General features: G+C 44.1%; 2 protein-coding genes across 2 annotated transcripts; both read right to left on the reverse strand.

Moving 5' to 3' along the window:
• Positions 1-23260: 23260 nt before the first annotated feature.
• On the reverse strand, positions 23261-57097 carry LOC308260234 (uncharacterized protein; the record flags this gene model as incomplete). The annotated part of the gene is given in 10 exon segments (XM_080691544.1): positions 23261-23998; positions 24001-24208; positions 27004-27251; positions 28514-28860; positions 28944-28995; positions 31944-31995; positions 36900-36995; positions 50170-50286; positions 50445-50592; positions 56176-57097. Coding segments are annotated over 10 exon segments (2928 nt in total).
• On the reverse strand, positions 32614-33549 carry LOC308260747 (olfactory receptor 10J4-like; the record flags this gene model as incomplete). The annotated part of the gene is made up of 1 exon (XM_080692244.1): positions 32614-33549. The coding sequence occupies one exon, from the start codon at positions 33547-33549 to the stop codon at positions 32614-32616; it is 936 nt and encodes a 311-aa protein (XP_080548370.1).
• Positions 57098-71249: the final 14152 nt, after the last annotated feature.

Genomic DNA, 71249 nt, shown 5'->3' on the forward strand with positions numbered 1-71249 from the left:
ATGCAAAGCCAACCCATTTCCAAACCAAGCTTGGGCATTTTTCTTCCTTTTTACCAGTTGCCATAGAATCTCTGGAGGGAACAGAGGGAGAAGCATGCAGACACAAACCACAGAAGGCAGCGCTTTACGACTTTGAGGGCCACGCAGGATCTGATTGATGAAGACACTCTCAAGATGGATGGCCGCTTGGCTTCCATTTTATTTTATCTGACCTAAAACCGGGAAGCATACCAGGAGATAACTTTCTAAAAATGTGTGATTTCCTGCTGTCCTTGGCACGACCTTGCTCAGGAAGCCCAGAGGCCGGTGTTGTGATTCATCCTCTGGAATTTGCATTAAAAATCTACATTGCAACTTTTTCTACCATTGTCACCTCTAATAAAATAAGATCTGCTAAATACCAAGCTCAAGGGACAGGGCTGACTGCCCTGCATCTGCATCTGCTGCAGAGCTCTCTTTATTCCAGACCTACTCAGAGCTGGGAGGCCTTAAGGTACTATACAGGCCAGAGAATTACACACAGATGTGGACAACATCGTGACCAGAACTTAAGAGACTTGTGAGGTGTTATGATGCCAGACACAGCAATTTGTGTTCACATTGGAGAGGATGTCATGACATACCTCTGACCACTTGACCTCTAGTATTGAAAAGACAAACTTCTGAGTTCTTTCTCTGATCTATAGCACATTTTTCTTTTGCCAAGCTCTCTAAAAGGCTGGTCACCTTCTACTCACCCTGCCCGGGCACCATCGGTATGATTGGCGAGATGGATCACCATGAGATTCTGTAGGGTGGCTTGTATGGACGATTTGAGAGAAAGGAACATGGTACACACCGGCCTGGAGAAACAAGTTCATCATTTGTACCGCAGGACTAAATTGGTAGAGAAATTCTCATCTTTTTAATATTCGTAATGCAGATTGCTCCATAGTAACGCACAACATTGCAACCACCACCAAGGACCCACACAATTCACGAGTCCACACGTTACCAGGATTACCCTTGCCTCTGGAGTCAAATGCATTGATTCTGCTCTGCCCCAGAAGAATAGATGCCCGTGGCCCTGTTTCTCATGTGCAGAAGAAGAGATCAGATGATAGCACCTCTGTTGAACACCACTGCTGCTGCTGGAAAATCTGTCTCTGTGCTTGTCAAATACTAAAGGCAAAACATACACAGCCTCTGCGTTCTCCCTTCTAGCCTCAAAACTTTACCTGTGTGCATCTGATCGCCTGAACGTCAATCCCTTCAAGAACTCTACTGTTACGGGAGTCTAGCGTATAGGTTGAGCTGTCCATTCTCTGCCCTCCAAAAGGCAAACTAGAGAAGAGAAAGGGGAAGTTGATGTTGGGCTCAAGTCCACCATTTCCATCTCAATATTGATCCTTCAACAGACCTGTTTTTTTCCCCCCAGTACTGGGGATTGAACCCTGTGGGACTCTACAACTGAGCTGCCTCCCCAAACCTTTTTATTTTTTTAAATCTCGGATTGGGCCTCACAAAGTTGCTGAAACTAGCCTCGAACTTGCAATTCTCTGGCTACGGCCTCCAAAATAGATGTTTTTTTTTTTTAAGGATTAAATATTGTGATAATATAGGAACGGCTATTTCTGTGGCTACATGTGGTAATACCCAGTAATTATTAGGTTCTTTTCCTTAAACTCTTTATTCATACATCAAGAATGTTAACTTTTTTCCAAGTTCAAACACCATGCAGTTAATGTTACACACATGGATTTGTTATCAATTTGTCCCTGGATCCAGCTGGAAATTTCCTCTACATGTCTGTGATACAACTGCGTACAGGATTGACATTTTAAATCAGTGCTGAAGAGTACGGCAGTATTGAGACCTTAAGATGTGGTTAGTCTGAATCGAGCTGTGCTGTATGTAGAAAATACACACTGAATTTTAAAAACTTGGTATGAAAAAAGGCAAAATATCTTATTATCAATAATATATTGATTACATACTGAAACGATCATGTTTTAAAAATATTGCGTTAAGTCCAACATATTATTAAAATTCATTTCACTTCTTTCTTTGCACATCCTTAAAATTCGTCTGCTATGAAAAATTAAAATGTCATCTGTGATTTTCATTATATTTCTTTTGAATAGCACTACCTTCGAGAGAGAAGGCAGCAAATTCTCCAAGGAATGAGTTGAAGAGACTTGTGGAAGGGAGTGGTCTGCTGGGAAGGCTGAGTAACTATTCTCTGAACGCACTTGCTGTATTCCTGTCTCCCCGCAGTGAGCCTTTGTAGCACACTGAGTTCTCTCTCTCTCTCTCTCTCTCTCTCTCTCTCTCTCTCTCTCTCTCTCTCTCTCTCTCTCGTCTTAATTTTCTAAACTGCAGTATAGGTAAGGCTTTTAAAAAGACTTTTAAAAGCTTCATTAGAGACATGGTGAGACACCATGAAGATATATTTGACTGTCTGACTCAGATCTGGGCTCCCTCATCCTGTCCTCTAGGCTACGAATCTCTGGTATAATCATTGGAATATTATAAGAATAATTATAATTATATTAATCTTATAAATTTAATACCTTGTAATCCCGGGTTATCTTCTTCCTGCACGTTAGAACTTGAACACAAAGCCCAGCCCCTCTCGGGTCTGCCGAACTGTCCATGAGAGCAGGACCTCTTCGGGAAAGCAGAGGGGAGGGCTTCTGTTGTACCTGCCAAGCAAACACCCTAAGCGCCCTCCGTTTGGCGTCTCGTCTTCTCCTCAGCCACCGTCAGCAGGGCTTCTCCGTGCCTCCCAGCTCTTCCTTTCTCTCTCCATTACCTTCCTGCCTCCCTGGCCCTTTCTCCCTCACCAGGATTCCTTCTTGTTAAGACTCCTCATCCCTTCATTAGGTGGAACAATTTAATTGCTGTATTGTGTTACTTGAGCGTTTCCTGAGGTCTCGTTCTCCAAAGAAAGTAATTTCTTTTGAATAAATATGTCTCCCTAAGAGAAATTTGGGGCAATATGATTTTCCTCATTTCATTACACAGAATAAATTGGATACGTTGGAAAGGAAAGGATTTCAATGCTGAGAAATTCGGTAAATATAATGAAGAGCATCCCCAGGTCCCAAGTCTCCTTGAGCATGAGATCGCCTCTCTCTGACTGTGCTTCGGCCAGGGCAGCCTTCCTGAAGTTTCCACCTTCCTGTCTAAGTCCCAATTTTCATAAGGCAGCCCCATCTTGTTTGACATGACTAAGAGAAGCTTATCAGCTCCAAGGCTAGAAGGGCTCCCAAGTTCCTCCTCATCTCTCCCCACCCTTCGGGGATCCTTAAGGATAGACGTCCGTCCACAGAGGCATGGGCTCTGAAACCGTGGTATAGACACAGCCATAAAGAAGAGCCAAATTATGTCATTTTCAGGGAACTGGATGGGACTAGAGAATATTAAGCTGAGATTAGCCAGTCTCAGAAAATCAAGGGTCATATGCTCTCTGTCATGTGCGGAAGCAAGAAACAGAGAAACAAGAGAGACTTCAGGCAAATGAGCCAAGAGACCAGTGGAATAATGGAAGGAAATGTGGGGAGGGGGCTGGGGAAGGGAAAGAGGAGGCTTGAGAGAGGAAGAATCCAGATAGTCCTGATACTAATTTCTGTATCACGAACGGGGAGGAGGAGGGAGTGGGAGAGGCCCCCAAGGGAAGCACACCGAGTGCTTTGTGCATGTATGTTTCTATCACGCTAAACCTAAATATGCTGTGTGGTTACAATGCACCAATAAAAGCATATTAAAAACCCCAAATAGAGAAAAAAAAATTAGAAATGTTCCCCAAACCACATCACACAATATGACTTCGATGTTGATACTCCATACTGCAACTTAAGTCTCTCAAATTCGGTGTACAGCACAGATTTTTGGAATTGAAGGTATTAATTGAAGAGATTAATCTCTGGTTTTTTATAGGGTTATCAATTGACTGCAGCTGTCTCAACTAGCTAGCGCCAGTCTGACCCAAGCAAGAACCGCTTGACAATACATTACAGATGCAGGCACACCCAGGAGTAATGTTAGTGAGTTGGCTTAACCAGAGTTTAAGGCACCTTATTCGTCAATGACCACCAGAATGAAGGCAATGGCTCTCTGGGATGCGTTCACTCAGGGAGGAACAGAGGTGAACTGACTTACTATACCAGTACTTTATATACAACGGTAAATGCTGGCAAGGATGTGGGGAAATTGGATTGCAAATTAGCACAGCCACTATGGAAATCAACGTGGAGATTCCTCAGAAAGCTGGGGATGGATCCACCATATGATCCAGGGAGATCACTCCTGGGGATCTTTCCAAAGAGACTGAAGTCAGAATATTCTAGCGACACATGCGTATCCGTGTTCATAGCAGTACAATTCACAACAGCCAGATTATGGAACCAACGTAGGTGTCCATCAGCAGATGAATGAATCACAAAATTATGGGATATACACACAATGGAATTCTATTCAGCAATAGAGAACAAAATTATTTCGTTTGCAGAAAAAAATGGGTGGATCTGGAGAACAATATGTTAAGTGAGATCAGCCAGTCACAGAAAGTGAAAGGTCCTGTATTTTCTCTCAGATGCAGAAGCCAGGGAGTAATTGGGATATAAGAGGGAATTTTGATAATTGAGGGAGGGGAAACCCCAGTGGAGTGATGGAGGTGGTCTTGGGATGGGAGTAAGGAGAGAATCAATGAAGGAAAATCTTTCACCGACATTATGTCCATATGTGAGAATGGCAATGCCAATCTCAGTATCTTGGGTGGGGAGGGGGAGGGGGAGGCAGTCGGGGAAAGCCCGCCAAGCACTGTGCGCATGGACATCAACATCAATATGTGAGGCTATGCCGGGCGTGGTGGCGCACGCTTGTAATCCCCGCGCTTGGGAGGCAGAGACAGGAGGATCGCGCAGGTTCGAAGCCAGCCGCGCGCGCTGGCTTAGGAGACCCTGTTTCCAAATAAAAATGTAAAAATAGGTCTGGGAGTGTAGCCCGGAGGTAGAAGGGCTTCCAGGAACCCCAGTACCACAAAAAAAAAAATATGTGAGGCTATAATGCACCAATAAAAGTATAAAAGTGTTTCAACATAAAAAATACACAATCAAGCTAGGCGTGGTGGCGCACGCTTGTAATCTCAGTACTTGGGAGGCCGAGACAGGAGGATCGTGGTTCATGGACAGCCTCAGCTACTTAGTGGGGCTCCCTGCAACTTAGTAAGACCCTGTTTCAAATTAAAGAATAAAATACAGAGTTGGGGGTGTAGCTCAGAGGGAGAATGCCCCTTGGGTTCCAACCCCAGTACCCCCCAAAAAAATCATGATTAGGATGTTGGCGTAGACTTTCAGTAACAGATTAAGGCATTTCAGGGACGAGTCTCAAGAGCAGCAGACTTTGAAAGGCAAGGGCTATGGGGAGCACGGAGAGCTGTTTTGCTTATGGGCTTTGGTCCATTCACGCTGCTACACAAAAGGCCTTACACTGGGTAATTTACGAGCCACAGACATGCATGGCTTACACTTCAGGAGGGTGAAAAATCCAAGACCAAGGCTCCATGCCAGAATGGGAGGAGGAAATTTGTAGTCCAAGGGACACAGAAACACGGCACCCCTCAAAGGCTGTAAATGCAAGAAAAATGAGTTGGTAGAGGGTAGGGTATTTCGTGTGTGTTGTTAAAGTGAAAACCACCACTCTGGATTTAGCCTAGAATAACTGAGTGATTTTGCACATTCATCATTAAATATTAATTTTAGGCTTTGGAGAACATCTCCAGGATATTTGGTGATGGTGACTAGTACTTAGGTGAAAAAGAATAAACCCTGGATTATAAACGTAGTGGGCTCCATGTTTTGAGAATTGAGGAGAATACCAACAAATAAAATAAAAGTTTAAATTCACACTTAAAGCCAGGCGTGGTGGTGCATGATTGTAATCCCAGCATTTGGGAGGCTGAGCAGGAGCCTCCTCCATCTATAAGAGGCCATGGTTTCCCGAGGGTGGGTGATGCTTGTCTCTGCTGAATAGATCTGCTATTCTGCGTGATTCTGCGCCACCATGCCTGCATGATTCGCAGACAGCCTCAGGTACTTAGTGAGGTCCTCTGCAACTCAGTGAGACCCTGTTTCCAAATATAGAATAAGAAATAGAGCTGGGGCTGTCGCTCAGAGGTAGAATGCACCTGGGTTCCATCCCCAGTACCGTAAAAATAAAAACAAACAAATAAATTCATACTTTAAAAATAAATGCATTACTTAGAGTTCTGGAGGATGAGGAATCCAAGACCTAGGCTCCAGCAGATTAGGATCCACTAGGGCTTCCTCCTCATCCGTGACGTGGTCAAACGGCACAAGGCAAGAGACCTCACTGCAGACTCTTCATAAGGGCATGGATCCTATCTATTCATGGGGGTGGAGTTTCCAGTATGTAAGGGCGCACCTCTCACTATTAAATTGAGTATTGGGTTCCACGCTATGAATGTTGGGGGAGGCTACTCTTGAGACCACAGCTGCTTTATATGAAGTGTCTTGGGTATACCAAGATTAGGTCACAGAGGACCCTGATTCATCGGTGGAAAGAGGGAGATACCATACAGGAAACGGCAAAGTTGCTCAGCTCTGAAGAAAAACTGCATTCTGTGAAGTGTTTTCTAGGAAGAACCAGAACAAACTTTTGTCCCCATGGGCATATTCCGGACCCTTTTACCAGGTTCCTGTAGATGGATCTGTGACGTGGTACCTACCAGTGACATTGGAATCCAGCTATAAGAGGTCATGGTTTCCCGAGGGTGGGTGATCCTTGTCTCTGCTGAATAGATCTGCTATTCTGCGAAAGAGATCTGCTAACTATGAAAGCTCTATAGCTTTGTTATGAAACTGTGCTATACTCAGATTGTATTTTATTATTATTATTTTTTGGTGGTACTGGGAATAGAACCAAGGTGCCTTCTACCTCCGGGCTACACTCCCAGACCTATTTTATATTTTATTTGGAAACAGGGTCTCTTAAGTAGCTGAGGCTGGCTTCAAACCTGCACGATCCTCCTATCTCATCTTCCCAAGTGCAGGGATTACAAGCGTGCGCCACCACACCCAGCTAGATAGTATTTTTAAATATTGCCTCTGTTGAGGATGAGAATTGGTATGGAGGTTCCTCAAAAGTCTAGGAATGGAAACACCATATGACCCAGCCATACCACTCCCTGGCACCCTTCCAAAAGGATTGAAGTCTGAATAATATAGCGATACATGCATACCCATGTTTTTAGCTTCACAATTCACGATAGCCAAGTGATGGAACCAAACTAGGTGTCCATCGATGGATGAATGGAAATTGAAAACATAGTATATACACACAGTGGAATTTTTCTCAGCCGTCAAGAAGAACAAAATTTGCAAAAAAAAAAAAAATGATGGAACTAGAGAATGTTCTGGGCTGAGATCAGCCAGTTTCAGAAAGGCCAGGGCCAAATGTTTTCTCTCTGGTATGTGGAAGCCAGAGAGAAAACAGGAAAGAAAAGAGAACTTGAGATAGCTGAGGAGATGGACCAGTGGAATAGTGGAAGAGGATTGGGAGAGGGAGGTGAGGAATCAAAAGAGGAAGAATTGATGGGAGAAAAAGTCCACACTTGTCATCCCAGCATTCGGGAGACGGAGACAGGAGGATCACGGTTCATGGACAGCCTCAGCTACTTAGCGAGGCCCTCCGCAACTCAGTGAGACCCTGTTTAAAAAATAAAAATGACTAAAAAATAGGGCTGGGGGTGTAGCTCGGAGGTAGAATGCCCCTGGGTTCCATCCCCAGTACTGAAAAAAAAAAAAAGTTCAAATTCTGCTGTGCCCAAGTATGAAGATATCTCTACCAACCTCACTCTAATGTACTGAGAGGTGAGCCTTCAAGAGAATGACAAGACGTATGTGCCTGTTTGCATGACTTTAAGCCTCACTATGATGCATAATTGCAATAGACCAATAAAAGTATTAAGAGTTGCCTTGGTTGAAAAAAATTTTATACTGTTGTTTGACAAATTTTTAACCCATAATTATAATAGCTGTCTGCCTTGGGATCTATTACCCCAGTCCACTGTGAACATCTTGTTAGCAGTAAGTCCTAAGAGAAAATAACAGAATATATATAGTGGTAGACTCGGGGATCTGAATACTTGGACATAATAAAGACGCATTCTTCTCTATGTATGGGGTACCTAGCTGCAAATAAAATCTTGTAATAAACTCCGTGGCAGGAAATGATTGGACATGATTTGGATGATAGTTTTAAGGAAGAGAGAATAGAGCTATTGGAAGAGAGGTTTGGGTTAATACACTGAAGGAGGAAGATTAGCTTTTCTGCATTACCTAGAAAACAGCCTTTGGACTGTGTGTGTGTGTGTGTGTGTGTGTGTGTGTGTGTGTGTGCGTGCATGTGCACGTGTGTGTACTATGGGAACTTCACATCAGAGAGGAGTTGAGCATATTACACTTTTAGTAAAATATCGCCGTTTTGCGTTTACTGAAATCGATGTTCACATTAAATCTGTTTCACATGAGCACAAATAAAAATGGGTTATTTTAAAATTAGAAGCTACCATTTTCTACAAATATTTTTGTACTGAAGAAAAATTAGATGGTAATCTAAGTACCAAACACTTACGGATGACTAAATATTGGACATGCAGATGAAGGAATATTTTGCGTGGTCTAAATATGAAATATGCTTATGAAAAGTCTGTAATAGTATGGACAAAAATTCTCCGACTATACAAAATGAGAAAGTCAGAATTTAACGGTGTGAGATGGACCCACGAGTTCTTGTTCTTAGCTATTTTTAGAAAAAAAAAATAGCCAGGATTATTTGCTGTAAGCTTAAGCAATTATTGTTATTATAAAGTCAGAAGGAAGGGACAGAAATTATAAAGTACCACATCAGAGTGACAGAGTGAAGTGATTTGAAAATAAGACACTAAAGTTTTGGGATATAGAACAGTTTTTATAAAGTTATTATCTCTCATCTTTGCTTAACCAATAGTCTTCCTCTCCCAACGTAGATGTCAATCAGTCCATTCGGGGCAAGCCTTTTGATGTGATTATGAGGATTCACTACACTATCTTACATCCTGCTTAACCAAAAGCTTTCTTCCTGGCCTTCCCTGGTCTCAGATCAAAATGCGTTACTTGATTAACATTCAGGGGTCACATGGTTTCTGTCCCCTTTGACAGAGACCCATCCAGTTCTCCCACATCCTTGGGGAATTTTAGCCTGTAAAGTTATTTATTAGGTAAAACTTGTCTTTAAAATATGAAGGTCCTGGGCTACAACTCTTGTGTTCTTGCTAATAACTTTTTTTTTTTTTTGGTGGTACTGGGGTTCCTGGAAGCCCTTCTACCTCTGGGCTACACTCCCAAACACCTATTTTTTATATTTTTATTTGGAAACAGGGTCTCTTAAGCCAGCGAGGCTGGCTTCCAACCTGCGCGATCCTCCTGTCTCCGCCTCCCAAGCGTGGGGATCACAAGCATGTGCCACCATGCCCAGTGTTGCTAATCACTTTTGGTGAGGGAACTCTGCATTATAACAAGCGGCCTGAATGCCTGGCTGCAACCAGGCCCTGACTACTGACTACTTTTTTACATTTTGGGATTAGAATTAGTAACAGAGCAATTTTCCAATGTATTTTTAAATTAGTACCAAAGTCATTTCCCAATACCAGCACACGAAACATGGCTTTCTGCATGAAATAGTATCTAAGTAATGTTTAGAAAAAAGTATAAGAAATGTACTTACTTGATTAACATTCAGTAGTCACATGGTTTCTGTCCCCTTTGACAGAAACCCATCCAGTCTCTGTCAAAATTCCTTGGGGAATTTTAGCCTGTAAAGTTATTTATTAGGTAAAACTTGTCTTTAAAATATGAATAACTTGTCTTTAAAACTTGTCTTTAAATATGAAAACTTGTCTTTAAAACTTGTCTTTAAAATATATGTGGTTAGTTGGAGTTTGAATCCCTCTATAATGTATCTTTTTATACTATTCTATGTTTTATAGTAAAATTCCAGTCCTCTGGCTTCTCCACACCTCTAAGAGCAGAAATTCTTTTCTTTCTTTTTGATGAAGCTGAAGCTTTGCAAGGCTGAAAAGTAATGTTACTCCAGTTACAGCAGAGTGAATACACAGAAGAGAAAACAATAGCAAACACAACAAGTATCTCAAAGCTCTTTACGTTGAAACAAAGATTCATTTACTGGAGTGAAGGAGGTCGGCCTGCAGTCTCCAGCAGCCTCTTGGGTTCACATTCTCGTCCTTTTCTGGGCTCTGGTGAACCAAGGGAGTACACCTCCCCCATTTGTTTTGGTTCTAGCTTTATTTAGAACTTCCACTTAAAGTCTTTTTTTTTTTTTTTAAATCTTAAACTCAACACCTTTACAACTGAAGTACCCATATTCCGCGTCTAAATGAACTGCCTCGTGGAACCACAGTGTGGTCTTATATTTCATCTTCTTTTTCGGGCTCCATTTTGACTCTGAGACAGACTTCTGATATGTATTCTGTAATATCATTCACAGTAGTTCCTTCTTATCCACAGGAGTGTGTGTGTGTGTGTGTGTGTGTGTGTGTGTGTGTGTGTGTGGGTGTGTGTGTTACCAGGGATGGAACCCAGGGCAATTCTTCTACCTCTGAGATTAACCCCCAGCCCTAATTTTTACTCTTTATTTTGAAACAGGGTCTCACTGAGTTGCAAAGGGCCTCACTAAGTAGCCGAGGCTGGCCACGAACTGCGATCCTTTTGTTTCAGCCTCCCAGATGCTGGGATGACAAGCGTGCGCCACCACGCCCGGCTATGTGTGTGATATTCTTGAGAAGACAAAACTATATTAATGAAGCACAGCCCTGTGGCTACAGATTATGGGCAAAAGGGGCTGTGACTATAAAGAGAAAGAATGAAAGATTTTCCGGGTGTTGAAATGGTTATATAAACTCATTGTGGTACCAATGACTGAAGTCTATATATGTACATTTATGGGACTATACATAAAAGAGTTAATTTTTCTGTGCAACAATTTAAAAAAATAATTAAAGGCCTTACAATTGTAATCTATGATTTCAGCAGCTTATAGTCTCTCATAGTAAAGCTACGCATCTGGTTTTGTTATTAATACTGACCACATAGAATTACTGACTGAAACATTGAAAATAGAATTAGGGAGTTTGAGAAGGGGGCAAGCACCAACCAGGTTATTAACAACCAGGTTATTCCCATGGGGGAAGGGACCTACAAGCCATGCATTCGGAGAGTTGCCAGTAGTCCCGATGGCTGGCTGAGTCACGTGGCGGGGCAGAAGTACCAATGTTTTATAGGCATGCCGATTCTCTCGCGACATCTGTAGTCTCGCGACCTCTGGAGTATGTCTCGCGATGTTTAGAGTCTTAAGGCACCTGGATTCTTGCGTATCTCTGCTTCTGGCTTCTGGGGTTCCGCCTCCTGTCCCCGCTGCAGGGAAGGGAGGGACCCGACCTATCACTGACCACATAGAATTATTTAGAAAAGCCAGGTATGGTGGCGCAAGCTTGTAATCCCCGTGCTTGGGAGGCAGAGACAGGAGGATCGTGCAGGTTTGAAGCCAGCTGTGCTGGTTTAAGAGACCCTGTTTCCAAAAATTAAAAAAAAGTATAAAGTAAGCCAGGCATGGTGGCGCACACTCCGTGCTTGGGAGGTGGAGACAGGAGGATAGCGCAGGTTCGAAGCCAGCTACGCTGGCTTAAGAGAGCCTGTTTCCAAATAAAAATATAAAATGGGACTGGGAGTGTAGCCTGGAGGTAGAAGGGCTTCCAGGAACCCCAGTACCACCAAAAAAAAAATTACTTAGAAAACATTCTTTTTGCTTCCACTATCTAAAAAGTGTGGAGAACTGCTATTTTTCTTCTTTAATGATAGTAGAATTTATCAGTGGAAACATCTAGGCCTGGCACTTAATTTATTGAAGATTAATTGTTATTAATTCATACACACATTCATATCTATTTCTCCTTGGCCCTTTGTAGCTTTCACGAAACTGACCCATTTTATCTATGTTACCAAATTTCTAGGCTTGGACTTTTTTTTGTCATAATCTTTCCAGAATCATGAGGATAGTCATGACCCCTCTTTCTTTCATTTTTGGCATTTTTAATTCGTGCTTTGTCTCCCTTTACTTGATTATCCTGTGTAATATTATTGATCTTTTCAAAGAATCAGCTTTTGACTTGTTGATTCTATTGTTTTTATACTTTTGATTTTATTGATTTCTTTGTAATTATTTATTTTCATCTGCTTGATTTAGGTTTAATTTGCTCTATTTATCTTATTTCCTGATAAGAGGATTAGGTTATTGATGCTGGATGTTTCTTCCTTCTTAATTATGTATTTAAGATGCTAAGTTTATTTATTTATTTTTGTTGCTAAGGGTTAAACCTAGGGGCATTCTACCTCCGACCAACACCCCTAACACTATTTAATTTTTTTATTTGGAGACAGGGCCTTACTAAATTGCTGAAGCTGGCTTCGAACCTGCCACCTTCCTTTCTCAGCCTCTCAAGTACTGGGATTACTGATTTTTTCCCCTGTATCCTCAACAATTTGATGTTGTATTTCCAATTTTATTTAGTTCAAAATAAGTTTAAGGAAATTTGGGCCAGGAGTGGTGGCGCACACTTATAATTCCAGCATTCAGGAGGCAGAGACTGGAGGATTGTGGTTTCCGGACAGCCTCAGCCACTTAGTGAAGCCATTTGCAACTCAGTGAGACGCTGTTTCAAAATAAAGAATAAAAAGTAGGGGTGAGGGTGTAGCTCGGATGTAGAATACCCCTGGGTTCCATCCTCAGTACCGCAAAAATAATAAAAAAAAATTTTGTACATCTTCTTTGACTCATGAATTATTTAGGAATTTGGAAATATTTGGTGATTTTCTAGCCAGCCTCCTGTCATGTATTTCCGAATTAATTCCATTATGGTTGGAGAACACACAATGTGTAACTTCCACTCTCTTAAATTTGTTAGTGTGTGGTTTGGGTGGGGCCCCGAATGTTTATCTTGGTGACTGTGTCTCTTGAACTTGAAAGGAATGTTTATTCTACTGTTGTTGGTTGGATTAATGCACAAATGTCAATTAGATAAAGTGATTGATCGTTCCGTTCACTTTCTCTGCATCCTTACTGACATCCTGCCTATTTAATTTATCAATTACTGACAGAAAGGCATTGAAGTGTTCAGCTTCAATAGATTTGTCTCTTTACCCTTTCAATTCCAAACATTTTTGCCATCATATATTTTGACTACTTTTTGTTAGGTACGTGCACATTTATGATTTTTGTCTTCTTACAGAACCGGGACCTTTGCCGTTACATAATACCCTTCTAGGTGCTTTATAATCTTCCCGGCTCTGAATTCTACTTTGGCTGAAATTTACATGATTTCTACAACTTCTGGGGGGGACTACTGATAGCAGAGTATGTCTTCTTCCATCTTTTCACATTTAAATTGTCTGAATGGGCTTCTGTTCAGATAGAACCTGTCAGCAGCCTATGGGCGAGTCCTGGTTTGGACACTGTCTGTCAATCTGTCTTCTAATGGGTGTATTTAGACCAGTCTCATTTACACTGAATTGATTGATTTGGGTTAGTGTCTCTAACTCCTTTGAATAAGGCAAGAAGACTAAAGACCTAGAAACACAAAAGTGGAAAATATTGACTTTCAAGTCCCCAAAGGTATAAGATGAAAAGATTTGCTTGGATGCTTAGAGAGCCTGTTTTCTAGTCCCCAGAACTAGATAAATCCCATTGCCCTGGTCAAGGTCAAAGGGAAGAACCTTGCAGAGTTAAATTAGGAATGAAACACTGCCTAGTCTTGCCTAAGTAGTGCAAGGAGTCTCCTGAGAGTCTGGAGGCAAGATGATAGATTTTCTTCTCATTTGTCCATAGCTGGGTCTACTGACAGCAGTCAGCTCGGAGCTGGTTGGTCATTCAGGAATTTTCCCATCCCAAATGCCTTCAGTTCCTTACAAAAGCTCAAAGACAATAGTTCAATAACACTCAGCAAATATACGAAGGTATTCCTAGTCACTAACATGTACATGGAGAAGGGTGGGCTGCAACAATTATGCTAAGAGCTTTGTGCATGAACCTTCGTATCACACTGAATCTCACTATCGTGTATAATTGCAATGGATCGATAAAAGTATTATAAAAGATGTCAAAGGCAACCACATGTCCTCTAAAATAGTAGAAAGGGCTGTAGAAGAAGAAAAACTCTAGGGGCAAGAGAGAAGGGGATGAAAAGCTGACCTTTATATTAACCACAAGTCCTCTAAAATAGTAGAAAGGGCTGTAGAAGAAGAAACACTCTAGGGGCAAGAGAGAAGGGGATGAAAAAGGTAACCTTTTTATTATAGTAGGTAAGATGGGATGATGTAGAGCCAGCTAGTAATTCCCCTGCCACTGAGCCACAGCATGAGAACAACACAGCCTGGCTCTGAACAGGCCCCACTGTCACGCGTAAGGAAAACAAAAACTAAATATGGAAGGGTTGGCTTCTCAGGATGGAGGTATGCTGGAGGTAAAACTCGGTTTCTACAGAATATATGAACGCTATAAAGAACCATGCTAAAAAGAACCATGCACAAGGGCAGGCTAGGGGCAGAAGTAACTGGGTTTAAGGAGTAATTCAGACCACCACCGGCTCTCTGAGCCTCAGTGTCTTACCAGGTAAGTGCAGAGAGTGCTGTCTCTGTCTATGTGTCTCGGGCTGCAGGAAGGCTGCACTATTCGGATGCTACTAACAAGTCTCTGTACGGAGGCTGTCAACAGGCAGACAGGGGAAGGCTCGGCCTCTGGTGACAGACAGGTCATACTAGAGTGATCTTGAGGATTCCTTCCTTCCATCTTTGGAAATAAATTTCATTTCATCACCAAGGAAAAAATTAGGATTCTTTCTCTATTTTCTGAACCCGACTTACTAAGCAGATCTGCCACAGTGACTTTCTCTTAAGGAGATCCTTGGTTTTGCAATTACTGGGACCCCTGGTAGACTTTGGCTGGGATCCATGAGCAAGAAGAAGGAGTGACTCAGTAGGTCCGACTCAAGACCTGTTTCTCTTCCTTAGTATTCTGGATATATATGTATATAATTGGTGCATTATAGTCATATATCTTAATGGAGTACAAGATGGTGGAGGCGTACATGCACATACCACTCATGTAGCCCTTTCCCAATCCCCCACCCCCCATTCCCTCCTTCCTCTTTCTGGGGGTGTAGCTAGGAGATAGAATGCTCCTGGGTTCAATCCCCAATACCAAACACACACACACATACACACGCACGCACACACATTCATTGGGATTACATCTTTCTTCTATGATCCTGTTTCCTTCCTTCCTTCCTTCCTTCCTTCCTTCCTTCCTTCCTTCCTTCCTTCCTTCCTTCCTTCCTTTCTTTCTTTCTTTCTTTCTTTCTTTCTTTCTTTCTTTCTTTCTTTCTTTCTTTCTCTCTCTCTTTCACAGGTCTGGGGATGGAACCCAGGGCATTTGACCTCCGAGCTATACCCTGTGCCCTGTTTTTATTCTTTATTTTGAAACAGGGTCTCAGTAAGTTGCGGAGGGCCTCACTAAGTAGCTGATGCTGCCTGCAAACCACAATCCTCCGGTTTCAGCCTCCCGAATGCTGGGATTACAAGCATGCACTACCACGCCCGGCTATCTATGCTCCTGTTTCTTGTTCAAAGTTCTAGTTTATCTTTTATCAGTCTTCCCAAATTAGCATAATTGGCACATACATATCCCTCTCTCTTCGTTCAGAGGTCAATAAGCTGGGCTCAGCACCAGATGCTTAACTCCTAGCACTGGATCCAACACAACTCAGAGCATAGGTGTTGATTTGTTTTATACTAGGGATTGAACCCAGGGACATTCTACCTCTGAGCATTCTTTTTTTTTTTTTTTGAAAAGGGCCTTGCTAAGTTGCCGAGGCTGGCCACAACCCTGTGGTCCTCCTACCTTAGCCTCCCAAGTACTGGGATTACAGGCCTGTGCCACCAGGCCCAGCTCTACAGAATCCTTGAGTCCAGTCTAATAAGGGCCACGTTTGCTCGGGGAACTCTAAGTGCTTTTCTATGATTTATTTCAAGATTGGAGAAGGTGGACACCCACACTCCTAAGATTTTAGCTGGTTCTACATGAATGAGACTAGCTAAAGAGGGTTGAAGATGTCCTTACTCCTGGTTCTCTGTGGGCTAGAGTGGAGATCCCAGTGGTCCTCTCCTGCAGGACCTAGATTCTTCTCCCTTGGAAAAGGTTCAAGTTGAAATTGATTTGGTTTTACCTGAGAAGTTTGAGAACCCGAAGAAGCAGAATTTTTCTTAGTTTGATTTTCTAGTGCAACATAATCCGCACTATGGGTCACCCTTGGGTGCTGATATACGCTTGGATGAACGGAAAGTGCCCACTGACCACTGCCAGTTCGCGTTCTGCCTGCACTCTTCTCTGTCTTATTATCTGTATCAAGGAGAACCTCATCCCGGCCCCCCTCAGAATGGTTCTGAGTAACTAGTAAGATCACATTTGGGCAATTGTTTTGCACAAGGGGCCATGATATGGAAAAGTGTTTACATCCATAAAGTGAAACTTTATGGGCATAAGTACAAACCAAAATTGTCCCAAGGAAGAAGAATGCCTCCTTTCTGGTCCTTTATTTATTTATTTATTTATTTATTTATTTATTTATTTATTTTTATTTTTTTTATTTTTGCGGTACTGGGGGTGGAACTCAGGGGCATTGTACCTCTGAGCTACCCCCCTATCCCTATTTTTTATTCGTTATTTTTTTAAATTTATTTTTATTGGTGCATTGTAATCATATATCACATTGGAATACAAGACTTGAGAGGATATACAAGGGCACATCATCTAATTAGCCCTCATCCAGCCCCCATCCCATTCCCTCCCCCTCCCTCGATCCCATGCTTCTTTGGTGATTAATTTGATACATATGTTTATGCACCTTCTGCTTTTTAAAGAGGCTCAATCCTCCCCTATTCCATACCCTCTGATTGGTCACCTTAATTGCTTCACTATAGGGCCCTTTCTATAGCTCGACCACTTCCTGTTGCCCCTTTCCTCCTAGTTATTGCTGATTAGAGGAAGCATCTGGTTTTAATTTTCTGTGATATTTCTCTGTGCATGCCGCGTTGCAAATACTGATCCCACTCTTGACGGCCCCAGTTGTGTGTGGCCTGGTTACCCGGTGGACTGATCCAGACCTCACTGGCTCAAGTAGCGGCCTTGCCTCATGGGAGGCCCCGATTCTTGCCTCGCTGGCCCCGACACTGGCCTAACCCCTCATCTGGCTCTGATCCCGGCCTCGGAGGCCCCAGCACTGGCCTTGTCTCACGACAGGCTCTGATGCCGGCCTCGCTAGCTCCAGCACCGGCCTAACCCCTTGGCAGGCTCCGATCCCAGCCTCGGAGGCCTCAATAGTGGCCTTGCCTCACAGAAGGCTCTGATGCTGGCCGCTGGCCCCGGCACTGGCCTAACCCCTCAGCAGGCTCTGATCCCAGCCTTGGAGGCCCCACACCGGCCTTGTCTCACGGCAGGCTCCGATCCCGGCCACGCTGGCCCTGGCACCAGCCTGACCCCTCAGCAGGCTCCAATCCTGGCCTTGGAGGCCTCAATAGCGGCCTTGCCTCACGGAAGGCTCCGATGCTGGCCGCTGGCCCCAGCACTGGCCTAACCCCTCAGCAGGCTCTGATCCCGGCCTCAGAAGCCCCAGCACCGGCCTTTCCTCACGGCAGGCTCTGATCCTGGCCACGCTGGCCCTGGCACCGGCCTGACCCCTCGGCAGGCTCCGATCCCGGCCTTGGAGGCTCCATCACCAGCCTTGCCTCACGGCAGGCTCCAATCCTGGCCTCGCTGGCCCTAGCACCGGCCTAATCCCTCGGCAAGCTCTGATCCTGGCCTCGGAGGCCCAAGTAGCGGCCTTGCCTCACAGCTGGCTCCAATGCCGGCCATTGGCCCCGTCACTGGCCTAACCCCTTGGCAGGCTTCGATCCCGGCCTTGAAGGCTCCAGCACCGGCCTTGCCTCATGACAGGCTCCAATCCCAGCTTTGCTGTGTCCATCGCCGGCCTCACCCCTCGGCAGGCTCTAATCCGTGCACCCTCTTTGCCCAACCATTTGTCCCATGTTCTCGAGGGTGCGTGGTGGTAGCATTCTACCTCTGGGGTCATTACTTCAAAGGTTCTAGGTGTAATGCATCAGATCTCTGCCTCCCCTGAGTACTGGTCACTTGCCATTGCCACTGCCTCCACCATTTCAAATCTTTCCCAAGCTCTTTTTCCACTCTGAATGTTGTCCAGTGTTCCTAAGCATGCACGACGGTAGCATTCGACCTTTGGTGTAATTTCTCAAAAAAAAAAAAAAAATAAGGTTGGTAGGCTCCGATTTCTGCTTCTCCCAAATACAAGTCTCTACTGCCAACGCGGAGACCACTTTCAACACCGCCTTTCTCCTTGGTTTCTGCTAAAGTCTCTCTCCTTACAGGTGATGTCCAAGATTCTTAACAATGTAGAGAAGAAGCAGTCCTCCTTAGCGGGGAATTTTTCCAATAATTCCAGTTCATTTGGATAAGTTTTGTCTGCATCTCCAGTATCCTGGCATCCACCACAGCCTCTTTGACCCCTCTCCGATATTTTCCTTCTTTCTTTTTCTTTTCCGTTTTTACAGGGTCCTTCCAGGTGGAAAGGGGGTCGCCTAGGGGTGCCCCACTAGTGCCTGCCCACCGGCCCAGGGTTGGGGCCAGAGGCCCGGACCACAGGGTCCTTCCGGGTGGGGAGGGGGTCGACTAGGGGTGCCCCACCAGCGCCTGCCCACCCGCCCAGGGTCGGGGCCAGAGGCCAGGACCACAGGGTCCTTCCGGGTGAAGAGGGGGTTGCCGAAGGGTGCCCCGCCAGCGCCTGCCCACCCGCCCAGGGTCGGGGCCAGAGGCCTGGACCACAGGGTCTTTCCGTTTGGAAAGGGGGTCGCCTAGGGGTGCCCCGCCAGTGCCTGCCCACCCGCCCAGGGTCGGGGCCAGAGGCCTTATTCGTTATTTTGAAACAGAGTCTCAGGGAGCTGCAAAGGGCCTCACTAAATACCTAAGGCTGTCTGCGAACCAAGGTCTTCCCGACTCCGCCTCCTGAATGCTGGGATTAAGAGCATGCGCCACCACGCCCGGCTCTTTCAGGTCTTTTTAGCCAGCCAAACATTCTGGGCATGAAAGCCTGGAACTTTCCAGCAGATGAGGAAAGCATTCATGGCCAGCTCCATGATGGGGTGAGAGAGGGTGTTGAAAACATTTGATTCTACGTTGTCTGACTGTTTCATTATTCTGACCAAACACAATTTCTACAAAACAAACAAACAAACAAAAAACCCAGGTGATAAATGTTCTAGAAGGCTCTGGTGATAAAATGTTCTGAGCGATGCTGTCAGGAACCACATAGCGCTGGGCCCCAGAGACACCCTCACACAAAGAGTGAGACCGCAGTGTTGTCCAGGTGAGAGGCATTTTTATTACTGAATTCTATATTATTGAATTCCAGAATGCAAGGTCCATGTTCGGCTTGCTGAGATTTGGATTTATATAGATCAGAAAAAAATATCCCAAGGCTTCCATCCTTGTTATTAAATATGAAACATGTTTTGTCGATTTCTCTGCCAGGTTGCATTGCGGTGAGTTCTGCATAAACCCATCTCCCCTACAAATCTGGGACCCCTTTATTCAGAGTTGATTTCAACATTTTCTGTGTCCAGCACGGTGTGTAGCCTCTGGCAGAAGATCCCATGAATGCTTATTGAAATACTGTCAGAATCCTTGCCTGACATGCTTTGCTTTTAATTATCCATGCTTCTTGTTTCTTTTTCTTTACAAGTTAGCAGCTTTTTTCTTTGTTATGTTTAAGCCACCTTATCCTGCCCTTGGAGAACATTAGTTCTGGCTTGATTTTGGCATTGCCTCTGTTCTGGGTCTCTCTCTCTCTCTCTCTCTCTCTCTCTCTCTCTCTCTCTCTCTCTCTCTCTCTCTTTCTTCCTGATATTAGGCATAGGATCCAGGGGCATTCTACTTCAGAGCTACACTCCCAGCCCTTTTTATTTTCCAAATAGGCCCTCGCTAGGTTTCTGTGAGTCTCGCTAAGTGGCAGAGGCTGGCTTCTTACCTCCCAAATTCTGGGATTACAGCGATTTTCTGATTAACAGGCACAGCTGTTTGTCCCAAGGTGCGTCCTGGTGCATCGCGGGTCTGAGGTCCAGCCTGGCCGGAGAGCCCGTCCTTTTTACTGAGTGCTCATCTGCATCTTGACCTCAAACCCACAGGGTGCTCCTTGGCCAACCTCTGTCTTATGCGCTGAGTTTGTCCTATTCGGCTTTTGTGTAAGTACATAATTACTTCTGTGTGTTCCTTCCAAATGCCTTCGTCCCATTCCATTTTCCCCCATGATTGTCTTGGCTTGTAGTCCTCAGCTCACCACATGATGCAGCTGCTTCAGCATCTCGGTGGAGTAAGACGGGATAATAAGGATGCCAAGAATCCAGTTCACATGGTGCCGCGTTCATGTATGAAGCTATCAGTGTCAGCCTCAACAATATGTGCGGGGCAGGGCAGGCAGCGGGGCGGGACCAGGGGAAACACCGAGTGCTGTGTGCGTGTGTCTCTGACACTCTGCACCTCACTATGATGTATAATTACAGTGCGCCCGTAAAAGGAGGTATAGAAAAAAAGGAATCTAAGCAGTGCCTTGCAATATGAGGACTAGTCTTCCTGAGTCCTGGGCCACTCTAAGAGCTAAAAGTCTTGAGTTTGGCATACTCCGCCTTCTCAGTCTGACCCCCACCTCCATTCCTGGTCATTTTTCTTACAATTTTCTCCCCATCCCCCAGAGTCAACACACGGAGCCCTTGCCCACTCCCTGAACAGTGCTCTGACTTTCATACCTGTAGCTAAATGGCTTCTTCTCTTTGGAATTCATCCCCTGTGTACCAGGCAATCTCTTTTCATTTTTTTCTACTGGGGATTGAACATAGGGGTGTTCTGCCTTCAAGCTACACCTTCAGCCCCTATTTATTCTGAATCGGGGTCTTACTATAAGTTGCTGAGACTGGCCTTGAACCTGTGATCCTCCTATCCCAGCCTCCCAACTTTTGGGATTACAGGCATGTGCCTCTTATTAATTTTTTTTTTTTTGGTGGTGGTACTACGGTTTCTGGAAACCCTTCTACCTCTGTGCTACACTCCCAGACACCTATTTTTTATACTTTTATATGGAAACAGGGTCTCTTAAGCCAGCGAGGCCGGCTTCGAACCTGCGCAATCCTCCTGTCTCCGCCTCCCAAGCGCGGGGATTACAAGCGTGCGCCACCACGCCCGGCCTTATTAATGTTTTAAAACCAGTCCAGATCACAAATAATCCCTCTCTGGGAAGACCTTCTTGGTATCCCCAATATCTAATCCTCTCTTCTCCCATACGGTGTCTCTCTGAACTCTCCTCTAGCCCTCTGTATATACATCTATAATAAAGTATTAAAGCCATACTTTTCAAGGATGTTTTTTGCCATTAGATCTTTAGCTTCCTGGAGTCAGGTAACAGAACCTTTCATCTTTATTTCCTCCAAACAACATACAGCCTCTTTCATCACCCATATCTCTCTCTGTGTGTGTGTGTGTGTGTGTGTGTACTGCGGGTGGAACCCAGGGCATTCTACCTCTGAGCTCCACCCCCAGGCCTATTTTTTATTCTTTATTTGGAAACAGGGTCTCACTGAGTTGCAGAGGGCCTCGCTAAGTAGCTGATTCTGGCCACGAACCGCGATCCTCCTGTCTCAGCCTCCCAAATGCTGGGATTACGAGCGTGCGCCACCACACCGGGTCACCCTTACCTATTATTATACACTTTCTAAATGAACGGCAGCTGAAAGGACCTGGGAAGATCTTGGAAGGAGCAGTCAGCAGGCTGCCATTGCATCTGAAGAGGTGTGGATGGCCTCGCGTGTCTACTTAACTTGCCCACAGTCTTTAATAAGCTTTCCTAGAATGGGGTGAATTAAAGGAGCTAAGAAAGGAAATCTGTCTCCTCTCTGTTATCCCAGCTGGAGGCCACCACCTCTGATATCATGTACAAATAGATTCCAACAGGAGAAGCTCTGAAGATACTACCAAGGAAGGAAGGGAGTATTAGGGAAAAAATCAAATGTGCCTGAATTCTCTATGGTTGCCTTCATTGGGTGAAGTTTCACATGGAAGCCTAAATGTCAAATTAAAAAAAAATACCTTGGCTTCCCTCTTGATGAACACTTAGGTTGGTTCCAAATATTGGCTATTGTGGATAAAAAAAAAAATGTTGTGTATACACACAGCGGAATTTTACTCAGCCATAAAGAACAAAATTGTGTTATTTGCAGGAAAAATGGGTGGAACTGGAGAACATCATGCTAAGTGATTTCAGCCTGACTCAGGAAATCACCACATGTATTTTCTTTTTTCTTTTCTTTCTTTTCTTTTTTGCGGAACTGGGGATGCAACCCAGAGGCATTGTACCTCCGAGCTACACCCCCAGCTCTATTTTTTAGTCTTTTTTATTTCTGAAACAGGGTCTCACAGAGTTGCAAAGGGCCTTGCCAAGTAGCTGAGGCTGCCCACGAACTGCGATCCTCTGGTCTCCGCCTCCCGAATGCTGGGATTACAAGCGTGCGCCACCACGCCCGGCAGCACATGTATTTACTATCATCGGTGGAAGTTAGAGAGGTAAAAGAAAAGAAAAAAGACTTCATGAAAATTATGAGGGAGACCAGGAGAGTGGAAGGGAGTCAGGGGAAGGAAGAGGGAGAGAAGAGGAGGAGTGGGGAGGAAGCAGACCATAGGATGTTATGTACATACGTAAATGTATCACTGCGACCTAGCATACGGAATTACAAGGCACCAATAAAAATTATATTAAAAACCATGGATCCACAGTCCTTCCTGACCTTTGGTGTCAGGTAAATCTTATCTTTCTTTATGTATTTTTTCACACACTGGTATCTGTGCTACATTCAGGGACTTTTAGTAAAGCTTTCAAATGTCCACTTGCAAGATACCACACTTCTTTTTGGCTGCTGCTTGGGAGGCAGTTGTCAAGGGGCCAAGCATGGCTGACTCTTATTCTTCTGTTCTCACCTACAGTGGATATTCAGAGCATCCTTCCCCCCGAAAAAAAAAAAAAATCTTTCCTAAACTGTCAGGAGCATTTTCGGCTGATAGCCCTGCACAGAGCATCCTCGACCTCCTTGTTCCTCAGGGTGTAGACCACCGGGTTCAGGAGGGGGGTGATGACAGTGTAGGTCACTGAGATCAGCTGGTCCTCGTCCCTGGTGTTCTCCGACTTGGGCTTAAAGTAGGCGATGGAGGCGCAGCCGTAGTGGACGATGACCACGGTGAGGTGGGAGGCACAGGTGGCGAAGGCCTTCCTCCTGCCCTTAGCAGAGGCGATCCTGAGGATGGCGGAGATGATGAGGACGTAGGACATGAAGACCAAGACCATGGGGATCAGGATCACCAGCACACTGATGATCAAAGTCAGGATCTTGTTGACAGTGGTGTCGATGCAGGAGAGCTTCATCACGGGCCGGATGTCACAGAAGAAGTGTGCCACCAGGGTGGCACAGAAGGGTAGCCTGAACACAGCTGACACATGTGCAATGGCGACCGCCAGGCCGATGCTAAAGGCGCCACACACCAACTGCACGCACACCCTCTTGTTCATAATAATTGAGTACCTCAGGGGGTTGCAGATGGCCACGTAGCAGTCATAACCCATGGCCGTGAGCAGGAAGCAGTTGGTGATTCCAAAGGTTACAAAGAAGAACGTCTGCGTGGCACAGCCGGCCAATGATATGGACCTGCTCGTGCCTATGAGACTCAAGAGCATCCGGGGGAGAATGAGCAGGGTATATACAGTCTCCGCCGTGGATAGCAAATACTCAGGAAGAAGTACGTGGGGGTGTGCAGGTGGCGGCCAGCTCGGATGATGGTCACGGTAATGACGTTGCCTGCCAGTATTAAGAGGTAGAGTGTCAGGAACACGGCAAAGAGTGTCAGCTGGTGCTCACGGAAGCTGGAGAAGTCTTGGAAAAGAAACTCGGTGGCCAGAGTGTAGTTCTCACTCCTCATTGAGTGACCATCCAGCCTGAAAGGTCCAAGGGTAGAAGTCACTTAAGTCCAGGCAAGCGGTTGAGGGCCGTTCCGGAAACTGACTGAATCTGGTTCTCAGAGCTCAATCTGGGGACAAATTGTGTAGTGGATTCTAGCTCATTCCTGGGTTTACTTAAATATAAGTAATATATGCCTGGCTTGGTGGTGCATGCTTGTAATCCCCACACTTGGGAGGCGGAGACAGGAGGATAGTGCAGGTTTGAAGCCAGCCTCTCTGGCTTAAGAGACACTTTTTCCAAATAAAAATATAAAATGGGTCTGGGAGTGTAGCCTGTAGATAGAAGGTTTTCCAGGAACCCCAGTACCACCAAAAAAAAAAAAAAAAAAAAAAAATATATATATATATATATATATATATATATATATACCACCAATATATATAGCACCACCAAAAAAAAATATATATATATATACACACACAATGTATATTTATAAATATAAATATATATAAATATAATTATATATAATGAGATTAAATAAATATATTTATAATATATATTTTTATGGCCATCAATTGCAATTTCCTATCCATCTTCAAAACAAACTCTCTCTTTTCTCCTTGTATAAGTTCCTCCATCTAGCTCTCCTCCTTCACACATGGAAAGCTTTCTCCCTTTTCTCCTGTTATGTAATTCTTATTCTCCATCGATCAGTACAAGTCGGCAGCCCTCAACAGAATCCTGTCATTCTCCGACGCTCTCGAGTTTATCTGGATTGCTCTGTGCCCCACATTCCCACCTCTCCTCACAGACACTCTACAGCCCTCTTAACGTCTTCTCACTTCTCACGAGCTCGGGATGTTGGATGGATTAGATGCTGGGAGGCAGTTGCCTAGGGGTGGGCTGGAGCTCTCTCCTCTCAAAACTACAAATCACTCCCCTTGCCCATCCTTTAGGAAGTCGAGGCAAAGAAAATGCAGAAAGCTTCATCTTGTTTTCAGAAAAGGAGAAGGCGCATCTGAACACCGCCAGCCTCTCCCCCTCCGCTGTCTGGATGATGGAAGTCTCCTGACAGCTCACGGCACAGATCCACAGATGTTATAAACGAGGCCGCATCTCTAACTTCTTCAACTCGCGGGCAAATTTACAGCCAATGTGACTTTGAGAATAGGCTCACGCCTACTTGGCAGAGGTAAACAATTGTATCAGGAAAGGTGCTGCAAATTCAAGCGTCTCTCATCCAAAGTCAAAGCACTCTGAGTGTGTGTGTCTGTGCACGCGCGTGTGTGCGTGTGTACACACAGAGAGAGATAGAGATAGATAGAGAGTTACAATAAGGCTATATAATTGCGTTGGAGGATGGAGATCATTCCAGTTTATGTGATATTTTACATTTTTGTGTCTTTACACAGTAAGCTCTTGGAGGGTGTTTAAATTATATTCTGATTTGCTTATGCATATTCAGAGAGTGAATTTTTACATAAAGTAAATCACATCAGTGACTAAGGTTAGAAGGCACGCCTTGGCTTTCCTCGAGTTTATAAAAATCTATTTAACGGGAGTTGATGGCCAGCTGTTAATCATTTGCACTAGGAATGCTGAAAGAGAGTAAAGCTGCGGTAGAAAATATCTCCCAACAGAGAAAATCATTTGGCATTAAAATGTGTGGGCTAAAGGCATATGTCTTCTGTGAGACCTCCGAGCTAAGCCCAGGCAGCAGCCCAGCGCTGGGTGGCGTCGCTACATGAAATCCCAGATGCTTGACAGAGCTGTGGACTCCTAAAATGATGGGCATGGGTGCTGCTGGCGCTCCATGTTGCTAAATACCCCACAGGAAACGTGATGGTCCCTTCCAAGGGAGAATCATCCTATCCCAAATTCCAGTAGGGCTCCACTGACAGACCCTTGGGTTGGAACATCATCTGATAGGGCCACAGTCTGTGTATCTGGAGGATGTAGGAGAATGGGTACCATCACGTGGCTAGCATCCTCCCAGAAGTTAAGGGCAGGGACACGTCCTTACAAAGCCCCCTCCCCCAGCTGCGTAAGAGCTGCTTTGTGACAAGTTAAAGTTGCCTTGTGGGTAACAGGCCCTCTTCCCCATTTCTTTTACTGGTGCATATAATTATAAATCATAGTGAAGCTCGGAGAATAGAAATATACATGCACACTTCTGGATCCTCCGGGTCCTTTCCTGCTCCCCCCTCCCCATAGATGACAGTAGCACTGATAATTTAATCTATGAACATGGGATTATTGGAGCGGTTTCCTTCAAGTCCTTCCCCTCTCCGTCTCCCTCTCCAGGCCCCTTCCACTGTCCTACCAGTGCCTCCTTCATTTATCTGAGGTTCTCTTTGCTTTTCAATTCTCTCTTGCTTCCTCATATGAGTGTAAACATAGGTCCTTTCACTTTCTGGGACTGGATAATCATGCTTAACACAATATCCTCCAGTCCTATCCATTTTCCTGAAACTGACGTGATTTTGTCCTTTATGGTGAAGTAAAATTCTGTTGTTTGTATTTCCCATAACTTGGTCATCTGTTCATCTGTTGCTGGACACCTAGGCTGGCTCCGTGATTTGGCTTTTGTGAATGACGCTGCTATAAACATGGATATGCGTGGACCACTCTATTATTCTTCAATTTTGTTTTTTGGGGGAAGATCCCCAAGAGTGGTCTATCTGGCCGTATGGCGGTTCCCTTCCCAGTCTTTTGTAGAACCTCCACGCTGTTCTCCAGAGTGGCTGTACTAATTTGCGATCCCACCAACAGTGTAGAAGGGCTCCTTTTCCGCATGTCCACGACCTTCCCTTTTCTAAATACGACTCACCTGAGTCCTGAGACACAGAAAGAAGACAAGAAGGAAAGAGTGGAACGTCCCTTAATCACGGCGTTCGGGCAAGATGGTGCTGGACTTTGATGGTGCGGAGGCTGAGCAGGCTCCAGGGAGATGCTCTCACTGGAATTGCTGGGGCGGAGGACTCGGGCAGTCTTGAAAACCCTCTGTGTGCCAAAGTCTTTGATGCCAGGGAAGATGCCCTCCAAGGACCAGCCACTTGGGCTCCTGGGTGTTGCTTCCTGAAGACACCACAAGAGCCATCCCGGAGCGGGGAGGATGGAGATAGCAGGTCCCCGGGGCCTTGTTATGTGTGGGATTCGTTCATTCACCCCCCAAATTAGCCCTCTGGGAGCCTGGAAGTTTGTGCTCTGAGAGAAATTGGAGCTCCAAGTAAGGAAATACTTATTTATTCGGCTGGTTTTTACTTGTTTCAATGAATGATTGTGTGCCCTTTGTTTTTGTTTTTCTCTTCAAATGTACCTTGGAAATCTATAGTGCCAAATCTCTGCAACTCAGGTCTACAGCTAGCCCGTGTTGGGCCTCGGGAAGCTTAGGCCCTTCTGCCTACAAGCAGCAACTTTGCCATCTTAAGAATGGTTGGGAGCTGGGCATGATAGTGCACGCTTGTAATCCCAGTACCTGGGAGGCTGAGGCAGGAGGATCGCAGGTTTGAGGCCAGCCTCAGCTACTTGAGGTCTTTGCAACTTACAGAGACTCTGTTTTCAAATAAAGAATAAAAAATAAGGCTGGGGATGTAGCTCAGAGGTAGAATGCCCCTGGTTCCATCCCCAGTACTGAAGAAGAAAAAAAAAAAAAAAAAGAATGGTTGGATTAAAGTAGTCAGATCCACCAAGGTCTTATAAAGGGCCATTCCTATTTTCCTTGTGACAACCGGGATTGAAACTGTGCGGTCTTAAGACCCATCAGTTTTCTTCTTGGGGCTAGAAAACTGAAATGAGCCTTGAACATTGTTCTTTTACCCAGAATTTTCTTCCTTTCTCCACGTGACAAACTTCTACCAGTCTGTTTATACCCGGCTCCAAATTTACTTTGCGCAGAAGACTTCCCTTGAGGTAGCTGTCTGCTTCCTTCACAGTTTCTTAGTCTCAGGCAAGGTGCTTATCTGTGCCCAACAATTAGCATGCGCCAGACCCCACTGAGCATGAAGAAATGAGCAAGAATCTGTGGCCTCTCCTTTAAGGAGCTCAAGGTTTCGTTGAGAAATTCCATAGACAATCGCGATGAACGGACATCACGGTGGATGAACGCCACGCATAGGTGAGACATGACGAGGCCGCTCCTGGTCAACTCGGGTCGATGAAACCAGGAGGAGACGCTTGCTGGGGCAAGTGAGAGCGGGCGCAAAACCTTCTAGAGTATTTGGGGGTCCTCTCCAGTGAGCCCCGCTTGTCCCTTCCAGTCACCGTCTTCAAAGCTCTTCGGCAGTCAGCCTCTTCAGGGAAAACGACCTTCTTTCGCACCGTGCCCTCTTCCTTCCTACCTGCTGATTTTCCTTCCTTGCCGGAAAAAGACATCCCCAGCGCTGAGATTTGGTAGATTGATCTGGCGGCGGTGTGAAAATGGACTCGAGATTGGTGATAATAGGCAGGGAGACCGGCCTGGCTGCTGATGGAACAGGATAATTGGGATCGATCCAGAAGGGTGGCAATAGCCCCAGAGCAGGAGCAGATGAGAGAGACATCTGAGGCGAATCGATAGGGCTTGTGCCTGAATCAATGCGTGTAGTGATGGAGAGGAGAGAATCAATCATTTCACAAACTCCTCGTTTCATAAACTCGCCCTTAAAATCACGTACGTCAACTCCCTGACTATTTGCAAAATAGCCGCCTATTGTAACAGATGAATCAAACGAAATTATTTCTATATTACTGGCCCATCAGTAGATGTGATTGATGGCTATGGGCGCTCACCAGGGAAGGCGCCGAGTTGGGCAAAACGGATCCATCCTTTATGATGTTGTTGCTTTGGGACAATCAGAAAAAAAAAAAGATTTTGGGAAAGGGGTAACTGGGTTGATGGTATAAAATGAGATACCTGGTGGAAAGGAGAGGTTATCTAGCTTTAGCAGAGGATGAAATCTACTGGATATTTTCATAGGTTTCTGTCTCACTTAATCCTCCCAATGCCCCTATGAAGTTGGAGGTGTTATTGTAAATTATACATGAGAGATGGATGAGAAGCCCGCTCTGCTATCAGCGGTGAGTATATTGGGATTTAGTGGTGGAACTCAATAAACTATATAGAAAGATGGTGGCAAAACAGCCCCGGAGATCCTGCAGGGGATGCAGGAGTTATGTTCCGGGTGGTTCTTAGAGCTAATTCATGGTTTTTAGTTAAGGATCTCAGGGCTAGACCACCCCATGATGCTTTGCGATCACCAGTGGGTGGCTTTCTGGGCCTTGAATAAGGCCTATGTCGGATTTAACGGAGGCTCCTGAAGTGACATTTATCCCTGTAGTGTCTTCTACCTTCTTCCTTTTAAGTAGGTATGGAAAGTCCAACCTTTCTGGGCATAAAATATTCTTTTTTAATTTCAAAATATTTCGTGGATCTCTGACTTAAAACCAGTTGGGACGCAACACCAAGTGCGTGTATGTCTGGATCACTTTGTCTCTGGCTATAACGCATAATTATAAGGCATCAATAGGAGCAAAAGATAATTGTACCATCTTGACCTATTGATAGGGAAAGGTGAATTCTGAAAAAATAGGATGGTAAATGCGGTCATCATTGCTTTCACTGGAATTCAAGTCACCTCAGGAACCGTGGCACATGGTTTTTTAAAGAACTTATTTATTGTTTATTTATGAAGATTGCTATATACAGCGATCCTGGGACTCCTTGCAGTGATTCTGTGGAAACCAGTAGAGAGAGGGGATGGGGCTGAGAGAAATATTTGGCAAGCTGGCGGTGAGGGGAACACAGAAACGGAATCAGGAGGAGAAATGCAGGTGGGTGGCTGATGGTTTATTAACACCCGGCAGGTATATCCTGGACGTGATTCTTGGAAGATCCCCTGAGAGAATCAATTCCCCTTTAAAGAAACATGGGTTAGAGGCCACAGGACAAGCCCATTTGTACAATCCTGAGAAAAGACACCTTTACCCCTTCGATCTACCTTGTTTTTAAAAAGAGGGCTCTTCCATTAAGACTGGGCCAAGGGTAACTTAATGTTGACCTCAGAGTGACCTAGAGTAGTGTATACGTGCGTGCGTGCGTGTGTGTGTGTGTGTTTAGTAGTAGTATTGGTAGTAGTAGTAGCAGTAGTAACTAATACCTATCACTGTTTCCCATGAACCAGACGCTTTTATTTCAGAGCATGAAATAAAAGTAACCTCACAGTAACCCTGAGAGTTTGGTATCATCAGTTGACTGTGCAGACAGGAGACAAAAGCCTTTTCCGAGGACAGACATGTATAATGGTGCACCTACGGTTGGGGCGCACGTCCCTCTGGGTCCCAAGCCCTCGTGTGTGCAATATCACACCACTTTAGTATTTCCTACTCTGTTTATTGGAGGAAATTAAGATGAACAACAACCCTGGAAAAGAGGGTAAATACATAAGTGAGGAATTTGATAGATTCCCGAATCTGACAGATCCTGAATCTGATAGATTCCCAAATCTGGTAGATCCCAAATCTGATGGATCCTGAGCCCTATCATTACCCAGTGGCCTGCTTTGGAATCCCTTTTTTTCTTTTTTCTGTTATTTGCCATAGGGGAGAAAGGATGGACCCAAATATTTAAGTAATAAAAGCATCCTACAATACAAAATTTCTGAATGTCCAGAATGATTTCCAATATCCATGAACATCCCTGATAAGATTTGAGAGATATATAAATCCCAGTTTGGGCAAAGTTCTTCTCCCAGTTGTAGAGTTTAGTTGTTGTGAAGGAGAGAACTTGTTAAAATGATCACTGTGCACTGACTCTGGGCTGAATTGGTTGTGTTTAAGTCCAGATTCTGTCGCTTACAAACTATGTGGCCTCGAGGAATTTATTTAATCTGTTCAGGTCTCAGTGTTCTTGCCTGTAAAATGAGAAAATACACTCCCTCTCAGATTTGTGGTGGGGATTATAAAAATAAAGTACTTAAAATGATGCCTGCTGCCTCGGATGCTGTGTGCCAACGCCAGACCTATGAAAGGGGAACAAGTAGCCTGAGAGTTTTAAAATAGCAAAAGCAGTCAGGCGTGGTGGCGCACGCTTGTCATCCCAGCATTCGGGAGGCTGAGACCTGAGGATCGCAGTTCACGGACAGCCTCAGCTACTTAGTGAGGCCCTCTGCAACTCAGTGAGACCCTTTTTCAAAATAAAGAATAAAAAAATAGAGCTGGGGGTGTAGCTCGGAGGTAGAATGCCCCTGGGTTCCATCCCCTGTACCGCAAAAAAAAAAAAAAAAAAAAAAAAAAAAAGATGGGGTATGTAGCACTTCATATCCTTTTTAACCAACAATCCTTCAGAGAAGAGGGAAGCTATGAGCAGTTAGCATCTCTACATTCTTGCCAGCTGAGAGAGAACAGGGTCCCAGTCCAGCAGAGGGGACTTGGCAAGATGTCAGGCCAGTTCACTGTACCACCCAGAGTGTCTGGGCAACAGGGATTGGGCGGGTATTAAAAAAAAAAAAAAACGGGGGCTCTTCCTTTGCAATCCTCAAGTAGGAAGGAGGATATTTTTATGTGTCTTTTTCCTCAAGCTCTTAAAACTCAGACCTGTTAGCTAGCTTGTAAAGTGGCTGTCAGAGCTTGGGCATGACAGCTGTGTAGTGTTCACACACATGGTGATGGGTTTTTTGGTAACTGTGGTGTAGTTCGGCTGGGAAGTGCCATTCACAAACCATGGAGAACCTGTCATTTTATGAATCCATGAATCAGTGCCCTGATTTCATGCTGAGGACAAATGCCACTTACATTAGTTCCTGGAATATTACGTGACATGTCCTCACCACCTTTCCTGCCAGACCTTCGTCAAGAAAAACAGAAATGATGTTTCACCTTGGCGTTCGCTGCCCAGATGTGCTTTATCCTAGTCCACGATGCTCAAGCTTGGACAGCCCGTCTGTCCAGCTTGGCAAGTCTAACCAGCTCTTCGTTCATTAGTAGTTTTCCTTCTGAGCTGGGCCTGGTGGCGCACGCTTGTAATCCCAGCATTCGGGAGGCTGAGACAGGAGGATCAGGGTTTGTAAACAGCCTCAACTCCTTACTGAGACCCTTTGCAACTCAGTGAGACCCTGTTTCAAAATAAAGAATAAAAACTAGGGTTGGGGGTGTAGCTCAAAGGTAGAATGCCCCTGGGTCCCATCCCCAGTACTGCAAAAAAAATAATAAAAAAATTTGTTTCCTGCCAGGCGTGGTGGGGCACGCTTGTAATCCCCGCGCTTGGGAGGCGGAGACAGGAGGATCACGCATGTTCGAAGCCAGCCGCGCTGGCTTAAGAGACCCTGTTTCCAAATAAAAATATAAAAAATAGGTCTGGGAATGTAGCCCAGAGGTAGACGGGTTTCCAGGAACCCCAGTACCACCACCAAAAAATAAAATAAAATTGTTTCCCTTCTTTTTTTCATCTAAGGCCAACCAGCACCTAAGAAAGGGGCTTTCTGCCCAAAGCCCCGAGCAAGGCATCTTTAACGTCTTTATTCCTCAGAGTGTAGACCACAGGGTTCAGCAGCGGCGTGATGACGGTGTAAGTCACCGAGATGAGCCTGTCCTGCAGGGAGTTCTGAGACTTTGGCTTCAGGTAGATGAAGGCAGTGCAGCCGTAGTGGACGATGACCACGGTGAGGTGGGAGGCGCAGGTGGCGAAGGCTTTCTTCCGGCCCTCGGCGGATGCCATCTTAAGGATGGTGGTAACAATCAAGATGTAGGAGAAGAAGATCAGGAGCATGGGCAGGACCAGGACGCAGAGACTGATGAGCAGGGTGACGAGCTCTTTGATGGTGGTATCGGCACAGGCCAGCTTCATCAGGGGCCGGATGTCACAGAAGAAGTGGGAGACGACGCTGGCGTCACAGAAAGGCAGGCTGAAGATGGAAGAGACCTGAATGATCGCCGTGCTCAGGCCGATGGCCCAGCACCCGCCGGCCAATTGCACACACGCCCTTCTGCCCATGATGACCGTGTACCTCAGGGGCTTGCAGATGGCCACGTAGCGGTCGTACCCCATGGCCGTGAGCAGGAAGCAGTTGTTGATGCCAAAGGTGAGATAGAAGAAGAGCTGGGTGGCGCAGCCAGAAATGGAGATGGCTTGCTTGGGGACAAGGAGACCGGACAGCATGCGGGGGATGATGACCACCGTGTAACAGGTCTCCGAAACAGACAGAACACTGAGGAAGAAGTACATGGGGGTGTGGAGCTGGCGGCCAAGGTAGATGACAGTCAGGATGACAGCGTTGCTGGCCAATGTCAGCGCGTACAGCGCCAGAAAGGTCACAAAGAGGGCGAGTCTGTGACGCCACTCAAAACTCGAGAAGCCTTCCAAGGTGAACTCTGTCACGGCGGTGAGGTTGGGCCTGGGCATTGAGGAGAGTCTGGGGCTGAAAAGGAGAGAGGAATTAGGGAGGTTGAGAGTCCAGGTTGGAAGCAGTGGGCTGGAGCTGGGTAATCAGTCACGGGCAGTAAGAGGTGGCTCCTTGCGGGCCGCAGAGGAATATAGGAAGCTGAATCAGGAGGGGCACAAGTTCAAGGCCACCCCAGGCAACTTAGTGAAGCCCTGTCTCAAAAGGAAAAACTAAATAAAAAGAGCTGGGGATGTAGTCAGTGATAGAGTGACCCTGGGATCCATTCCCTGTATCAGGAAAAGTAAATAAGTAAATAAATAAAAACAAAAAGGGTGTAGCTCTAAGCCAGGCATGGTGGCACAGGCTTGGAATCCCAGCTTGGGAGCTGAGGCAATCTCAGCTGAGACAGGAGGATCGCGTAGGTTTGAAGCCAGCCTCAGCTACTTAATTGGACTCTCAGCAACTTAGTGAGACCCTATTTCCAAATTAAATATAAAACAGGTCTGGGAGTGTCACCTGATGGCAGAAGGCCCCTGGATTTTATACTGTCCAAGAGCTCTCAAAGAGCCCTCAAGTCAAGGTCCTCAGGGCCTTGGGATGGGGATGGGGTGGGAGCAGGAGGGAAGGTGGCACACAGCCCTGGTTCTCTAGGAAACTCATTTGGAGAGGGAGGAGGGGGTGGGACCCACATGAAATCACTCCAAGAGGTGTACACAAGTGTTACTATCAGGGTAAATCCCAACATGATGTATAATGACAAACCCTCCTTGGGGGACAAGACCAGCTTCAGCTCTGGCCCAAGGGGCTTCCTTTTGGACAGCCATGACACAAAGCACTGTCTTCTCTCAGCGTTAAATGCAAATGTCTTATTATCTGCAATAGGCGGTGAGAGGAGACACGGCTTTGTTGTTGTTGTTGGTGGTGGTGGTGATGGTGGTTTCTTTGTTTTTTTTCCTTGAGAAAAGTCCAGTGTGTGGGCCCAGAACTCTCTGGGGTCCAGAGGCAGTTCCCTTTCCAGACTCAGCTCCCCGACATCCCTGGTTTTCAAAACTTCCTCTCCCTCCCCGGTGGAGGCAGTTTCTGTTCCTGCTTTCTAATTTCTAATTAAGCACGATAGAAAGCTCTGAATCTTTGAAACTCTAACTGTAAGACAGCAACGATCAACAACAGCCACCACCACAAAATATTTAAGCGTTTAGAAACCTCCGGCTTTAACCCCGGTGTAAACAGAAAGCCGTTTGCGGTTCTCTTCCCTTGTCTCCATCCTCTCACCTATAGAAGAGGGAATAGCTGCGCAGTGTTTCCATGGGGACCATGTGCTGCCTGGTATGTTCTCCATATGGGAAAACAGTTCACCAGCTTCTGCTCTGTCCCGTCTTATCATCACATGCTGGGATCTTCTGGTAAGAGCTCAGACAGACAGACAGACAGACAGACAGACAGACAGACAGACAGACAGTCAGAAAGACAGACAGACAGACACACACACACACACACACACACACAAAATCTCTTTTTCATGTTTATTAATAATTATGATTAATTTCTCCAAATTCTGTCCACTGGACAGTCTACTTCTTTCGTTTTCTTTTTTCTTTTTTTTTCAGTACTTGGGATGGAACCCAGGGGCATTCTACCTCTGAGTTACACCCCCGGTCTTATTTTTTAGTCTTTTTCTTTTTTCTTTTTTCCTTTTTGTGGTACTGAGGGTGGGACCCAGGGGTTTTTCTACCTCTGGGATATACTCCCAGACCTATTTTATATTTTATTTGGAAACAGGGTCTCACTAAGTTGCTGAGAGCCTCACTGAGTAGCTGAAGCTGGCTTTGAACCTGTGAGATACTCCTGTCTCATCCTCCCAAGATCTGGAATTACAAGCGTGCGCCACCATGCCCAGCTAGTCTTTTTGTTTTTTGAAACAGGGTCTCACTGAGCTGCAGATTTCTACATCCATCACTCATCAACTCTAGATTCTGATATGCAATATGCATAGGGATGGGGTGTGGTGGGGTCTGGAATCCAGTCTCTCCCACCTCCAATGACTTAACCCATAGCCCTGGCGCTTTTCCTCTCTCTTCTGGGCCTCAGGATTTTCTTACCTGTAAGAAGAAGGCTGCAGGGGGGAGGGGGTGGCGTGGTGGGCACGCTTGTAATCCCAGTACTTGGGAGGCTGAGACAGGAGGATCGCAGGTTCGCGGCCAGCCTCAACTACTTAGTGAGGCCCTTTGCAATTTAGTGAGGCCCTGTTTCAAAATAAAGAATAAAAAAAATCGGGCAGGGTAGAATGCCCCTGGATTCCATCCCCAACACCACAAAAACAAAAAGAAAAAAGAAAAAAGGCTGAGCCCATACCTATCGGAGTCCGATATGAGTGAGGTGAGCACATTTCTTAAAAAAAAAGATGATCTTCATCCAGCGAGTACGGAGGTGGCAGCTTGCAGTTAGAGGGAGTATTTCCACCCTCTGGAGACCAGGAGGAAAGACAATGTTCACGGAGGGAATCCCAAGGATTGGGAAGGGCCTGGTGTCAGCTGGCCTGCGTAAGCTATGTCCATTCTCCCCAGCCCACAGATGCCTGCAAGCATCTCTAAGCCCAAGGACACTGAGATCTGTCAGTCACTCACGGAATAATGTCTCCCTGGCTTCCAGGTAAGATATGGGACAGGAAAAGGAAGAAATAGCAGAGTCTTCTCTGCTCAGAGAAAACGCCCTTTTCCATATGAAGATAGGAAAGTAGCTGGCCTCAGAGCCCCATATATTAAGAGTGTGAGAGGGGTGGTGGAGACAGGGCTAGCTGATTCCAGGTCTCTTCACTCCCTCAGTGTGACCCCAGGAAGATGATATTCTGGGCTACACTGGCCAACAAAGTCCTTGGGAATCTGGCTGAGAGTGGCTAAGGTGAGCGGCCTTTTCAGCCTGATTTCATTCCATTATTTACTTATTTATTATTTTTATTTATTTATGTATTCATTTGCGCTACTAGGTATGGAACCCAGGAGCATTCTACCTCTGACCTACACCCCCAGCCCTATTTTTTAGTCTTTATTTTGAAACAGGGTCTCACTGAGCTGCAAAGGGCCTCACTAAGTAGTAGCTGAGGCTGTCCTCGAACTGCAACCTCCCAGCTCAGCCTCCCAAATGCTGGGATGACAAGCGTGCGCCACCATGCCCGATTTCATTCCCTTTTTCTTATGCTGTCCGGTTTCTAAGTTTTGTGGCACAGCTGTGCCCTCAAATAGCTCTGCTCAAAAACATTCTCAAGGCAGAAAAGACAGAGGAAGAGCTGTATCCTGGGAGACAAAGCTTATAGGCCACGTTCAGTGGCAGAGAATCCTGGCTTCCTTCACCGCGTGGCGAGGGGGGACTTTACCTTCCTGGCAGGCCGGGCTCATGGAGGATGCGGGACAGCGAGGCACAGCAACTGTCTCCAGGACTCTCCTGTGCTGCGGCAGGCAGTAAAGAGACTCTGTGAAAGAGAAGACCAAGCCAGAAGAGCAGCAAGGCACCCTCCAGGGTCTCTCAGTTATCTGTTTGCCCTCATTAGTCAGATGGGGCAGGAAACATACACACGTCAGCCTGGGCTCTGGCCCACCTCCCCAGAGCCCTATTTCTTTTAAATCTGTATCTCAGTTTGCCAGAGAATGCCATTCTATTCCCCCCTGCCCCAGGACTCTAGGGTTCCTCTGTCTAAGCCACAGTGACGGTCCCCAAGGCAGCAGCTACAAGATGCCAATACCCCGATGTCTGGGGATCTCATTAGAAAGAGACTCATCAGCCCAAACGCAGAAGTAGAATTTAGAGAGTCTTGGGCTTTTCCGGAGGAACAAGACCTTTCTGTGGGGACAATCCCACCCTGCCCAGGGATAAAGAGGACCTCGCCATCATATACAGCCTCCAAAACCCAGCCTCCAAACCCAACCTCGTTTAAGGATTCAGTTTTGTTTTTTGTTTTTGTTTTTGTTTTTGGTGATACTGTTGGGGTGCCAAAGATGTTGGGGTGAGTTCTCGGCTCAGGAACTCGGGGGTCTGCAGGGTCCTTGGCTAACGTGACAGAAAAGAATTTCAGCACGCGCCAGTTAGAGACATGGACAGAGGTTTATTGGGGAAAGGGGAGGAAATACACATTCAAGAGAGAATGCGGGCCCCTCAAGATGAGGAAGGCATTTTGGGGAGTTCAGGGTTCTCTCCTTATAGGGGACTTTCGTGAGGGGTGGGCCAGAGAAGGTATGTGAGGATGAGCTCGGTCCGGTAGTCCCAAGGCGGTTTATGGTGGGCAGGTGGTCTGGCAGCCTTAGGGTGGATGAGCTCAGTCCAGTGGTCCCGAGGCGCTTCCTGATGGTCTGTGGTCTGGTCAGCCTTTGGGTGGATGATCTTGGGTTGATTGGGGTCCTCATTAGTTGATTGACGGATAAGCTGGGATATCCTAAATTATAGGTTTTCTCGGAAATATTGTTAACTCTAGGAGCTACAGGTTTCCCAAGAATTTATGGTAGAGTCAGGCCTGGGAAAGAGAAGTGGTTTGTGGACTAGAGGCTGAAGCACTTCAGCTCCAGGTTCTTATATCAAAGTTATATTTTTACTTTTCCTTCTTGTCTGTCTCCTTTCTATCTACTTATTCCTTCTATCCTACAACAGTAGGGGTTCCTGGAAACCCTTCTACCTCCGGGCTACACTCCCAGACCTATTTTATAGTTTTATTTGGAAACAGGGTCTCTTAAGCCAGCGAGGCTGGCTCTGAACTTGCGCGATCCTCCTGTCTCCACCTCCCAAGCGCGGGGATTACAAGCGTGCGCTACCACGCCCGGCTAAGGATTCAGTTTATTCGTCAAGAAACTCACCCTGCAGGGTCTCACTGTCCCGAGAGCTTGCGGTCCTTTCTAATTCAAATATTCTAGAGACAGTGATTCTCTCACTCATCAATTCCCTCAGCTGACACTCACTGCTGGGCACGTGGGCCATAGTAGCAGATGCACAAACCACTTCTATACCGCACGCCACACTTTCCGCTTGCGGCATCTGGACACTAGTGCGTATTACTTAGAAAACACTGAGGCCATCTTCCATGAGCCAGGACAGAAGGAAGTTTTCCTTGGACAGGGCAGTTTTCCTGCAGCCCGCCCTTCTTTCCTGTCCTCTGTAGTGAATGGAGCCAGCGCCCGTCCCTTCCACTACACCAGTCCCAGGCAGGTCTTCAGGGGGAGGAAAGAGAAGGAGACATCGAATCTATCAGATCCCCTGGGACCTTGGCTCCAGAAATGTCTAGTTCTGGCCCAGTATTTTTTTTTTTAAGTACTGGGGGTGGAATCCAGGGGCATTCTACCTCTGAGCTATACCCCCAGCCCTATTTTTGATTCTTTATTTTGAAACAGGGTCTCACTCCTTTGCAAAGGGCCTCACTAAGTAGCTGAGGCTGGAGGGGAACCACGATCCTCCGGTCTCAGCCTCCTGAATGCCGGGATGACAAGAGTGCACCATCAGCCCTGCTTGGCCCCGGTTCTTCAAGCCTTCCTCTTAGAGACTCAAGAAAAAGCGAGAAAGGCCCTTTCTAAGTTCCAGTATTCAATGGAGATTTGAAGGCAAGACAGCTGATAGGAGTGTGTTTGACAAGCCCAGGAAACTGGCGAGGCGGATGAGCCGGGAGCCAGCAGCCCAGGGGTCAGTTCATTCCGCATAATCTCCTTCAAGGTCCTCAAACATTTACTCAAGAGAAACTGAAAATACTAAGGCTCAGGAGCCATTAAAAGCCGCAGTCCCACTGCTGAGAGAGAAATACACAGAGTATTTATCACTGCTTCAGAACAGCCAGTAACTAACCCTATTAGTTTGCAATCCTGGCGGGAGCAGCCAAAGAAAGGTGTCAGATGGGAAGCAGGTCTTCGCAAGACCTTGATAATCAGTTACTCTTGAGCCTTGATTGTTGACAGTCCCTTTTTCACAGTTTTTCTGGTAGCTTTATTATTAATTAATTAATTAATTTATTTATTTGCAGTATTGGGGATGGAACCCAGGGGCATTCTACCTCCGAGCTACACCCCAGCCCTATTTTTTAGTCTTTATTTTTTTTGAAACAGGGTCTCACTGAGTTGCAGAGGGCCTCACTAAGTAGCTGAGGCTAGCTTTATTTAAATATGTAGTCCTAGCAGCGCGTAGTGGTGCACGCTTGTCATCCCAGCGTTCGGGAGGCTGAGACTGAAGGATCGTGGTTCGCGGACAGCCTCGGCTACTTAGTGAGGCCCTTTGCAACTCAGTGAGACCCGGTTTCAAAATAAGAATAAAATATAAGGCAGGGGGTGTAGCTCGGAGGTCGAATGCCCCTGGGTTCCATCACCAGACCTGCAAAAATAAATAAATAAATAAAAATAAATAAATATGTAGTCCTTTGATATTAGAGACAAGCAGGGTGTTGGACATCTTAATGAGCTGATAGAGCCACCACCATTGAGAGGAAGAAAGCACCCCAAATCTGCCCTCGCTATGGCACATGCGTCTTTTCTGATATGTTTCTGCCGTCCATCTTGAGTATACACACACGTCTGACATCTTAACTTTTACCTCCCTGCCACTGGCTATATAGAACAGCAAAAACAGGAGACGCAGCTGTGACCGATAAGCCCAACGCTGCAGTGGGAAAAAAGGCCAGACCAGCCCTTGGGTTGTGCGTTCATTTACAGAAGAGATAGCTAGTAAGACTGCAAACAAGACAGAAAAATAAGAACCGAGGCATTCTGACAATTCTCAGTTCTTCTGGCAATAACTTTCTCCCCATCAAACCCCTTAACGTGGTCACTGTATTATTAATATTTTCTATGTCCCAAGGTCCAAAACCAAATCACCCTTCTGCCATCATTTTAAAGGGGGAAGGATCATTCTCGGATGCAGTGGTACACATCCGTAATACCAGTACTTGGAACGCTGCGACAGGAGGATCGCAGGTTCGAGGCTAGCCTCAGCCACATAAAGAGATTCTCAGCAACTGGGTGAGAAGTGATTACCAAACAATATAGGGCTGGGAGTGTGGGTCAGAGGTAGGCTGCCCCTGGGCTCAGACCCTAGTACCTCACAAAGAAAAAGAAAGAGGAAAAAGAAAAGAAGGAAGGAAGGGAGGGAGGGAAGGAGGGGTAGGAAACAACATAGAATGTAGTGGGAATCCAGAGGAAACCCTGGCTCTCAAGTCTTAGTCTGCAAAAGGACTGATTTTAAATATGACTACCATCGGACACATGTTTAGCTGGAGTAAGACGGGCTCAGTCTGAGAAAAACTGAAACCTCCGGGGTGGATGGAGCTATTTTTCTGAAAATGGAGGAGATGTACTGATGACTAGCTCATCGGGACACTGGCCGCTCTGCTTTCCCTGTCTAGTTCCTGTATCTCTCATTTATTTTGACTGACTGCAACTGGTCGTAAACTCTAATACTGACTCAAGCAGCTACGGAGGCATTGTTGTGGGTTTCCCCCCCCAGATGCTCAGTTGGAGACGACTGACATTTCATCACCGTAACTGTGGTATTTGCCACTGAGCCCTGGCGGATGCTCCTTATCAGAAGAAAGCGTTCCCTTCTATCCGCACTTGTTTGAAAACTTACCATGAATGGGACGTTCAGTGTTTAGCTAGCTCCTCTTCTGTATCCATTGATATAATTACAGGCTTTTTATTCCTTAATTGGTTAGGAAGTGAATTACATTAATAGATTTTTTTTTCTAATGTTGGTGCATTCCTAGGTTTTTAAGACTAACCCCCATTGGTCTTTTTATGCACTGTTGAATTCAATTTGCTATTTTTTTCATTTATCTATTACTGGCTGATAATCATCTCTTCCCACTTCATCTATTTTTGGTACCCAAGGTTTGCAATTAGCAACCTCCTTAGATGCTGGGGAGATTTCACACCTTCCTGTGCCCTGATTCTCAAATAACTTCTACTACTGCCATTTCTACTTTTAGGGTTATTATCCTAGTAAATTTTATGTGTAATTAGACCAGGAAGAGAAATATATAATATATATGTGCATATACATATGGACATATAGAGAGAAACTGTTATATAAATTATTACATATGTATATTACACATATAATTAGGCCAGGAAGAAATATATCTATATCTATATATCTATACTATATATATATATATATATATATATATATAGAGAGAGAGAGAGAGAGAGAGAGAATATAAATGTATATGTATTCTTCAAAGTGATTACATCTATATCTCCTGGAAATATGTCACTTTATATTATTTTTCAAATAGATCAGTATAAAATTGCCCAAGGAATGCCTTTTTTAGCATTTTGTTGATCTGTTCCTGTATTCTGTTTCCCCATCTCAGTTCATTCTTTCTTTCTTTCTTTTTTTTTTTTTTTTTGGTGGTACTGGTGGGGGGAACCCAGAGGCTTTCTACCTCCGGGCTATACGCCCAGACCTTTTTTATATTTTATTTGGAAACAGGGTCTCACTAAGCTGCCTAGAGCCTCACTAAGTAGCTGAGGCTGGCTTCGAACCCATGCGATCCTCCTGTCTCAGCCTCCCAAGTGCTGGGATCACAAGCGTGCGCCACCACGCCCGGCTTCCCCATCTTATTTCTAATATTCAATGCGTCCCTCTGATTTTCCTTGGTCATGGTGGTTAAAGCTTTCTGTTTCTAAAAGAGTCTCATCAAAGACCAAGACTTTACTTATCTATTTTTATTGATGCATTGTAATTACACGTGAGGGTGAGATTCAGAGGGGTTTCAGAGCAAAAGACGTATGTGTGCCACCAACAGCTGCGGTGTGTTCTCTCCACCTGCTTCCTCCCCACACAAGCTAGCCAGATCGGTAGTGATGCCTTCATGGGGGACACAGGGCTATGGGTCTGTTTCCTCCCCGCCCTCCTCCCTCTTCCAGTCCTTTCCCACCACTCCACTGGGTTCTTTCCTAATTTCCCTGAGGTCCCTTTTTTTTCTTTTTTTTTTTTTTTTGGTATTTCCTCTCTAGCTTCCACATATAGAAAAAAAGATGTGGTCCTTGGTTTCCTGGGTGACAGATTCAAACAGAAAAAAAAATTGTATTGTTTTAGTTTACATTTGAATCTTATTTTCTTTGTCGTTGTTATTGGCTTCTACCATCTGTGGGTTTACTTTGTTACTCTTTTTTAAACTTCTTGGATGGAATTTTTCACTTTTTGTTTTTCAGTAAACACATGTATTTCTGAGAACGCCTTTGGCTGTACCTCATTAGTTTTGATATGCAGGGCTTTCGTTAGGATGTAGTGCTATGCATTCTTAGTTTTCATTCTTTATTTCTTCTTTTACTCATAGTTTATTTATGTGTTTTTAATATGAGAATAAGCTTGATAGAGGGTTCGGGAATTCAGACCTGGATTAGAGGGTCCTTGGCTTCTGTGCTACTTTGAGATCAGTTCTACGTGGTTTTAGAAAAATCACTCACCTTCTCTGGGCCTTCAATTTCTTGCAAAATGTGAGGAATAATAAAACCTACTTTAAACAATTGCTATAAATATTGAATGAGTAAGTGCTTAAAGGTTCTTAGAACAGTGGCTATCACGTAGTGCGGTGCTAGTGTTTATTGGAAAAACATTCAGATCCATGAAGAAGGGTAATGGGGAAGGACTTGGCTGCATTTTTATCTTGATTATTCCTTATTTTCTTGTATTGTGGCTCATGACTATATAAAATCAATGTTAGGGCATCCTTGGGATCAAAAGAGTGAACGTGGTCTGTATAAAGGTCAGAGTTTCAGGACAAGCATCCTCTTACTATAACTCCTTACCAACACATTAGTTATGTGCTTAGTTTCCAGAAGTAATATGTGAATATCTCCTACTGTGATGGGATGTTTGCCAATCTATTCTGGTACTTTAATCAGTATTTATTTATTTTTGCATAATATTCTATGCTGCTAGGACCGTATATATTCATGAATGAAATATCTTCCTGGTAAATTATTTTATCAATATTTTAAGTCCTTTAAGGAGTTTGACTTTGAATAGTATCTCATCTGTTATTAGTAATAGAGAGTTAGCTTTCTCTATTTTCTGAATTTGTCTGAATACCATTTCAGTTTTTCTGTTTTTCTGTCATATTATTTTCATATACACGTTTTAAATAGTTAATTGAATTGTCAGATTATTAAAACTCAGCCTCAGAGCTTCTTTATTCAATCAGCTAACTCAATCAATTCTCACTTATAACTAGATAAACCGTCGGATGATACTGTCACCATATTTAATATTCCCATTTATAAAGACTTCTTAATTTTGTTCTGTAGCCAGGCTTTTGTTTGATTCATTTCTTATTAATTTACATTTTCTGTCTAAAACGTTAAATGTACACCATTCCTGTTCCTCCTCTAGACTACTTGTTATAATTCAATTATGTTCTTGATAATAAATCCACACAGAATTAAAATGTGAACTACAACTATATTATTTTTAAAGTTCTGTACCCACCCATGATCCTTACTTCTTAGAGACACCTACTTTCAACTCTTGCCTATTTCTTACACTATGCACCTCCGGGTTTCTGCTGTTATAGGTAAGATGCGGCTAATGGTATTTCTAGATTCCTAAATGTTAAATACTCTCCTGACTTCCCGGCTCCTTTATAATCTCATCTGCATGCACACGAACACAAACACACCCACATATTTCCCCTCCTGCCACCCTCTCTATAAAAATTAAATCTATTTTCAGAACATACATTATTATGATATGCAAATATTATTCATAACCGAGCCCCGCAACTGACTCTAAGTGCACATCTCTTCCTGTGCAATTTTTCTCTTGATAAATTTTTATAATTGAATGTTTTTATTTGCTTAGCTTTCAATTATCTGTAATTAATCAACACTTAAACTTTCTACCCGAGCCGTAAAACTTTTTCACCATAGAGCGAGAGTCAAACTTTATCACGTAATCAACCCAAGTCATATTGACTTATTTTCATAGCCTGCTAGTTATTTAGTTTCTTTCTGTTTGAAAATCACCTTTCTGGGGCATCTCCTCTCTTCTCTATCTAGGACGGCTCGAGCACTGCAATCCTGGGGATTTTCTTCAGGAGCATCCTGGAATTCCGCAGTCTCTCACAGTTCTGGTTTGGACTGAGCTTGTCTCCCAAAGGCTGTGTGTTGAAGGTTTGGTCCCCAATGCAGCAAATTTCAGAGGTGGAGCTACTTTTAGGAAAGGATTAGGTCATGCGGGCTGTAACTCATGAGTGGATAAATCCATTTGGCACCTCTTCCATAACTTTCTCAAAATAAGAACATGGACTTTTACTTCTCCGAAGCTATGTTCATCATATCCGCATATACTATGAAGAATTTCCTGTATATTAATTTAGCACAGAAATAATTTCCCCACATAATCAGGAAAGCATCGCCATGCTGTCTTCTAAATTCTAGTGCAATTGTTTAAAAGTATAATTTCATTTGAAATGCAGGTCTTTTAAATATAATGTGTTTTCCACTCTTTCTTTGGAAGCTTTTAGCATTCCCCTTTATTTCTAGAGTTTCTGTATCACATGATGGTGTGTTTCAATGTTTGTTCTTGAATCCAGGATGCTAACCACTCAATCTGGAAATGCTATGCTAAAAACTCAATTAGAATTTTGAAATCCTCTTTTTGCTGATGTTATATCTCCTCTAGTATCTCTATTTTCTTATTCTAGGCCACACATCTGTTGAACATTCCGCTGATTCTATCAATCCTTACATATCTATTCTCTTATTTTTTTTTTATCATTGTTTTACCATACTTTCTGGAAGAGTTCCCCCAGATCCTCTTCTAATTTGTAAATTTAGTAGTGACGACATTATCTTATATTCCACAAAATTTTAAACAGGACCCAGATATCACTTCATAGATCATTCTATTCTCTCCTCTCTCTGAGGCTATTAAATGTACATAAACATTCACATATTTTAAAAATTATCTCCTTTACTGCGCTGCCTCTTTTGTTATCTGTTTTCTTATTTTTTCTTCTATTTGTTCTATTTTTTTATCTCTGTTTGTTCTAGATCTTTCACGGCTGCTTCTTCATATCTAAGAAAGATGCCCTAATAAGCCACACAGAATTCTGACTGTGTGTCTGTGTTTAAGGAAGCGTGGTGACATGTAGTATTTCATTTGACAATGTGTAGGTTCTAGCAGCCGTAGGCACATTCCGCCAAGATTCTCATTTCCTTAGGAAAAATTTCCCTAAGGCTCTTCTGCTACAAACCAGGAATGAGAAAATCAGAAAAGGAAGAGGAGATTGGAGGTGGGCGGGGTGTTTCCAGCTTTGTACGTGAAATTTTTCTCAATCCCTTAAATTTGGGCACCACATCTTTTCAGCTTGTAAATTTTTTTCTGGAAAATATTGGCTTCCAAAATGTGGTGTAGAGGCATTGAGGATCATCTCTAGGAGAAAAGCTGCCATCGCTTTCAGAAGGAGCTGTATTCTTTAAGAAACTATTTGAACCGCTTGCTGTATACAAAAAAAACAAAACAGGAGGTCTTTGGGTTTCAAGAAACCGGAAAGTCTTATCTTCAACACTCAAGCTATTAAAATGAAGACTCTTTATCTATCGTGAATAGATTAGCGGTAGATACTAAGTGTAAAGATAAGTCGTTATTTGTCCTGATGGACACGTTACAGATTCTTCGAGGTTTGTGGAGATAGAAAGTCAACGGATATAAGTGGCAGGAGCAAGAAGAGACGGGAAAAATTGAGTTTGGAAACGTGAAAGTATGCGCCAAGAAAAGAAGACATAGACTTTACTTAAAGTGCAAAGTGCCCGAGTATCAATAAAAAGGGAAGGGGGGTTTGAGGACACAATGGACTATTTCTAAGTACATACTCAGTTGAAAAGGGTTTTTTTTTTTCTTCCCCAAAAGGAGGTGGGTTAAACGCGAACATAGTAAAATCACAATAAGAGCCCTCACGCAAATCCTTAGTCACCTTCATACTGTCCACGTGAATCCCTCCCTGATGCCACAGCAGGTTCAGGGAAGAGCTGGGACATGTCCTGGTGAGGGTGGTAAGGACCCCTGTGTGCAAATCACCGGATAAGAAGAGACTCTGGCTGGGCGTGATGGCATACACTTGTAATCCCAGCTTTCGGGAGGCTGAGACAGGAGGATCCTGGTTCGCGGACAGCCTCAACTACTTAGTTAGACCCTCTGCAACTTAGTGAGACCCTGTTTCAAAATAAAGAATAAAAAATAGGGCAGGAGGTGTAGCTCGGAGGTCGAATGCCCCTGGGCTCCATCCCCAGACCCGCAAAAAAAAAAAAAAAAAAAAGAGAGAGAGAGAGAGAGAGAGAGAGAGACTCTGTAGTCTGCAGCAGCAGAGAAGGGGCGAGATTTCCGTCAGTATAATTATGCACGGTGTGAACAGAGTAAATATAGGCTCATCCAGCTCCTGACACTCAACACTGGGCAGTATGTACAGACATCTCAGTGCAAACAAACTCACTGTTGACATTTGAGCAAATCCCACATACCATGGCGGGTTTCCACTCCAAGGTAACAACTGGGTCTCTCTTCCTTGCCTACAGCCATGGTCCAAGGGTGGAGCCTCAAAACCTGCCCTAGACCCATTTAGACCTTTACTCACTAAACAAACAGGATGTGATTTCCAGCAAAGAAATGCTGACAAAGGCCACAGCCAACATCTTTTGAGATGTCACAATGTGCCGGCCACTTAGAATGTATTCTGAGCCTTAAAATGTTTTGAGAAGGTAAGTTCTAATATTATCCATTTTATAGTTGAAGAAAGTGTTACAGGATGGTAGCACCCTCACCTTGCTCAGGTTAAAACAGAAATTCACTGTGGGTTCTCTGGCTCCAGGACCTCCACGGTTAACCATGGCATGAAAGTTGCTCTCTTCTGGCTTGAACTGGATCTCAGACGTTCTAGCGCCTCTAAGGTGACTCTGAGACTCCTGTATCCTTACGCATGCACACACACACACACGAAAAATTAGCACATTTAGACAGTAATAAAGAAAAAATGAGAAACAATGAACAGAACAGAACATCTAATGGACACCATTAAAAGACCAAACCGATGGTATGTTTAATTGGAATAGATAAGGGTGGGGATCTGCAAGCTTAAGACATAACAAACCTACTTAGTGAAATAAGAGAGAATTTCCCAAATATTGGGAAAGATATGGACATCCAGGTAGAGGAGACACCTAGAATTCCAAATAGACACACCCAGAGAAGAAACCTCTCTATGATGCAGACTGCTCGACATATGGAATAAAGAAAGAACATTAGAGGCCGGGCGTGGTGGTGCACGCTTGTAATCCCCGGGCATGGGAGGCAGAGACAGGAGGATCACGCAGGTTCGAAGCCAGCCACACGCGCTGGCTTAGGAGACCCTGTTTCCAAATAAAAATGTAAAAATAGGTCTGGGAGTGTAGCCCAGAGGTAGAAGGGCTTCCAGGAACCCCAGTACCACCAAAAAAAAAAAAAAAAAAAAAAAGGCAATCCATCAGGACAGCTCAAGCCGTGGAGCCACGGACCATTGGTCCAATATTAAATCTTATAATGACCCGTGTGTTTGCCTCGCTAAGATCTTTAGTTCTTCACGTGAGTTGGAGTGACCACTCATTGTCCTTCCACTTCATTCTGAGGGCTCCCTTGAAGATTCCCTGCAGAGCAGGTCTAGTGGTCACTAACTCCCTTGGATTTTGGAAATTTGGGGATAACTTAATTTTCCCCTCACTTCTGAAAGACGATTTTGCCGGATAAGGAATTCTAGGTGGCACACACCTGTAATCCCAGCACCTGGGAGGTGGAGACAGGAGGATCACAGGTTTAGTGAAAGCTTCAGCAACTTAGACTATAAGCAATCTAGTGAGACCCTGTTTCAAAATGATAAAATAATAAAAAGTCTGGGGTTATAGTAAGAGGTAGAATTCCCCCAGGGTTCAATTCCCAGTAACACACACACACACACACACACACACACACACACACACACACACAATTCTAGGTTGATTTTTAAAAAAATTATCATTTTGTACTAGTGAAAACTGCCTTCTGAGTTTCAGCCTCTGATGACATATCTGCTAATTTTCTTATTAAGAATAACTGGTATATTTTCCCTTTCTCAACTGTGGGGACACATTTCAAGGTCCCCAGTGAATGCTTCAATTGCAGATGGCACCAAACCCTCAATGTATTGTTTTTGCCTGTGTAGATGTAAACAAACTTAACATGGTATTTATTTATTTATTTATTTATTTATTTACTTGTTTATTTATTTATTGGTGGTACTGGGGTTCCTGGAAACCCTTCTACCTCCAAGCTACACTCCCAGACCTATTTTTTATATTTTTTTTAAAATTTGGAAACAGGGTCTCTTAAGCCAGTGAGGCTGGCTTCGAACCTGTGCGATCCTCCTGTCTTACAAGCGTGCGCCACCACGCCCGGCACGTAGTTTTTATTTTAACTAAGCTTTTTCACTCACTGCCTGGAGCTTTTGCAGTCTGATGTAGGGCCAAATGACTAACCCAGATCTCTTAGCAGTTTTCATCACCCGCCCTTTAAGCTTGCTGATTCTTTCTTTCTTCTGCCGGCTCACATCTGCCATCGAATTCCTCTGCTGAGCTTTTCCTCCCAGTTATTTTACTTTTCAGCTCCAGGATTTCTTCTTGAGTTTATTTTTAAGTTTTCTCTCTCTTCATTAATAATATTTCCTTTTCCCTCCATGTTTTCTTGGCTTTCTCTATATCCATTTTAGTCTTTGCTTAGTAGATTGACCATTAGATGTGTGTGTGTGTGTGTGTGTGTGTGTGTGTGTGTGTGTGTTACTGTGGATTGAACTCAGGGGCACTTTACCTCCAAGCCACACTCCTAGCCCTTTTTCCCTTTTTTGTTTTGAAACAGAGTCTTGCTAGGTTGCTCTCAGTCTCCCTAGGTTGCTGAGGCTGGCCTTGAACCTGCGCTTCCTCTGTCTCAGCCTCCTGAGTATTGGGATTCCAGGTGTGCACCATCATGCCCAGCTTAAGATTCTTTTCTAGGATGGTTTCTATTTATCTGTTTTCTTCCTTTCAATGGGAAATGTTTTCCTGCTTCGTTGTACTCATGTGATGTAACGCGTTGGACATGGGCCTGATGCTGTGGTGACTCTGGAAATCAGACTCTCCTTCAGCTTGCTGTTTCTTATGTCATTATTTTTACTGTTGTAGGTTCTGTGCCAAGTCTGCCTGGGGTGCCATACAGGGCTTCGTGGGTGTTTTCGGAGCCTCAATCTCTCCTTGGGTGTAGGTGATCATTTTCTAAGTTCCCTGCATACGTAGTTGATTTTCAATACCTGACTAAGTCTTTAATGTCTCGCTTCCAAGAGGGAAGGTAATTATTTTTTGGATGGCGCTGGGGATTGAGCCCGAGGTCCCTGATATGCCACGCAAATGCTCAACTGCTGAGCCACATCTCAAGCTCTCAAAAGGAGAAAAGGAGAAAAGTAAAGGAGGAGAGAGGGTGTTGGCCCCTACATCCCCTGGGAGTCATGTCCCCTGGAAGCTAAGTGGTGTATAGAAAAGAGAGGGAGATTCAGCAGCCATGACGGCTTACTGCTTGCATGTATATGCTCAGAAGCAGAAATGTGGTCAGAGCACAGATCCTGGTTATTTGGGGGTCAGGGTCACCTGGGCTCCTGGAAGCTGTGTGCAGGTTGTCCCAGAAACACGTGCAAAGCTGTCTTCCAGGTGGCTGGGATGGGGGCAGCTGCTGCTGAACCAAGAGCTGATATTGACGGGAATTTACTGCAAAGTGCAAGCCCCTAATAGACTCCAGAGATCCAAAGAGGTCACATCTGGCAGGTTCTGCCAGGGGAGCGTCTCAGGTGGAGAGACAGGTTCTGGTACTCCTTTCTCTGCTAATGCATTTTTAATTTGTAAAATATCTTTCTGCTCCTCCGAACTTGGCTTCTCTATAGCACTCCACTTTAGCTTTGCGGATGTTATCTTGACATCCTTCTGGAAATGTGAAGTGCGCCTCTTTCGGGAGACTTTTTAGCGTGCACCTGCACCGCGTCTGCTCCTTCTGCGCTCCTTTCCCTTTGCTACTATCTGTTATGTTGACGCGCCTTGTCATGCTAGTGGCTGTATTTTTTCTTCACATTTCCTGTGATCTCTCTACGTCCACCCGTAGCCAGGAGGGACCCAGCGACGAACTCTGTGTGTGGGTGGTGCGGTGGAAGATGCAGATTGGTGGGCTTCCCTTACTAGAGGGATAAATCTGGGTAAAGTCGTATCTGTGTAAGCTAATTTTATATGTGTAAACTCCCTTTTGATTTGCATAATAAGCCTTCTCTTTCCAAAAGAGGGCATTGAACTGTCCAGATCTGTATGTCTTTGTTCTTGAAATGCAAAGTTCCACAGGGAAAAATCCTCTAGTTCCCTGATAGCGAGCTTTAAGCCTGATGTGAGTTTTACCCACATCCTGTTACCTTTCTTCCGTCTTTTTTTTGTTGTTGTTATTGTTCGCAGTAATTTGAGCAAACAAGTAATTTGGACTTATAATAACATTCACATATGCATTTTCAAATGTAATTGGCCTAAATGTAACTTGGACTAAATTAGTTTTATGTTTTGAAATTCTGTCAACCAAATGAAATATACGGTGTGTTTATTATTGTAAGAGTAAAATTCAAGGATAATTTAAGATCATTATTAGAGTGGTTAACATTTGGGACAAACTTAACAGTTTTAAAAAGTTAGATAATAGAAAATAAATGAATACTTTATGTAAGTATTAAGAAAGTATGTTGTTATTGGATAATTTTAGAAAAATATTGTAGTATTATAAAGCCAATGAATATTTGTAAAATTTAAAATTGCTTGGTAATATTAAATGACTTCTAAGTACTGTATTATTTTTGGTTTTAATGAAAGTGTACCATGATTTTAATTTTACTTCCCAATCATACAGGACGGTATAAGTATGTTATTTCAACTTATATCTCATAAATAATTCTAAAAAATAAAAAGAGTATTAAAGAAGAATGAGATATTTCCCCTAAGACACTTTGCTTCTCCACCAACCTGTTCCTCAGTCGAAACATTAGCATCCAGCTAACACTGTGTGTGTATTGGTGACTGCAGGATGTATACATCTATACCTGGTTATGTTATAACATGCATTTTGTATTGGGAGCCATGAGTCATGACAAAGAGTTTGAAAATCACTTAACTAGAGGATAGAAGTTACTCACTAAAGAAGGAAGCCAGATATTAACTACTGGTATTGCTAACAAAACACTGAAATACGCCAGGCGTGGTGGCGCACGCTTGTCATCCCAGCATTGGGGAGGCTGAGACAGGAGGATCGCGGTTCGAGGACAGCCTCAGCTACTTAGTAAGGCCCTCTGCAACTCAATGAGACTCTGTTTCAAAAAATAAAGAATAAAAAATAAGGCTGGGGGTGTAGCTCGGAGGTAGAATGTCCCTGGGTTCCATCCCCAGTACCGCAAAAAATAAACAAACAAAACCCCCAAACACAGAAATACAAAGTTTTGGAAATATTCTTTTGAAACAGACCGAAAATATGTGGCTTAATGATAGATAGATTTAAGAGTATGTGGGAAGAAGTTTAGAGTCCAAATTGGTTAATAAAGTAATGTCAAATGTCCCCAAGACCCGGAGAGAGAGGGAAGACGGGTTCTGTTAGCTAATAGGAATAATGTTGGTGTTAACGACACAGTGCGTTTCCTAATGCTTCCCGGAATGGTCCTACCTGGTCCTGCTCTGTCTGTTCTAGCGTAGCTGGTTCACACAACAGTTCAGCAAGAAAAACAAAGCAGGTTGGCAGGTCTGTTTTGTAGAGAAGAAGAGATGCAGTTCATGGGGATATAGCCACGTTCTTACTCTAACAAGAGGAAAGGCTGTTTGTCCCTGTTTTGTCATTTCCAAAGGATGTTTACACTTATTGTCTTATATTTGACAAAAAAAAAAAAAAAACTTTGGCTATAAGTCTGACGGATGAGAAAGCTGAGGTGCAAAGAAATTTAAAAATTTATCCCAAGCTCGGAACGGAGTCTTTATTCCAATGTTTATTTATGTTATTTCTACTTAGTTCTTCTGTTCTCTAAAAACTTTTTTGGAGGGGTACTGAAGATGGAATGCAGGGGTGTTCTGCCTCTGAGCCACCTTCCCATTCCTTTCTTACTTTTTAATTTTTTGATTTATTTTTAAATTTTTTAGCCAGGCGTGGTGGCGCATGCTTGTAATCCCCGCACTTGGGAGGCGGAGACAGGAGGATCGCGCAGGTTCAATGCCAGCCTCACTGGCTTAAGAGACTCTGTTTCCAAATAAAAAATATAAAATAGGTCTGGGATTGTAGCCCGGAGGTAGAAGGGCTTCCAGGAACCCCAGTACCACAAAAAAATTATTGGTGCATTGTAGTCATACATCTTAATGGGGTTCAAGATGGTGGAGGCACACATGCACACGTCACTCATGAAGCCCTCCCCTCATGCCTGCCCCATTCCCTCCCCTCCCTCCTTCTCGTGTTTGGCTTAGTGATTGACTCTGATGTGTTTGTGAACGTACATCGTGTGCATTAGGGAATCTCCCTCTTCCCCTCCATCCCCCTCAGTTGGGTCGCCTTATTTGCTCATCTATGGTTTCTCCTTCTTTGCCTAGAGTTCCACCTTCAATCCATTTCCTCGGGGTCTCGCTAAGTTGCTGAGTCTTGCTACATTGCTGAGCTGGCCTCCGACCTGTGATCCTCCTGTCTTAGCCTCCCAAGTACCGAGATGACGGGGTGGACCCCCGCGCCTACTCTCTACCTAACACTTTTAAAGAGGCTAAATTTGCAGATATGGTTGATCTGTCTCTGAGAAGGTTTTAGGGACAGGTCAACATTTTCAAAGCTACTGTCTAAAATAAAAATAAAATATATTTATTTGCTGAATAAAAGAAAAAGTGACCACTGGCAAATGCAGGGTCACTTCACTGGATTCACTGTTAATTTCCAAAAAACAGTAGTTGAATCAATATAAGACAGAATTTTAATGGGTTATTGGAAACTTTTAAATATTTGGATATAGCCTAGCTTATTTATTATTAAATATTTAGTGGATACTCTTTCTTATTTTTTCTATTTATATAGGTGCTATTTTTTTAACAAAATGGCATGACTCAACAAATAATGTTTGTGTTACATTTTCTTTCCTTTCTTTTTTATTTATTTTGAGGTACTGGGGATGGGACCCAGGGCCATTCTACCTCTGAGCTACATCCCCAGCCCGATGTTTTATTCTTTATTTTGAAACCAGATCTCACTGAGTTGCAGAGGGCCTCTCTAAGTAGCTGAGGCTGTCCTCGAACCGCCATCCTCCAGTCTCAGTCTCCAGAATGCTGGGATTACAAGCCTGCTCCACCATGTCTGCCCTTTCTTTCTTTTCTTTCCTTCTTTCTTTCTTTCTTTCTTTCTTTCTTTCTTTCTTTCTTTCTTTCCTTCTTCCTTCCTTCCTTTCTTTTTTAATCGGTGCATTGTAATCATACATTGTGATGAAGTTCAGGGTGATAAAAGTATACATACACATAAAACTCAGTGAGCCCTCCCCCAGTTCCCCTACAATCGAAGATTAATATCTAGAATATAATATATACAAAGAACTCAAGAAACTCACCACTCAAAGAAACAAGTAACCCAACCAAAAAGTAGGGTGTGTGAACTAAATAGATATTTCACAAAAGAAAAAGTAGAAATGGCCAATAAATACATTTAAAAATATTCAACATCGTTAGCCATCAGAGAGCTGCAAAATCAAAATCACCCTGAGGATAGCCTAGCTTCTGGAGGCACCTTAAGGGATGATGTGGCCCATGGAAGCACCTGCTTGGTGCGAGTGAAGTTTTAAGCAGTGGGGGCAGCCGGGCGTGGTGGCGCACGCTTGTTATCCCAGCATTCGGGAGGCTGATACCAGAGGATCATGGTTCGTGGACAGCCTCAGCTACTTAGTGAGGCCCTTGCAACTCAGTGAGACCCTGTTTCAAAATAAAGAATAAAAAATAGGGCTGGGGTGGAGCTTGGAGGTGAACACCCCTGGGGTTCCATCTTCAGTACCTCAAAAAATAAGAAAGAAAGGGAGGAAGGAAAAGAAAGGAGGAAGGAAGGAAGGAAGGAAGGAAGGAAGGAGAAAGAGAGAGAGGGAGAGAGAGAAAGAGAGGAAGGGAAAGAGAGAGAGAGCGAGAGAGAGCAAGAGAGAGAGAGAGAGAGAGAGAGAGAGAGAGAGAGAGAGAGAGAGCGAGAGAGAGAGAGAGAGAGAGAGAGAGAGAGAGAGAGAGCACAGGGGCATCTCGCTTGGCCATGGCTGCCTGGCCCCGCTCCTGTTCATTGTCCGTCTCTTGCAATTCTCCAAAAATACATCCCGGGAAATGTTCACTATGGTCATCTCTGAGTGGGTGTGTTTGGAAGGTGGATCCAAGGTAGTGATTTCTTCTTCGTAAGCATCTCATTAAAGGGTTCATAAAGGATAGGTGGCCGGCTGTAGGGAAGAGGGTTGCCGGAAGTGGAGATGGACTCCAGTTAGTTCAGGTCCCGGAGGACTCTAAAGAGTAGGACTGACCACTGGCATCTGCCACATGGCTGCACTCCTGTACGGATCCAGTGCCTCCGCCCACTGGCCCCTCTCTGGATGCCTTCTTTAATTCCTGCTTGCAAGTAGCTCCTGCCCATTCTGCCAGGATCAGATTATTTAAATCCCCAGGTTCAAACACTACATAGGACACTCTCAGCAACCTTCACACATCCTCACAGTACCCTGTTGTGATTGCTGCTGCCACCTCTTAAACTCGATCACCACGGGGTTCTAAGATAGTCTTCTTATTCAACCCCTAAAACATAGATATCCATAAGGCCAGCCTGGAATTTATATGAAAAAGATCCAAGCTTAAAGGGCTGCTGGATTTCAGAGATGTGTATTTCTCCTTGCCTTTTGATTCAGGGCACCTCAGGGGCAAAGGAGTTGAGATTGTTCATTTAAAGAATGACTTTAGCCAGGCATGGTGCACACACTTGCAATCCCAGCATTCAGGAGGCTGAGACAGGAGGATCCAGGTTCAGAGACAGCCTCAGCTACTTAGTGAGACCCTGTTTCAAATTAAAGAATGCAAAATAGGGCAGGGGGTATAGCTTGGAGGTCGAATGCCCCTGGGTTCCATCCCCAGTACCGCAAAACAACAACAACAAAACGACTTCAGTTAGGTGTAAAACAGAAATACCTCTAAACGGGTATGGAGAAACCAATAAAGGTCCAAATAGTGTTACAGAATGCATTGCAAACTTTATCCCCAATTTAGCACAAACCCCTTTGTCGATTCTGCCCCAGGCTGGTCAGAGAGCCCGTCCACTGTCCAGCAGCAGAGAAGTCTCCATTCCTATCTTTGTGAGATTCGGGCTTGCTGTGCTTTGGAGACTGGTCTTCCTTTACGGAGTGGTTGGATTTGCAGCCTCTCTGTTCTCTCGCCCACCACTGCTGAAGGGCTCGAGAATCCTAAACCTCCTCTCTGCTCCTCTCTCTTCCTCTCAACCAGCCGCTGTTAATGGCTCCGGGGCCTTCTCTAGAGACTGCGGGGCTGTCCTAGCTTCTTCTATCAAGAGACTCCATCGGAACCCCTCTGAAGTGGGCACACCCTGTCAGGAGCGTTTTCGGACGATAGCCCTGCACAGAGCATCCCTGACCTCCTTGTTCCTCAGGGTGTAGACCACCGGGTTCAGGAGGGGGGTGATGACAGTGTAGGTTACTGAGATCAGCTGGTCCTCGTCCCTGCTGTTCTCCGACTTGGGCTTAAAGTAGGCGATGGAGGCGCAGCCGTAGTGGATGATGACCACGGTAAGGTGGGAGGCACAGGTGGCGAAGGCCTTCTTCCTGCCCTCGGCAGAGGCAATCCTGAGGATGGCGGAGATGATGAGGACGTAGGACATGAAGACCAGGACCATGGGAATCAAGATGGTCAGGACACTTGTTATCAAAGTCAGGATCTCGTTGACAGTGGTGTCAATGCAGGAGAGCTTCATCACGGGCCGGATGTCACAGAAGAAGTGTGCCACCAGGGTGGCACAGAAGGGTAACCTGAACACAGCTGACACATGCGCAATGGCGACCACCAGGCCGATGCTAAAGGCGCCACACACCAACTGCACGCACACCCTCTTGTTCATAATAATTGAGTACCTCAGGGGGTTGCAGATGGCCACATAGCGGTCATAGCCCATGGCAGTGAGCAGGAAGCAGTTGTTGATGGCCAGCGTGATGAAGAAGAACATCTGGGTGGCGCAGCCAGCCAAGGAGATGGGCCGACGGAGACCCGCGAGGCTGGCCAGCATCCGTGGCACGATGACCAGGGTGTACAGGGTCTCTGAGGCCGAGAGCGTGCTGAGGAAGAAGTACATGGGGGTGTGCAGGTGGCGGTCCAGGCTGATGATGCTCATGATGAGGACATTGCCGGCCAGGGTGAACAGGTACAAAGCAAGAAACACAGCAAAGAATGTGAGCTGGTGCTCCCGGAAGCTGGAGAATCCTTGGAAAACAAACTCACTCACCAGAGAGTGATTCTCATTCTTCATTAAGTCATAGACAGTATCTAGGAAGGAGAAAAGGATGTAAGGATCCTAGGTAGGCAATGTCTCCGGAATAGGAGTCTGGGAAAATTCTTATGCTTGAGTTACCGCTGCGGTCGGCTTAGTTAGATCTACGTTGATGCTCATTTGAGGGGTGGAGGTGCAGGTGTGGAGAAGTGTTCTAGTCTCAGTAAGAAGAGAGTCCTTGGGATTCCGAGTCAGACCTCTCTAAGATTAGCTTCCTCATCGTGTTGAGGTTAGTGACAGTAACACCATGACATTATTGAGAGGAGAATTTTACAGTGTTAAGTATACTTTCATTAGGATTTTTAAATCGAGCCAGACATCTCGGTGCTTGGGAGGCTGAGACAGGAGGATCACAGATTCAAGACAAGAATCAAGTAGCAACACTCAGCAACTTAGCTTAGATACTATTTCAAAGTTAATTTAAAAAAATGGGGCTGGGGGTGTAGCTCAGAGATAGAATGCTCCTGGATCCTATCCCCAGCACCAAAGCATTCATTAATTTATTAATTGAATTGAACACATTTTGGTTCAGAGGTGTCATGTGGAATCTCAGGCCCTGGAAGGTTCTATATTCCAGAGCTTTTCTGGAATATAGGTCTGGATCAAGCTCTTGATACTATAATATGTGCTTATTTTTCATTCCGGCCCTTTGACTATGATGTGACTGGTCCTCTCTGCTCCATCCTACATTCCCCTTGCCCGTAATCCACTCGTTTTTCAAACCCATAACCACATCCCCTGCAACATCCTTGTCTCCTTGTCCCCTCTCTCCCTGAGACCTACATGTCTACGCAAATATAGGTAGCATGGAACTGTTCATTGGCTTTTTTACTTTATAAGCACCTAATAAATAGCTCATTTGTAATTAAAAATTATTCATATACATTATTTAATTTTATTACCATCCAATGGAAAGCCAGGCATGGTGGTGCACGCATCCCAGTACCTGGGAGGCAGAGGCCAGAGATTATAGGTCCAAGGTCAGCTGCAGCTACTTAGTGAGACCATCAACACCTTAATAAGACCCTATTTCATTAAAAAATACATGAAAAGGGCCGGGGGTCTAGCTCAGAGATAGAAAACCGTGAGTTCACTAGGCGTGGTGGTGCACACTTATAATCCCTGCGCTTGGGAGGCAGAGACAGGAGGATCGCGCTGGCTTAGGAGACCCTGTTTCTAAATAAAATAATATAGAAATAGGTCTGGAAGTGTAGCCTGGAGAAGGGTTTCCAGGAACCCCAGTACCACCACCACCAAAAACAAAACAAAAACAAACAAACAAACAAACAAAAAAAAACCCGTGAGTTCAACCACTGGTACAAAATAAATAAATAAATGAATGAACAAATAAATTAATAAAAGTCCAAAGGAGCAGGCAGGACAAGGAAAGCGGTCAGCTCTGCTCGTGTCTGGTCCCTTGTGATGGCTTTTCTTGCTACACAGAGCTGCATGATGGAGCCGTCCCTGACCCAGCTGCACAGGGACCACTCATCCCCAATCTTTAGAACAACAAGACGACCTCACAAGGTAGGACACACATATCTACTGGTCAAATGATTACAAGCCATTGCTCCATTGTACAAGCTGCCCCTTAAGAAGCAGAATGCTGGAGCAGCTGAGTGTGGTTTCCTTCAAGGAAAAAGAGGCATAAATAAATGCTTTCAAGCCGGGCATGGTGGCGCACGCTTGTAATCCTAGCATGCAGGAGGCTGAGACAGGAGGATCATGGTTCAAGGCCAGCCTCAGCTACTCAGTAAGACCCTGTCTAAAAATAAAGAATAAAACATAGGGCTGGGGGTGGCTTGGAGGTAGAATGCCCCTGGGTTCCATCCCCAATACCACACACACAAAAAAAAACTAAAAATAAATAAATGCTTTCAACCTCAGTCTTTTTTCCCCTGACATCTATGCCCAGTGATAGCAACAAACAGATAAAAGTTTGGGCTATGGTTCACCATTGGAATTAACCATTATAATGCTGTAATAAAGCATAATATCATTAACATGTAATTGGAAAATAGACTGGTAGTGCAAATTTCCTAGGAGCCTTTATCCTATTACTAATCAACATATAATTATCTATTAGGTTAGTTGTAAAAAAATAAATTCAGTAAATAAACTGATGGGATTGCTTTAAAAGTGTCTTTCGCTAAAATAAGACATTACAAAATGATTTACCATTGGTAAATTTCAAAAATAAGCTTCTTCAATGCTTTAAAAATTATATTTAATTTACCTATTTTTCAGAAGTATGCTACTTTTCATAAACAAAATCTCCCAACAGAAGGGCATTTGTAAGAATCAGCATAGGGCCGTGCTGCGGCTCCTCTGTTTCAGAGGAAATAAGACAAATTGCAAAGAAATAAAATTGATGTTAGATGTCAAAGACCATTCCTAGAGAGGGGAGGTTGTTTGACCCCGATGTGTGTAGTGAGGTAACTGTAAACACACTTTATGATGCTTTCAAGCCACCTCTGTGAACAGTGAATTGTTCAAAGACAAGAACCCTGCGGAGTCACATTGCTACGACTCTATCAGCTGAGTCCATGCGTTTTTTTTTTTTCCCTCTTCATTTTTGATGCTGAGGATTGACCTCAGGGGCATTCTACCCACAAGCTACATCCCAGCCCAGTTTTGTTATTTATATTTTGAGACAGGGTCTCACTAAATTGCTGAGGGGTTCAGTAAGTTGCTGAGGCTGGCCTTGAACCTGTGATCCTCCTGTCTCAGCCTTCTAAGTACTGGGATTATAGGCAGGTACCACCATGTTGGTCAGTTTCCCTACTCTTTAATCCTGGAAAGTCACGAACCATTAAGATTAACAGAAGATTTTTGAAAGTTTAAACACTGGAAAAGAGAAAAAAACAAAACAAAACAAATACAGACACCAGTATACTTTCCAGTTTAATATAATTTGACCCTTTGAAATAAAAGTCACAAGGCTGGGTGTGGTGGTGCATGCTTATAATCGCAGAATTTGGGAGGCTGAGACAGGAGGATCTGGGTTCGCAGACAGCCTTAGCTACTTAGTGAGGCCCTCTGTAACTCAGTGAGACCCTGTTTTAAAATAAAGAATAAAAAATAGGGCTGGGGGTGGGTGTAGCTTGGAGATAGAATGCCCTGGGTTTCATCTGTGAAAAAGAAAGAAAGGAAAGAAAGAAAGGAAGGAAGAAAGAAATAAAGAAGAAAGGAAGGAAGAAGGAGAAAGGAAGGAAGAAAGAAAGAAGAAAGGAAGGAAGAAGGAGGAAGGAAGAGAAAGAAAAAGTCACATGAGTGTGCTGTTCCACTGACAGCCTCTGTGAATCACTCCAGTCTTTCCCCATATCTCACTTACTTCTTTCCCTGCGAATCTGTGAGTCAACGGAAAAAGAGAGGTAGAGGTCAGAGGTGTGGCCCATGGGTCACGGGTCTTCGCAAATCCAGGTCACGAAGAACAGGCGGAAGACGGTCCAACCATCCGCAGAGGGACGAAGGTTGACCAGAGGAGAGACGCGGACACTCTGGATCCTACCTCTGCTCTCCGGCTGGAGGAAGAGCTTTTGATGTCTACGAAAGGCTCTCTGAGGAACGGCTTCCAGGATTTCTGGAAGTATTTGCTGTGTTCCTTGAGGTTGCCCTGGGACTGGTAAGCGGCAGGCCCGTGCCAGGGGACCTCGTTAAGGGCGGGCACATTGGCCACGTGATAATGGCTGTACTCTGGGAGTCTTGAGGCACTTAGCACTGCAAGGAGAAACAGCAGTGGCTTATTTGTTGGGTTTTATTTTTTTAAATCAACATTCTATTTTTATAGAGTTAAGCCTTGGAAAACCATGGTTACAAAGCCCAAGTGAGCTCCAGCTAAGAGCCCCTGCTTGGATTCCAGGAGACTGTGCAGCCTTCTTCTTTTGCTGCTCGAAGCTGTTTTTGTGTTGGTTTCCTATCTTTCTGAGCAGTCAGTTCTGGCTGTGGTTTTTGCCCTGGAGCAATCAGAAGACATCAAAACCCAAGAGACAATAAAAACTCCTCTGGAAGCCCAAGAGACCGCGGAGTGTTCAAACACACTGAGCCGCATCTTCGTCCTCAGGTACCAAGGTGATGGTCAAGTACAATGGACTTTGTGAGCCCGGTCTGGGGTTCTCCTGACCCTGGTTTCCCTACCCCAAAACCAGGCTCTCTATTTCTTCTAAGAGCATTTTATTCTATTTTTCCTTTTATACCCATCCCCCCACCAGCTCTGCCAATTCTCCTCCAAGTTATCTTTTTCGAACTTGGGGAGGAAAAATGAAACGCTTGTCTTCATATTGTGAGACAAGTGAAAAATGCCCCGTGCCCTTTCTTTTTGTGTATTCTTTCTTTTTGTTCGACTTTTGTATTTCCTGTTCTTTGTTCGCTTCTGAATTTGCAGTAACTATTAAATTTAGAAAATTATAAAAGAAAAAATGTTTATGGCAAATATAAAATGTTAGTAACATTTGCTCATATTTCTGTAAGTTTCAGAGACATAGAGAATGAGAAAGCAGTCGAACTGGAGTGTCTTAGAAGACTTGACATTTTAGTTAAATCACCATCCAGAGGGTTAGCGTTCTGGCTTCTCCTTTGATTATTTTTTTCAGCTGAGTAGCGTCTTCACATTATAACCTTCCATTTGGGGGAATTGAAGAGTGAGTAGACAGAACCCTATGGCTGTGCCTTTTTGTTGATTAAAAGTGTGGTTTTCTCTCCCTGATTTAGAGAGAGGCCAAGTCATCATTGAGGCCTAATCAGATTATTATGACTAGGGTCTAGTCATTATTAGGAATACCAACTGGCAGTAAGGCATAAAAAGTACTCCCCAAAATGAGAAGTGGATGTAGAGGCCCTTTGCTGCAGATACAGATGAGAAAGGTCCATCCATAAAAACAGAGGGAGGAGAGAGCTTGGCATTGCAACAACCTGAGTTTTTTGCCAAAACTTTGGAAGCCATCTTGGATATGGGTATATGAAGAAGCCATCTTGGATACCCGGTGTATGAGAAGGCCATCTTGAACATGGGTGTATGAGGAAGCCATCTTGAACATGGGTATATGACGAGGCCATCTTGAACATGGGTGTGTGGGGAGCCATCTTGGACACATGTGTACAAGGAGGCTATCTTGGACATAGATTAGAAACCTTATTTTTCATTCAATGGAGTATTCTTTGATGGACTTAAATAATCTCCGGGATTTAGATGTCAAATATAACAGAATCCTTTATTTACAAATAACCTGCAAGAGGACAGGAGTTAGGAGTCTGTAAGGGGGCTCGGTGGCCAAGTAACCTGACTCTGGTCATCAGGTTTCTCAAGGTATGGCTGTACAAGCAACTAAGAACTAAGCACTAAAGCGTGCCCTGTCCCAGGAGCTATGCTTGGTGCCTTTACCTCGGCCTGGCACTCAATAGAATTGCCCACATGCACAATTATAGTTTCCCATGTTTAAAGTTTATTATACTGAAATCTGGGTGTTTCAGTCAGCCAATACTGCATAACAAATTACCCTGAACTTGGTGGCTTGGAGTGACTTAAGGATTCTTAGAAAAACAGAGGGCGAAATGTGAGATCTCTGCAAGGAAGATTATAGAACACCTGGGAAACTAACATTGGAAGCTTGAAACAATATTGAAAAATACAGTAGTTGTGGACCACATAATTGTAAAGGGCAAACAAAAGTCCCTAAATAATTTTCAAAATTAGTGGTGCTTTGGCTAGGTAAATAAGAAACTGCCAGCTGTAGTTTGCCTGTGGGTTCATGTATCCACATGTAGGCTTGGCATCTATCATTATTTCTAATAATTTAAAAACACATTATTTCTTCATCATTTTAATAAAACACTTGTAGTTACAGAGCCATGCAATTGTCAATGCTGTTATCAGTGTTTACTGTGTGAAGTCATGGAGAACACCAATAAAACAACAGAACTCCGGAGCTACACTTTATGAATTTCTCATTTCTCATCTCGCACACCCCCACCAGGGTAACAACATTTTTTGATATCTTTATAAGCTAGTACATACATTTCAATTTGAACAACTGCATGGTATAGGGTACAAATATAACTTAATTTATTTGAGTTGCCCTGACTTTCAGTGATGCTTGTAGTTTCTTAGCATTTATTGGGAGGACAGTAAAGAGAGTCACTCTCCATATACCATCATGCACTTCTGGGAGCAGGTGTCTATAGGATACATTCCTGAATGTAAAATTCCTTGGCTGGTCAGGGATTCATTCATTCAAAAACATAATAGCTCAGGTCAAATTGAAACCAAAATAGAGAGCATCTGTCTGGGCATTCACAAACACTCTCTGTTTGAGAATGCTTTCCCACACATGCCCATCAGTCACGGGCATCCACTACCTTTTAAAAACTCAACAAGCTGAAAGGTAAAAGCACCGTCTTGCTTTTTCTTTGCGTTTTCAGCTCTGTAGTCATGACTTGGTTGTGCATCTTTTCATATTCCTTTACTCTTTACTCTTCATTTGTTGTGAAGGCCCATTTCCATGTCTGGCTCATTTTTCATACTGCGATGCTTACCCTTTTCTTATGACTTCTATGATGAGAAAATATGCCTTCTATTATACATGTTGTAAATATTTTTTACTGGTTTTGTGGATTTGAAGTTTTGTCAGTATTCTATTTGTGTATTTGTCTCCCGATAGCAGACTTTATTGCCCTTGCATTTTGATTGGAACTTATAGGGCCTTCCTAATACTAAGGTTACTTTTCAAAAAAGTGCCTGTGCTGCCCTCTCGTTTGTGTTGATTCCTCTGAAGTTTAGTGTTGTAAGGAATAACCAACATTAGCCACACTTCTTAAAATCACCTTAAGCGGCCGGGCGTGGTGGCAGACGTTTGTAATCCAGCATTCAGGAGGCTGAGACAGGAGGATCGCGGTTCGCAGACAGCCTCAGCTACTTAGTGAGGCCCTCTGCAACTCAGTGAGACCCTATTTCAAAATAAAGAATAAAAAATAGGACTGAGGGTGTAGCTTGGAGGTAGAATGCCCCTGGGTTTCATCTCTAGTTTCATACACACAAAAAAATCACCTTAAGAGGAAGAAGTAGCAAACAAAAAGATACTAAATTGGAAGCCGGGCGTGGTGGTGCACGCTTGTAATCCCAGCATTTGGGAGGCTGATACAGGAGGATCACTGTTCGCAGATAGCCTCAGCTACTTAGTGAGGCTCTCTGCAACTCAGAGAGCCCCTGTTTCAAAATAAAGGATTAAAAAATAGGGCTGGGGTGGAGCTCAGAGGTAGAATGCCCCTGGGTTCCATCCCCAGTATGGCAAAAAAAAAAAAAAAAGATACTAAATGGAAAAAACTTGCCAAGTTGAGAGTTTCTGATCATCAGAAGACTACCCAGACTCAGTGTTTCCTGACCCCCCCCGCAACAGCTGGCTTGGGCAGGCCCATCCTCACACAGCTTACTCAGGATCCCTCCACAGCATCTCACAAGCCAGCAACACTAGCTGGGGCTGGGGAAGTGGTGATGTGGAGCCTCCCCAGGAACTGTAACTTCTCCCCTCCACCTGGAGACACCTGACAATTACTTAGCATCTCCACAAACAACCTGCTCTAGAAGGTCCCTTTGTTGGGACTCCATTTCCTCACCAATATACCTGGCAAGAGCGATTCCACCAAAAGAGCCCTGGTCTGGGGGGGTGCCGCCCAGAGGCTCGGGGCCACCATGGGGGTGGGGTACCAGTAGGAAGACTAGACTCAGTGATGGGCCCGGAAAAGTCTCTCTATCCTCTCCCTGAGAGGGTGATGGGCCCCAGGTCCCAAGCACCTGGCTAGGGAAGCATCTCTGTATCCAGGCTGGGAAGCCGCTTGTCCATCACAGCCCCACTCGCCTGGCTTGGGAAACCCATTTAATTCCTCAGGCAGGACCTGCAGGGAACAGTAGGAGTCCCAAGAGCACCAGAAAAAACCAAGCAGACCGAAATAACCCTGAGGATGTTGCAGAAATTAAATCGTCACTGGAACTATCACTCGCAGAAGTAGGTCAGGAAAACTGGGAGAAAGGCGGCTAAGATGAAATATTTAAATAGAATCCAGAGTCCTTTAACATAATAGACAAAAATCAAAGCTACAAACTATATACATCCATATGGAAAGACAACCAGGAAATCCTTCAAAGCATGAACATTAAGCCACACTTCTTTTTATTGTTTTGGGACTCAGGATTGAACCCAAGGAATTCTACCTCTGAGCTAAACCCCTAGCCCTTTTTATTATTTTTTCTTTTTTTTTTAATTGGTGCATTAAAGCTATACATCTTAATGGCGTACAAGATGGTACAAAACAGGGTCTCTCTAAGTTGCTGAGGCTGACCTCAAACCTGCGATCCTCCCATCTCGGGCCCCCAAGTACTGGAATTACAGGTGTACATCATCGTGCCGGCGTGTGTGTTTTTTCCTACATTTTTCCATATCACAACTGATTTGCTTAATAATCATAACTGTTAATCACCACAGTTTTGCTCCCATGGGGACTAGCCTCGTATTATTCAATCTCTAACTCAGTCAACTGAATTTTGTGGACATTTCACATCAAAAATCCCTTCCTGTTTACTTTGTCCAGTTGTCCCAGGATCATGAAATTATCTAATTCTTTAGGAAGGTGCTACGTCGACTTGTCCACATTTCCATCTCATTCTTGCCTTGTGACCTGGCTTAGGAGACCCAGACCAAAGGGCTTTTTTCTCAATCCTCTTGGTTCCTCTTCAATGGTTGAAGTTTATAAACGTTAGGTAATCTGTTGTCAAAGGGAACAAAGGCAAAAGAAAAAACAAGAGAAGGCATAAATAAACTTCGTTGTGAATTAATAAAGACACAGGACTGTGGAAGTTCCAGACAGAAGAGATGAAAAGTAAGATGACAGACAACTTAATCCAATATAATTTTAGTGGTAAAATAGAGACACTTATAGAAAAATTCCCCATCTCCTGCTCCCCATGCCTGGAGGCTACAATCTGGATCTGTTCCTAATTTCCTCTTCATAGAATTGTCCAGCCATCCGCCCCTGGAGCCTCTACTCTCCTGTCCACGAGGGAGGCATGTGTTTGCCCAGCAGGACCTTCTCCTTGGTCTTGCTTATCCCGGCCAAGGAGAGGCAAGGGGCCAGACCAAGCCACTGGGGCTCTGCTCGGGTGGCCGGAGTCCTTGGCTGCTGTGTGCTGCTTAGGAATCATCATCCCCACGCCACTCTTCTGTCACCGGCCCCATTCCCTGGTGCCTTTCCTCTGGAACTCCCAATGAGTTCCACTTGGCTTATAGGAAGCATGGCTTGGGTTGCGTGAAGACATGGGAAGGTTCAGATCGTTTCTGTTCTCTGGCTTAGCTTATCTTTTTAACGCACAGGGCAATTCAATTTCACTCCCAGCCTTCCCAGCGGGGCTCCTTTGAGAATCTGAGGGATGCTCAAGGAAGATTTCGTCAGGCCAAGATTTCAGCGTGCTTTGTACTTCGGGAAATCAGACTGATTACCTCGTGATTTTTCTGGAGTGGGGCCAATGGCTGTCTGAGCATAGGTCTTCTGAGTGACCTCTGTTTTTATTGTGCTAACAAAGAGGCTTGAGAAAGTGAGACTCAGTTACTATCGGCTCATTCTTGGCAGCCTCTGTCCCTGGATGGGATGCACGAGACTTCACTGATGACACGGAACTTGGCTCTGTAACTTTATTTATGAGTTTCCACCTGGAATACACACAGCGTTATTTGGATACGATTGTTATCGCGAGAAAGCAGTATCTTACCCGGCACTACCCGCAGGGTGTCCTAGGCTCCTTTCGGTAACGGTATGAGATGTCATTGTGGGTTCTTGTTCTTAGCTCGTTTAGAAGAAATAGCCAGAACTATACTGCTGCAAGTTTAAGCAATTTTATTATTACAAAGGTAGAAAGAAGGGACAGATCATCAAAGCACTGTGCCAGAGAGGGACGCAGTGTAGTGCCTTGAAAGTTAAGACACTGAAGTTTTTGAGCACAGATCAGTTTTATAAGGATTCATTATCTCCCATCCTGCTTAACCAACAGTCTTTTTACCTCCTCCGACTTATTGCAGGCCCAAGCCCACCCATTATCTCTGCAATGCAAGAGATATTATGACCAAGATGTGTTTCTTGGCTAATAATGTCAGGGGTCACACGGTATATGCCCTTTTTGAAGAAGACCTGTACCATCCACTCGTATCCCTGGGGAGTTTTTAGCATTTTTATCTCTATCTGCTAGAAGTTATTTATTATATAAACTTGTCTTTAGAGTATGGAGGCCCTGGGCTACAACTCTTTTTTGTACTTGATAATCAATATAGGATTCTCTTAACTTTAAACTACTGTGAGAATTTAGTGATTTATTTATTTATTTATTTATTTATTTATTTATTCATTCATTCATTCATTTTACGGGTCTGGGGATGGAACCCAGGGGCATTCGACCTCTGAGCTACAGTCCCTGCCCTATTTTTTATTCTTTATTTTGAAACCGGGTCTCACTGAGTTGCGGAGGGCCTCACTAAGTAGCTGAGGCTGTCCGCAAACCACCATCCTCTGGTCTCAGCCTCCCGAATGCTGGGATTACAAGCGTGCGCCACCACGCCCGGCTTAGTGTTTGTTTTAATAGTCCATGTTTGGCTGGGCTAACAGCTAACTTTTAGCTGACCAAGGTCAATATTGGCTGCAGCTCTTGGCTGATAGCTTAGAGGCAGAGAAAAGGACTTTATTGTTTTGCCTAAGTATGAAAGTTTATTTTTATTAGCCATTAATACAGCTCTTATTAACAATCAATACAGGCTCAATCCCCATCAGGTGTTTCGAAGCAGCACATGGAGTTTACGTTTCCTATACCCAGGCCAGGTCACAGAGGAGAGGAGGTAAACAGGGGCACTGATGACCTATGTATAGTTTTAGGGCTTTAGTTATCTCTGCAATGGGAATCACACTTGGGAAGACGCACACGGGGTGCACAGGTTGTGGCCAGTTCAGATGACAGTCACAATGATGGCATCGCCATCCAGGATTGGGATGAACGGGGCAAGAAGATAGCCAAGGGTGTGAGTGGAGGCCCTTGGAAGGGGAGCTCACTCACCTCTGTGCAGTTGGCTCCCTCCAGTGACAATCTCAGGGCGGAAGGATAAAGGGCAGGTGAGCAGCATCTCACAGCATCAGAGGCCACCCTGACCAGGAGAACACGCGCGGCACAGAGATGCAACACAGTCAGCACCCAGTTCAAAGCCCAGCAGGTCCGCCTCTGTCATCAGGGACATGGAAGACTTAGACCCTTGGACTGGAAGCAAAGATGCACAAAATTGGGGCAACATTATTTAAAGTTTGATGTAGAAATTTCTTTTCAAGTACACCAGGGTCTTTTAAAATTAAAAAAGATAACTTGATTACTTATGGCCTCTAAAATTGGTCTCAAAAATTTCCTAAAACTAGATTTTCTTAAAAGGTGACCAAAGAGCTGGGCGTAGTGGCGCGCTCTTATAATCCCAGTATTTGGGAGGCTGAGACAGGAGGATCATGGTTCGCGACCAGCCTCAGCTACTTAGTGAGGCCCTTAGCAACTCAGTGAGACCCTGTTTCAAAAAACAAAGAGTAAAAAATAGGGCTGGGGTATAGCTTGGAGGTAGAATGCCCCTGGGTTCCATCCCTAGTACTACAAAAAGAAGGAAGGAAGGAAGGAAGGAAGGAAGGAAGGAAGGAAGGGGCTGAATACTAAAAATAAAAAGTAGAATGAAAGATAATAATGATAAAGTAGACATCAATAGTATAAAAAAGACAAAATTTTTCAATGGTAGAAGTTTATAAACTTTATTTATTTATTTTTGTGGTACTAGGGATGTAACCCAGGGGCATTCTACCTCTGAGCTACACCCCCAGCCCAATTTTTATTCTTTTTTTTTTTTTGGAAACAGGGTTGCAAAGGGCCTCACTAAGTAGCTGAGGCTGGCTGTGAACCGAGATACTTCTGTCTGGGCCTCCCAAGTTTATAAACTTTAGATAGACTGTTGTGAAGTTGAAGAATGACAAAAAAAACAAACAAACAAGAGAAGGCATAAACTTTGTTATAAATGAATAAAGCACATAAGTGTAGAAGTTTCAGACATAAAAAGATAAAAAGTAAAATTATAAACAATCCAATATAATTTTAGTAGTGAAATACATACATTTATAGAAAAAATTACTTGCCAACATTAGGGATTAGAAAACCTGAAAAGCCCTCTATTTTAAGAAATAAGGACAGTTGTTTAAAAAATACAAATAATAATTTTACCAAAGTTGTTATTAAAACATTCCCAAGGATAAATGAATTCCAATATTACACAAATTATTTTAGGTAAGAGAAAAAGAGAGAATGTTCCCTACATTATTTTATGAAGGTAGAATTATGTTGACATCAAACTCGGGCCAATCTCATTCACAAATACAGATGTTAAAATCTTGAACAAGGTATCACCAAACCAAATCCAGCAATGTCTAAAATGGGCACACGGCAGGTTTGATTTCAGAATGAGAAAGATTGTTTAAAATTAAAACAGTCCAATTACATAGTTTCTCAAATAGTCTATTTAGAGGAAAAAGTCACATGAGTATTTCAACAGCTGCCAAAAAAGCATTTTTCAAATTCAATGTCTACTTTAAGAAGAACGCTTAGAAAACAGAATAACCGATTTTCTTTAAGCTGATAATGTGCATTACAGTTGCACAGCCAACATTATACTTTGTGGTGAGATACTGAGGGAATTCTTTTAAGATTAAGAACAAGATACGGGTGACTGCTTTATCTACTTCTCTTTAACCTTGTATTGAATATTCTAGCCGGCCCAGTAAGGCAAGAGAAAAAAAAATTAAAGATAGGAAACTGAAGAAGGAAGAAATAACACTGACGTGCTTTACAGATTGTGTTCATAGAAAATTCAAAAGGAGCTACTGATAAATCGTCAGAATTATTAAGAGAGTTAAGCGAGATTTCTGGTACAAAACATTTAAAAACCCATTGGGCTGATGACAAATTAAACTTAAAGGCACTGTCGTTCATAAGAGCTTTCAAACATAAAATAACCATGAATACAGATCTTTCTAGAAAAAAAAATTACAAAACTTAATGAAAAGCAGCAAAGACAATAGAACTAAATGGTGATGTTTATGATTTGGAAAGTACCCACATGCAAGTTTTAGTTCATACGAAATCTATAGATTCAATGCAATTCAGTATGAATCCCAAGTAGGTTGCTTTTTGTTTTTTTATTGTTTTGTTTTGTTGGTACTGGGGTTCCTGGAAGCCCTTCTACCTCTGGGCTACACTCCCAGACCTATTTTTTATATTTTTATTTGGAAACAGGGTCTCTTAAGCCAGCACGGCTGGCTTCGAACCTGCGCGATCCTCCTGTCTCCGCCTCCCAAGCGCGGGGATTACAAGCGTGCGCCACCATGCCCATCTAGTAGGTTGCTTTTGTTTATTTGTTTATTGGATGGACAACTAATAATAAAATGCATATGGAGGCTCAAAGTTCCAAGAATAGCCAAAATACTCTTAAAGAGAAAAAAACAAAAAAAGGAAGGAGAGGGTGGACCTGTCTTTCAACCAGCATTACTTTTTATTTATATATTTTTGATACTAGAGATTGAATACAGGGGCATTATACCTCTGAGCTACACCTCCAGCTCTCTGACATAAGTATATCTGACTACAAATATCAGATCTCCCCACTGAATCAAAAATCCTACTGAATGAATATTCGTGCAAGGTGTGAAGACAGAAGGGAAAGGGACCAGAGCCATGTGAACAAGGCCTCTCAGCCTTACTGACTCCACAAGCGCTAGGTTCGTCAGGATGCCAGAGCCACTCTGCGGTTATGAAGGGTTGTCTGATGTGCTCTCTTCTCCACGACCTTCAGCAGAAAATAAAACCTGTGAGAACACTGTGGGCCACTTCATAAGCACTAGGTCTCCATCACTTTGTGCAAAGATGCAGAGAAAGGATGAAACTCTAGCATCAAGACCACCAGGAAACCAGAATGGGGAAAAGAAGAAGAAAATCAGAAATTTTAAGATCAGTTTTCCTTCCCTTCTTTGTTTCTAGGTGTAACTACTTAGCTTCTAACAAACTTGGCAAAAGAAAGAAGAGAAATTC

The sequence above is a fragment of the Muscardinus avellanarius genome (assembly GCF_963383645.1).
Source record: "Muscardinus avellanarius genome assembly, chromosome: 3".
NCBI lineage: Eukaryota > Metazoa > Chordata > Mammalia > Rodentia > Gliridae > Muscardinus > Muscardinus avellanarius.